This window comes from Camellia sinensis, chromosome 9 (assembly GCF_055761805.1).
Source record: "Camellia sinensis isolate YWXY chromosome 9, ASM5576180v1, whole genome shotgun sequence".
Classification (NCBI taxonomy): Eukaryota; Viridiplantae; Streptophyta; class Magnoliopsida; order Ericales; family Theaceae; genus Camellia; species Camellia sinensis.
The window spans coordinates 9338295-9410383 of NC_138969.1; the positions used below are offsets into that span (position 1 = coordinate 9338295).

The window sequence follows — 72089 nt, forward strand, 5'->3', positions numbered from 1 at the left end:
GATGATGGGCTTGGTTTGGTAATTTTGTGAAAGTTTGGGGCTTTTGTGTAATTTTACAAAAGTTGGGGTTTTATTCATAATAAACCTGGATGCATGTTTGGCATAGAGAAATTGAATGAATGTTAAATCATTGATGAAAATGGGACCTAAGGGTTGAAATGGTAATTATGGAAAATAGCCTAATTACATTGTTTGATTAATTGGGATAATTAATGGTAAGAAATGAGGAAATGAAATGTTGATTGAATATCCATTGTGCATTTATTTTCTGTTTAGAAATAACTGCTTTGGGCTATCGGTGGAGGATAGTCGTGATTGTTGTAGACAATGCATGATGATTAGGTAAACTGAAACTAATCAATGAAATGTGTCATGGAACTTGACAGTTGATAGAATACATTAATTGTATGTATTGGGTGATTGTATATAGAACCAATGTGTTTATATACGTTATGTGTAAAGGAGGAGATAGGGGATGTACTCCGCGGTTTAGGGGAAGATAGGGGATGTACCTCTAAACCGGATAGTGTTGGGAGAAGATAGGGGATGAACTCCGTAGACACAGCTCATATGCTTGTCTAGAGAAGTGTGGATACAGCTTATATGCTTATCTGTGAATGTGGGATATTGTTGTTATACATATCTGTTGAGAATGTGGATATAGCTTTTATGCTTATCTGAATGTGAGATATAGTTTTTATACATATCTGTGGAAATAATGATAGAGCTAGCATGCTTATCTGTTGAAAAAGGGGAAAATGAAAGGTAACTTAGACTCATAAGTCGTAGGACATAAATATGTGATTTATGTGATTGTATCAGTGTTGGCCATCTATCAATTGCTAATATTTTAGTCATTGTTCATGGTTGGTTTAGTGTATTTCTACTGGGCTGTGGCTCACCCTATATGAGAATATCATTTTCAGGTGCAGGAAGCATGCCACCTCCAAGGACATAGCTGGGAGGCTAGCGGCGGACATACTTTTGTCGCCTAACTTTTGATGTATTACATGTAACTTCAAGCCTAGGGCTTAATGTGTAAACGAGTTAGTACTCTTTTGTTGTAACCAAGTGTTAACTTGGAAAGCTGTAAGCCCGTAGGGCATTTTGTTTTTGATGTTACCATGTAATACTTATGTAATGAAACTCTAATGAATAAAAGAATATGGTTAGTTTATATGCAAATGCATGCCTTATTTGATGGATTTAATGTTATTATTTTGAGGTCGGCTAACGATGTGCAGCATCTGGTCGGAATGGCCGCCGCGCTTAACCAATTTATAAGGCGGTCATCAGATCGCTGCCACCCTTTTTTTCAAGCCTTGAAATCAAAGTTGTCATGAGATGAAGAGTGTGACTGGGCTTTGGTTGAGCTCAAGGAGTATTTGTCTTCCGCGCCGTTGTTGGTCACATCGAAACCTGGAGAAGAACTTTATCTTTATCTGGCCGTATTGCAGCATGCAGTCAGTGCAGTGCTTGTCCGGTCGGAAGGAATCAAACATCTACCCATCTTCTACGTCAGCAAAACCTTGCTACCGATAGAGTCGAGGTACTTGCCGCTGGAAAAACTTGCATTAGCGTTGATGATGGCTTCAAGGAAGTTGGCACACTATTTCCATGCCCATACCATCATCGTCTTGACCGAGTTCCCTCTCAAAGCTTTGTTCAAACGGGCAAACTTCTCCGGTCGGATTCTTAAGTGGGCGGTCGAATTGGGACAGTTTGATGTGAAGTTCCAGCCGCGCACAGCCATAAAAGCCCAGACTCTGGTCGATTTCGTTGCTGAATTCTCACCTGGAACTCATCCGGTATGCCCGGTCGATATTGCCGTGGCAGATGAAGAGGTGAATGCAAGCTCGACCGAAATACCACAACTTGGCGGCATTGGCAACGCGGAACTTGCGCGCCCCACCGAAGCCCCTTTAGTTAATACGATACTACAGCCCGGTGATGCGATGACGGAGTTGGCTATCACTGACCAACCCGCTTTGTTCGACACCACATCACCGAGGAGGAAAGAAATGGAACCGCTCAGCACAGAGCCTACGACCGGCAAAATACCGCAACCTGGCGATTCGCCTACAAACTTAGGCATTGTGGATCAACTTGCTGAGTCCAGCGCCGAATCACCAAGGGGGGCTGAAGTGGAACCGCTCAGCACGGGACCGGAAGCCGAATAGCCGAGCAACCGTGATTCCATCAACCTTCAAGCTTCTCAGGACCCCTCAGAGTGTTGGAAGCTCTTTGTTGGCGAAATGTGGAAACTTTTTGTTGATGGCGCCTTGAACCGTCACGGTGCCGGGCTGGGTATAGTTCTGATTTCACCAGACGGACTGACTATAGAACATTCTATCACTCTTGGCTTCTCAGCATCCAACAATGAGGCCGAGTACGAGGCGCTATTGGCCGATCTCAAGAGCGCGCTTCAGATGCAAGCATCCGAACTAATGGTTTACAGTGATTCCCAACTTGTGGTTAACTAAGTTTTTGGGGTTTACGAGGCAAAGGATGACAGAATGATGAAGTACCAAGCTCTGGTCAGAGACCACATCAAGCGATTTCAGGCGATCAGGGTCCAACAGATTGGCCGAGAAGAAAACAGCCGAGCAGATGAGTTGGCCGGCCTTGCTTCTATGGTCGACAGCACATCTCCCCACCCTCTTTTGATTGAATTCCTTCCGAGGCCCAGCATTGAGGAAGCCAGGCAGACAGAAGTACTCTGTGCCGAGTTAGGTCCTTCTTGGATGGACCCCATAATCCTCTTTCTCAGAGAACGGACCCTTCCAGCCGACAAGAAGGAAGAGCATAAAGTGTGGGTGAAGTCCAAACGGTTTTGGCTCTCTCCATCAGGCGCTTTATACAAGAAGTCTTTCACCGGTCCCTACTTGAAGTGTGTGCACCTGAGCAGCGTGGAAGCCCTCCTTTACGAAATTCACGAAGGCAACTGTGGCAGTCATATAGGGGGCAGGTCTTTGGCCTACCGAGCTATTTCGCAAGGCTATTGGTGGCCGTGCATGCAAGCCGACGCCCAGAAATATGTTCGCAAGTATGAGAAATGCCAGAAGTTTGCCCACCAAATCCACCAGCCGGCCAGGGAACTTCTTCCCCTCACCAGCCCTTGGCCCTTCGCAATGTGAGGGCTAGATATAGTAGGGCCGCTATCAACCGCACCAGGCAACCGGAAGTTCTTCATCGCGGCCACAGACTACTTCACCAAATGGGTTGAAGCGGAGCCTTTGGCATCAATCAAGGAGAAAGACGTGAAACGGTTTGTCTGGCAGAATGTAGTCACGTGGTTTGGCGTCCCCAAAATTTTGATCTCTGATAACGGCACCCAATTTGACGGCCGCCTGTTTAGGGAATTCTGTGAAGATTTGAAAATCGAATTCTACAACTCTACTTCGGCTTACCCGCAGTCCAACGGTCAAGCCGAGGCTTCTAACAAGACCATTCTTGATGGACTGAAGAAGAGGCTTGAGAAAGCCAAAGAAAAGTGGGCTGAGGAACTCCCCAGTGTTCTTTGGGCATACCGAACAACCCCGCAGCGATCTACTGGGGAAACTCCTTTTGCTTTGGCATATGGCATGGAGGCGGTCATCCCTTTGGAAGTTGGTATGCCCACCCTCAAAAATGAAAATTTTGAGCCCGAGCTGAACGCCGAAGCCATGGCCTTGGAATTGGACCTAGTGGAAGAATGCCGGGAAAAGGCTCTTATCCATGTGGCCGCCTACCAACAAGAGCTTTCAAGGAAATACAACAAATCCGTGCACCCCAGACCGTTCAAAGTGGGTGATTGGGTCTTGCGGAAGGTCATAGGCAATACCCTGGTGCCAGGCGAAGGCAAACTAGGGGCAAATTGGGAAGGACCCTACAAGATAACCGGTCTGGCGGGCAAAGGGGCATATCACTTGGAAGACTTGGATGGTAGAGGAATACCCCGACCATGGAACGCAGCCAACCTTAAGTTGTATTATTTCTAGCTTTTGCTCTCTTTTTTGTGCAAAGAAATTTTTTGCCTTACACTTCATGTAATATTCATTTTTGTCAATATATAGAAGTGACTCATCTTTGCCTTGACATTTTTTGTTGCTTTGAGTTTTGCGTATTCTCAACCGAGATGTTTACTTCGGTTGAAAGAGTTGATGTTTTATTCAACTTAGGTACTCTCAACCGAGATGTTTATTCCGGTTGAAAGAGTTGATGTTTTGTTCAACTTAGGTACTCTCAACCGAGATGTTTATTCCGGTTGAAAGAGTTGATATTTTGTTCAACTTAGGCACTCTCAACCGAGATGTTTACTCCGGTTGAAAGACTTGATGTTTTGTTTAACTTAGGTACTCTCAACCAAGATGTTTACTCCGGTTGAAAGAGTTGATGTTTTGTTCAACTTAGGTACTCTCGACCGAGATGTTTATTCCAGTTGAAAGAGTTGATGTTAGTTTCAACTTAGGTATTTTCAACCGAGATGTTTACTCCGGTTGACAGAGTCGATGTTTTGTTCAAACTAGTTCGCCTCAACCGAGATGATTATTTCGGTTGAAAAGTTGATGTTTTGCTAAACTTAGGTATTCTCAACCGAGATGTTTATTCCGGTTGAAAGACTTGATGTGTTGCTCTACTCTGGGTGTACTACCGAGATGATTTATTCCGGTTATATGAGTTAATTAATGAAATTTGTCTTGCCGAGATATTTTGTTCGGTTGAAGTTACTCAGCTCTAGGACCGTGCAAACACTTAAGGAAACTGAGTTTTTCATTGATGTGCAAAATGAGTACAAAAGATGGGGTAATTAGCCTGGTTACATTTCGAGCAAAATGAAAGAAAACAGAAAACTATACAAGGGGGAAAAGATTAGTGAATTCGTCATCAGCTGCCTCCAGGTTGACTGTTGTTTGCTCTTGGACACCGGTCTCAGTTTCTCCGAGCTGCTCTTGGCTGCTTCCTTCCTCAGCATTGGCCTCGATTTCTTTGGCAAGCTCTTCCTCGGCCTCAGCTTGCAACACGCTGAAGATGTCGTTGGCATAGAGCACGAGGTACACCGGCAGGAAGGCAGCCGGCGGAGAGGTAAATACGTCGGTCTCGGGACCTTGACCGAGATGAGTACAGGCAGACTTCCAGCCCACTTTGAAATAAATGTCTTGAGTTGCGAAGACCTGCTTCTTGTAGCTGTCCTCGGCTTCCTTGAAGCCGGCGTTGTTGGCATCTTCGCACTCCTTTTCTCTTGACTTCTTGAGTACATCCAGTTCGGCCTGGAGCTCATCCCTCTTCTTCTCGGCTTCGTCAAGCTGGCCGAGCAACCTGTTGTTGTCAGCATTGGCGATTTGAAGTGAGGACTTTGCTCGGCCGAGCTCGATTTGAAGACTCTGGACTTGGCCGGCAGTGTCATTCACCTTCTGCCGCAGTCGATGGATTCGCTCCATGACCAAGTGTTGCTTCTGGATGGCCTGCAAGAAGAAAGTCTGACCAGAGAAGAAACCGTGCAAACACTTCGTAAAAATTTCAGTGAAAGATTGAGACTTACCCTGGCCATGGACTTAACAGACGATTTCACCAACCGGGTGTCAGGAACGTGGTCGCTGCCGACCACGTCGCTCGGTAGGAGAAGGGATTTGGAAAGGTCAAAGGCGAGCAGGTGCTCTTTGTCGCCCTTGATGGAAGCGGTAGCCGGTATGTCCTTTCCCCGGTGCTTTAGCTACGGTCGCCACGGTGGTGTTGGGTCGATAGTGACGGTGGGTTGCTCGGTGGTTAGCTCGGCAACCAGCTCGGCCCGGATAGGTCTGCGCGAGGCCTTTTGCCAGCCCGGCGAGCTTCTTGTCTGGGTTGCCCGGCACCTGGAGATGCCAAGGCGACCACAGGGCCGCTAGATTGTCCGGCAGCTTGAGAGTGAGTGGTGATGCTCAGTATCTCGGCTGAGGTTACTGTGAGGAGGTTCTTGATGCGGCTTCGTTTTGCCATCTCTTGTTCTTCGGTCAGCCGGATTAGCGGCACGTCCGGTAGAGTTGGGTCCGGAGGAGGTGTTGGAGCACGGAGAAAGTCTGTAACTTTGCTCCGGCGTGGAGCTGAGTATCTGTAGGTTGGAGTGTAGCCGAGCAACTCGTTATAATCCCGGTGGCTGTAACGGAGCACGGTCCGGATGGCTTCTACGTTGGGATATTGGTAGTTGGATTTCAAGGCTTGAATTGCTGCAAAAGAAATAGGAAAAATGGTTAAGTACAGAATGTTGAAGGCAGGAAATTAACCGAGCAAATTAGCGCAGCTTACATATGGAACCAAAGTTCTTGTTGATGAACCAGCCCGGTACGTCGGCTATTTCATAATTGCCAGACACCCAGAAGAAGTCGTCATCATGTAAGTCCTTGTCCGAGGTGCCGGTCACTATTTTCTCTTTACCCGGTCTTATTTTTAAATAATAGGCCAGGCCGTCGCCGGTGTGCCCAAGGGTGTATTGTCGTAGTATCTCGGCTAAACCTAAGTTTGTTCTTAGCCGGTTATTTAGCTCGTGCACGCCATTGATTATTCGGTAAGTATTGGTCGAAACTTAGGTGGGTGCTAGCACGGTGCGGCGCAAAAATTTGGTCATCAAAGGGTTGACCGGGAAGCGGAGGCCTCCTTTAATTACTGACAGCACGGTGAAGGGGCATTGGTCAAGCCTGCCCCAAGGGGTTGTTTCCATCTCGGCGAGCTCCAAATGGACATTTGCCGAGATACCGTATTCTTCCCTGAAGGCGGCCAATGCAGCAGGTGTGTCCACAAGGAAGCGGAATTTCACCATGTGTGACCGACTAATTTAGCTCGGCTGAGGTGGTTTGGCACAGGCTGGGAATTAATGGCTGCTCGGTCCTTGAGAGCCTCAGAATTGGTCTTTAGTTCCCTTGGACTCTGCAGGAAAACGGAGCGTAATTGTAAGTGGGAGTGCGGTCGCGCAAAACGAGCTAGACTAGAGCTCGGTCATGGATTGTGCCAAACCACCTCGGTCGTAAAGGTTAGCCAAGGAGCTCGGTCACCCAAGCGAACCAGAGATTAGCCCGGTCGAGCGGACAAGTCCTTTTTGCTACCCCGGTTTCTCCTAAGGTTGGGGACAAACTAAAGATTTGCTCGGTCTGAGTGATTTTTTGGATCGGATGAAGATTTGGATCCCGGTCCGCCCCAGATCTTCATTGTTCATCAGGGAAATTGAAGAACAGCGAAGAAACTAAGGGGCATTGAAGGTTTGGGTGGGGGAGGCCCTAAAACCTACGGATTTGGTGCTATAAAGAAAAAAAATACGAAATGAAAACAGTAATAACAAGGGCTGGGGGACTTACCAGTGAAAGGCAGAGGCTCTTTCTTCGAACGCGAGTTCAGGGATGGCGAGAGAGAAAGGGCAAGAGCTCAGAGACGCTTGAAACGGAGGAATGTCAGTGAGAATGAATCAAAGAGGGAGGGGGCATGTTTATTGAGGAAGAAAAACCGCCCAAATTCGAATTTCAGGGGACGGCTGGGTTGGCTGCTCGAGGACCAATGGGAGATTGACACGTGACCCCATTAATGGCAGTGTCAGTGTTGAAGAGTCAGGAAGGTCAGACGAAGCGTCGACCGAGCAAGACAAGGAACCGAGCGCGGAAATTAGCCCGGTTTGCCTCTTGCAAATTATCGACCGAGGAAGAGTTTATCCCGGTCAGAACAGATAGTCCCGGTCACGCTGGCACGGACGGAATTAAGGGGCAATTGAGAGGGAAAAATATGGTCTAGATTGGGCCATGGTAATACCAGGCAAATTGTGGGCCGAACACATTTGGGCCGTGGTATCCCAAGTCCACCCAAAAGTGATTTTTGCTCGGCAATGGCAAGGGCATGTGGAACCGAGCTACTTCACCTTGTCGGCACGAAGGCCGGTCAAATGAGGGTTCCACGGTTTATGCGTTGCGCGGTTGGAAAGCACGCATCCATAGCTCGGCGTAAAGGCTCATGCCTGAAGCTCGACAGGAAGGACTTTGGTTGACCGGTATGACTAATCTCAAGCTTGGCTTCGCCAGAACGCAGTAGAGCATGGCTGGAAAGGAGCTCGGTTGTGGGGGGCACCTGGGCATGAATCGCAACATGGCCGTTGACAACCGAGATGTTGAAGCCCGGCTGCCGAGCTCCCAGAAGAGTGGGCTGGCAGTCGGGTTAGGTGATGTTCAGCAAGATTTGTGCTGACAGATAGGGTAGCAGAACCACGTGTCGAGAGATCACTGGGAGTAGATTTGGGGCGCAGAAGGTATATAAGCAAGTCTGCGCCCCCCATGCTGGACACACGAACATTTGGTAAGAGAAATACTTACACTCGACTCTCTCCTCACTCTCTCTATCCTCAGGTGTGTGCTAACTTGATCGTCAGAGGGGTTTTCCGGCCATACACTGCCGGGTAGCTCATTGCTGTTGCGCACGCAGGTGATCGGATAGAAACGGAGTTTGGAAGAAAGGAGTGTGGGCTTGCCTGAATATTTGTTCCCCGCACAATTAATTATGTGAGATAAAAAATTAGATTATTTACACGAATATCCACTACAAAAAACAAAAAATTAAGGTTTTAGAGATCAAAATTTATGAACAAAATTATTTTTTAGGGACCAAATAATTTTGTTGCGAAAAGTGTCGTTATTATAATTTTAGCAACAAAAATTGGACATTAGTGATGAATTATTATCTTTTTGTGATCAAATTTTGTCTCAAAAAATAAATTATTTTGAGACCAAATTATTTTGTTCCTAAAAGTCTATTTGTTAGTGACATTTTCAAAATTTTGTCGCAATGTTTTGTTTTTGACTTTTCGGGATGACCTTTTAGCGACTATTTTCATGACAATGGAAATTGGTGCCCTAAATGCCTTTTGTAACAAAATTTTCACTTTTAGAGGTTAAAATAATTAATGTCTAAAACTCTTATATATTGTAGTGACCCTTGAACTATTTGCACTTCTAAACTATAAAAGCATGGAGATAAACATTTTAAATTAATAAAAAATATTATTTTATTCCTTAGATTATAAAACCATATAAATTAGATTTCGGATCAAAATGAGTCAAAGTAAAACACTTATATAATTTAAGAAATATATTTATACGTGTTTAATTTTATGAACAAATTAATATTATCCAATGATTTAGGATGCTATTTATATGATTTAATAATGGAGAGGGTCAAAGCCTAGTTTGGGATTTACTATATAATCTATTTTTTTATCTTTTTTTCATCACATCACTTTTCTACTTTTCTATATATCTTTTTATAAAAAGACAGAAAATACGTTTTTTTTTTTTTTTTTTTTTAGGACACCCCTCGCAATAATTTAAAAGGTCTCTGTAAATAACTTTTTAAAATTAAAAGATATTTGCAATTGCCGATTTAAATGGTGATTGGCGGCTCTGGAGTGTCGTCTATCTCTCTCTCTCTCTGGGGTTCAAGCTCTCCATTGATTCAATCTAAGCCAGAATGTTCACAAAAGTCTCTACTTTTACTCACAAACTGAGCTAACTCATGCCCATCACTATCTCAATCCGAACTCGCCTCATATGGAAGCTCTCTTCAATCCCATGTAAGTTCTCTCCTTCTTGCTCTCACAGTAACACCGTTTCATCGACCCACACTTCCCCAATTGAACCCCCAATTTCCGATGAAATCTTCAAGTCCGGACCCAAACTGGGTTCTTACAAAGTGGGTGATTCCACATTCTATTCTCTCATTGAGAACTACGCCAACTCTGGCGAATTCGCTTCGTTGGAGATGGTTTTCGATCGAATGAAGCGCGAAAGAAGAGTCTTTATAGAGAAGAGTTTCATTCTAGTGTTTAAATCCTATGGAAAATCGCATTTACCCGAAAAAGCTGTTGATTTGTTCTATAGAATGTTGGGTGAGTTTCAATGCAGACCAACTGTTCGATCATTTAACTCGGTTCTTAATGTGATTTTCCAAGTGCGTTTGTACTCTTGCGCATTGGAATTTCATTGGGATGTTGTTGTTGGTACTAAGAAAATTTCGCCGAATGTGTTAACTTTCAATTTGGTTATCAAAGCAATGTGTAGGTTAGGATTAATTGATAGAGCTATTGAGGTGTTCAGAGAAATGCCGGTGTGGAATTGTGCACCCGATGTGTTTACTTACTGTACTTTGATGGATGGGTTGTGCAAAGAGAATAGGATTGATGAGGCTGTGCTTCTTTTGGATGAGATGCAAACAGAGGGGTGTTTTCCGGGTTCTGTGACATTTAATGTTTTGATTAATGGGCTTTGCAAGAAGGTGATTGGAGTCGTGCAGCAAAACTTGTGGACAACATGTTCCTCAAAGGTAGCGTACCAAACGAAGTGAAGTGACTTATAACACCCTTATTCATGGTCTGTGTCTGAAAGGAAAATTGGACAAGGCAATTAGTCTTTTGGATAGCATGGTATTATACAAATGTGTTCCTAATGATGTCACTTATGGAACAATCATCAATGGGCTTGTTAAGCAAGGGAGAGCTGTTGACGGTGTCCGAGCGATGATTTCTATGGAGGAAAGAGGTCATCACGCAAATGAGTATGTCTTCTCAATACTTATTAGTGGGCTGTTCAAGGAGGGAAAATCTGAAGAGGCAATGAGACTGTGGAAGGAAATGTCAGAGAAGGGATGCAAACCCAATACTGTTGTTTATAGTGCACTTATAGATGGTTTTTGTAGAGAAGGAAAACCTGATGATGCTAAGGAAATTCTGTCTGAGATGTTGACTAAGGGTTTCATGCCCAATGCTTTCACCTATAGCTCATTGATGAGGGGTTTCTTTAAAACAGGCAATAGCCACAAAGCAATTCTTGTGTGGAAAGAGATGGCAAATAACAATTGTATGCATAATGAGGTTTGTTACAGCGTACTTATAAATGGGTTTTGTGAGGATGGAAACCTTGAGGAGGCTATCATGGTGTGGAAGCAAATGTTGGCATGAGGATACAAACCTGATGTTGTGAGTTATAGTTCAATGATCCATGGCCTCTGCAATGCTGGGTCGGTGGAAAAGGGATTAAAACTTTTCAATGAGATGCTTTGCCAAGATATAACATACTTTTCAATGCTCTTTGCAAGCAGCATAGCATTTCCCATGCCATTGACCTTCTAAATAATATGTTGGACCAAGGCTGTGATCCTGACTTGGTTACGTGTAACATTTTCTTAAAAGCTTTGAAAGAGAAGCTGAACCCTCCACAAGATGGGAGCCTGTTTCTGGATGAACTTGTGCTACGGTTATACAAGCGACAGAGAATTGTTGCAGCTTCCAAAATTGTAGGAGTAATGCTTCAAAAGCTTTTTCCTTTAAAGGCCTCCACTTGGGAAAGGGTTGTTCGAGAACTTTGCAAACCTAGGAAGATTCAAGCAGCCATTAATAAGTGCTGGAGTGACCTGTTCTGCTGATGTCTTGGGTGAGACTTTCTCTAATGACATACTCTTTAGTGATATTCATTGTTGATTTTATACAGAATTTTGAAGTTTTGTTGTGTTAGGAAGTGTAATAGAAACCATCCATGCATCTCAGATCAAAATTTTTGTACCATTGACACAATTCATAGAGCTCTTACAACCGCATCAGCATGTTGAGCTTTCAGACTCACTATGACTACGGATTGATTATACTCTGGCAAGGAATCAAAATTTCTTGGATAGTTGATCTCTTCATTTCTTATGTCTTTATGCAAACCTGGTTGGCTGTCTGTGGTGGTACCAGATAATCCCTTTCTCTTCAATTTTCATTTTTCTTCATATAACCTCTTTCTGCCCATATACTCCTTAAATGACGATCTTTCATTGTTTTCGAAGACAAAAATCAAGGAAGTAAAAAAGAAGATAGAACATTTTATTTAAATGTCTGTGATGTTTAGCACAGTAGGAGGGTGCTGATCATGTGGGATAGAAGAGGAGATGGGAATTTACTCCATGTCATTGTCCTTCCAAACCAAATGTGTTGATGATGGCCTCCTTGGCTGTTTTGATGTGTTATGGCCCAGTGGAGAGTGGAGAAAGCGGAGATTTATGGGAGGAGTTAGCTGCTATTGGTTTTGGATGGGATATCTTGTTGTGCATTGGAGGAGATTTTAGTATAGTTCATTTTCCTATTGAAAGGTGAAGTTGCTCTTCCATTAGGAATTTTTTGGGTTTCATTGACGATTTAGGGTTGTTTGGATCTTCCTCAAGTTAGGGAACCTTTACATGGTCTTACAATCAAGGGGTGCCTATGTGCCAAGACTGACTTTGGATCTTGCATCTATTCTCCTTGATTGGGGACGTATATGGAGTTGAAGAGTTTGTTTCATTTTGAAAACAATTGACTTAAAGTGGAAATACTTTCAGCAGCCTGTTGATGTGAATCATATTTAACCTGATGGCAGAAAATTCAGACCCAAAAGTAGCTGCACCAAATCTTGTTTCTCAAGGAGGGTAATTTGGACCCACATCACCATATTTGCCAAATTTGAATCTACTTAAGACTCATTTATTACTCTTGCTCTCTCTCTCTCTCTCTCTCTCTCTCTCTCTGTATGGCATTTTCATGGGGCTGTGCAGATCATATTTCAAGATCTATTTGATTGTGATATGTGTATAGGCTACCTACACGTATACCTTCGTTTCAGCACACATAAATAGACACAATGCACATTTCCATATAGAGAGAAACACAGGGAGAGAGAGAGAGAGAGAGAGAGAGAGAGAGAGAGAGAGAGAGTTCCTCTGTCATTGCTGCTACAAGTGGAACCTGTTTTTTCCTCTCGCTACTGTTACATTGAGAATAACTTGCTCTTTCAGATACTAATTTTGAAACATGTAGTATTCTATTATTAAACTGTTTCGCAGCACTCATCAAGAAGGGTCCTTCTCAAAAGGGCATGAGAGATTTCAGTAATTCATGGCCCTGCAGTTCCCACAGTGTCTGCCTCAGCGACCTTCATGGATTCTGGATTGTGTTGTTCATGAGCCATATCGTAAGTCGCATGCAGACCAAAAAACACATAGGCCCTGTTTGGTACAGCTTAATTTCAGCTTATTTCAGCTTTCAGCTTAATTTAAGCTATTTTGATGTGTTTGGTTTAGCTTATAGCTTATAGCTTATAGCTTTGTGGAAGTCAGAAAACAGCTTATTCTTTGAGTGGGGCAGGAGATGCTTTAAGAATAAGCTGGAAATCAGCTTAAGCTGAAAGTTATAAGCTATAAGCTGTTTAGGCATAAGCTATAAGCACTTTCCCACAGCTCTACCAAACGGGGCCATAGTAAACCAGCATTACAGCAGTGCAAACACCAAACCTTATAAACGCCTCAGCTCCCAAAGATCCCATGAGAAACAAATTTGTTGCAATTGACAAAGATGGTAACCACAGGACAAGTGGGACCCCCCAAACCTTTGGTGTCCTCTGCTGTGGCAAGAGCACTGAAATTCCTAGAGTCCCCAAGAACCAAAGAGGAATGGTGACAGCATAACCAACCCAACCGTTGGGGCTGGATCCCCAGTAAGCTGTGGTCCCCATGGATGAAGCAATAAATGATCAGCAACAAGATAACTAACTTCAGCAGGTGTACTTGAGATGTGACCCCTCTTACATAATATCTCCTGACGAGAAGTGCAACTGCCATCATCATAAATATGAACAACGTGCTCACGGATAACAAAGATGCCAAAACGTCCAAGCTCGAAAAGAAAGCAATGCAAGCACTGCAAATGGTTATCAACAGTGTAGCATTTATTGGGGTTCCGGTCTTTGGGTGGACGAGAGCGAACCATGGCGGGATCATGTGGGCCTGTGCAATATGAGTAGTGTAGCATCCCTGCCCGAGCGCCCCTACGAGAAGAACTGTGGTCATCCCCTTGAGAGCTCCAAGAGCTACCAGGTACTTCGCCCATTTCATCCCCACACTCTCAAATGCAACGGAGTAAGCTGCATTGGGGTCTATGTCTGTGTACTTCTGCATCATGCTCAACGAAAGAGCCATCAAGCAATATACAAAGGTGATGATTGACATCGACGCAAGCAATCCGATTGGTATGTCTCTTGATGGGTTTTTTGTTTCCTCTGCCATGGTTGCAATGTGGTCAAATCCGCCATAGGCAAAGTACACGATCGCTGCTGCTTGGAAGACCCCTTTCACACCATAAGGTAGAAAAGGTGTCAGATTAGGGGTTTTTGCATGTGCAAGCCCTGCAATTATCACAATCAAAATTACAACAGTGTTTATTACAGATGCAATCCAATTGAAGTACGAGGTTTTCCTTGTGCTCAATATAGCAATTGTCGCTGCAATGGCTAGAACTGCAACAGCAATTGGGTCCAGAAGGTTGTATCCACTTGCAAGATTTGTCTGTATACGCAGGGAATTGGAGTGACGGTTCAGAAGAGTTGTGAAGTAAGAAGTCCAAGCTCTAGCGACAGCTGCACTTCCAATGATGCTTTCAAGAAGTATGTTCCCTGCTGTTATAAATGCTGCAAAGTCTCCTAGTTCTACTCTCAAGTAAGCGAGCGATCCACCGGCTATGGGAATTTCTATTGTGAATTCGGTGTAGCAGAAAACGGAGAGCATTGCTGAAACACCCGAAGCAACATAGGATAAAACAATGGCTGGTCCGGCATGGTGATGGGCTTCTTGGCCCGTGAGCACAAAGATGCCTGCTCCAATCACAGAGCCAAATCCAAACCAGGTCAGGTCCCACCATGTCAGGCACCGTTTCATATCGTTTTCACTTTGTTTCCGGAGCTCCCCAATCTCGTTGGCATCGTCCGATCGGCTTACGAGACGGTCCTTGAACCATGAACATGTATGCAATAGCGCATAACGGTATGTTCCCCAGTTTTGGAAAGATTCTTCTGGAAAAAAATCTTGTTTGCTCCATCTCCAATAGGTTTTTGGTTGTTTGACCTCATCACTCACTGAACCCATTTCTATCTTTCTTGCTTTTTTTTCCCCCTCTTCACTCTTTGTAATTGATAGTGTAGACAAGTGGGATGGAGATGAATGCAATGCCAGCTCTCTTACATAAATAATATATTTTGTGAGCCACTACCCACTTGTTGCTACAGAAAGTGAATATCTTGTGGAGGAGATTTAAAAAAAAAAAAAAAATGTTTTGTTTCATTATTTTCTAATAGAATCATTCACCAGAATAATATGCCGATGCTTTTTTCTTTTTTTATTTATTTATTTTTATTTTTTTATAATATTAACTCATTTTGATATATTTTGTGTTTGTATGTCGTTACTCAAGATTTTATTTTTCTTTGGTCTGAATTATTGATTGGTGAAGAAATTGATTGCTTGTGTTTGACTTGGTTATGCAGAGCAGGACAAAACATGATGTTTGTATACTACCACCATACTCTCTTGAATGTGGTATCCAATGGAAAAAGCAACTGGCAGCATTTTTATTTCTATCAAGTGGGTATTTGGCAAGAAAATTGAAGTTCTTTCGTTTGTCATTTTATTCAAAATATCTCTCTTTTTTCTTTTTTTTCTTTTTTATAATAATAAATGTATTTGTATTGAGCCCACTTGAGTTATGGCATTTCGAATCATTCTTGGAATGAGGAATTGTTGTAAGTTAGCTTAAATTTTATTATTATTATTTTTTTTTTATAGCTAATTGTTATATACTTATTGCTATGTGGTTTAGAAGAAGCCATGACTCAATTCATGACTGTTTGGCCACATTGAGGACGAATCTAGAGGGAGGTTAGGCCCGCATACGTATGGAGTTCTGACTCCATGTCCTAGAAATGTGCCCATCTCTCTAAAGTTGTTTTTGTCCCGGCTACTTTTTTGAGCTATGTAAAATGAGGTGTGTATATTAAATTTTGTTGTACATTTACAAAGGGAGCTTAGCTCTCTTCTTATAGCCTGTCATTGGATGCGAGGCATGCGAGACGCGAGGCACCGAAAGGCTAAAGCTAGCCGAAAGCATAAAGCTAAAGTTTAAAGCTAACAAACATAATAATAACAACTAACGTATACAATGCTAAAGAATAATAAACAATGCTATAATAATATACAAAGTATAATAATATACTAACAGTCCCCCGCAAACTCAAGGAGGGAAAGCATCAACCAAGTTGTGTTTGGAAACAAGATCAGTGAAGCGGCCAGGAGGATGAGCTTTAGTGAAGATATCAGCGGATTGATCGACGGAAGCAATAGGGAGAAGATGGACAGTACCACAGGTAACATGCTGGCGAATGAAATGACAATCAATTTCAATATGTTTGGTGCGATCATGAAAAACATCATTGTGAGCAATTTGAAGAGCACTGTGATTGTCACAAAAAAGGTCAGTAGCACCAGAGGAGGGAACACCCAGATCAGCAAGAAGCCAATGAAGCCAAAGAAGTTCCTGAGTAGTATCAGCAAGAGCACGGTATTTGGCCTCAGTACTAGAACGAGCAGTAAGAGATTGTTTCTTGCTGCGCCAAGAAATAAGAGAATCACCCAGAAAAAAGCAGAACCCAGTAGTAGACCGGCGGTCAGTAGGATCTCCAGCCCAATCAGCATCGGAAAAAGCACGAAGCTGGAGACAGGAGCGGGCGGAATAATGAAGACCATGAAACATGGTGCCTTTGAGATACCGAAGGATACGAATTAAGGCAGCATAATGAGGGGTACGAGGAGCCGACATAAACTGGCTGACAATATGAACTGCATAGGCAATATCAGGACGAGTAACAGTGAGATAGACAAGACTGCCAACCAGCTGACGATATAGGGTAGCATTAGAGAGAGGAGTGCCATCAAGAGGTGTAAGACGACTCTGAGGCTCGAGGGGAGTGGAGGCAGTCTTGCAATCCGTAAGACCAGCACGGGTGAGAAGATCAGAGGTATACTTAGCTTGAGAGATAAAAGAACCCGTAGAATCATGGGAGATTTCAAGACCCAAGAAATAGCTGAGAGGACCAAGGTCTTTCATCTCGAAATGGTGGCTAAGAAACTATTTAAGGCGAAGAATACCATCGATATCATCACCGGTGATAATCATGTCATCCACATAAAGTAAAAGCAGGGTGGTCCCTTGAGCTGTTTTCCGGATAAAAAGAGCATTATCATAAGAGCTGGAGGTGAAACCACAGTCATGAATAGTAGAGCTGAACTTGGCAAACCAAGCACGTGGAGCTTGTTTGAGACCGTATAAGGCACGCCGAAGTTTGCAGACTTTATGAGGTGGATAAGTAGACCCAGGGGGAGGTTGCATGTAGACTTCCTCGAGAAGAACACCATTAAGAAAAGCATTGGTTACGTCCATTTGATAAAGATCCCAGTGGCGGGAGGTAGCAACAGCAATCAAGCTGCGAACAGAGATGAGACGAGCAACAGGAGCAAAGGTCTCTTCATAGTCAATACCATATTCTTGGTTAAAGCCTTTGGCAACAAGGCGGGCTTTGTAGTGCTCAATAGATCCATCAGAACAAGTCTTGATTTTGTATACCCATTTGCAGCCAATGGCAGACTTGCCAGGAGGAAGATCAACAATGTCCCAAGTATGAGTTTTGGCTAAAGCCTGTAATTCAGTAGTCATAGCTTGCTGCCAAAGAGGATTAGAGCGAGCCTCACGATAGGAGATCGGTTCATAAGTAGAAAAAGCAGTAGAACCAACAATAAAGTCACGAAGACGAGTAGAAGGTTGTGTTACCCGGCGTGGTCGAGCAGACGGAGGAGGAGCCAGAGGAAGAGACTCAGCAGGAGGGGAGGAGTCCGAGGAAGCAAGAGCAGGACCATCAGAGGGAGCAGGGGCATGGGACAGGCCAGCAGGCAAGGCGATCTCGAGAGAAGCGGGCAGGGGCGGTGGAGTAAGCTGATCAGAAAACTCGAGAGAGGTTGGCGTGGGTGGTGGAGGAAGATCATCAGAAAATAGATCGGTGGAAGGATCAGTAAAAAACAGAGAGGGTGAGGGAACGGACAAACGGAAGAGAGAGAGAGAGGAAAACATTGTGTGTTCCCAAAAGACCACATGACGAGAGATACGAAGGCGTTGGGAGAGAGGATCCCAACAACGATACCCTTTATGTTCAATACCATAGCCCAAGAAGCAACAAAGACGGGAACGAGGTTCAAGTTTGGTACGTTCATGAGGTTGGAGAAGAACAAAACAGGCAGAGCCAAAGACTCGAAGGATGGTGTAAGGAGGACGGGTGCCGTGCAGACGCTCATAAGGAGTGTGATTATAAATGACAGGTGTAGGGATACAATTGATAGTGTAAGCAGCAGTGAGAGCTGCCTCTCCCCAAAAATGTTCCGGACAAGAGGAAGATAGAAGAAGAGCACGAGTAGTGTCGAGAATATGCCGATGTTTCCGTTCAGCACGTCCATTTTGTTGAGACGTACCGGGACAGGAACGATGAGGTTGAGTACCATGACTCTGAAGGAAGGAAAGAAAGTCAAAATCTTTATATTCCATGGCATTGTCGGAGCGAAAAATCTTAATAGTTTTAGAAAATTGTGTGTTAACCATTGCAGCAAAATTGTAATAAAGTTGTTTGAGCTCAGAGCGAGTTTTCATAAGGAACAACCATGTAAAACGGGAAAAATCATCAATAAAAACAACAAAGTAGCGGGCTCCGCCCATAGTGGGAGTAGGAGAGGGTCCCCAAATATCAGAATGGATGAGATCAAATGGTGCAAGAGAAACAGAGTCACTTTTATTAAACGACAAAGCAGGTTGTTTAGCAAGTTGACAGGACACACAATCTAAAGCATCAGAACTGATAGGACCTAAATGACCACTAGAAATTAAAGTTTTTAAACGACCAGCAGAAAGATGGCCTAAACGACAGTGCCAAAGCTGAAAAGGAGATAAACGAGGAGCAGTGGTAGCAGTGGTAGGAGCTGTGATCTGAGAGGAATCCGGAACATGAAGATGGATAAGTTCGTAGAGGCGTCCATGCTTATGGCCTATCCCAAGGGTTTGCCCCGTCCGAGGGTCCTGCACCAAACAACCAGTAGGAGAAAAGGTAACAGTTAGACCATGCTCACATAATTGACTAATGGAGATAAGATTTAAAGTGAGAGCAGACATAAGATAGACATGAGATAAAGATAAGTGAGAGGTGGAAACAGAACCAACATGACTTACAGACAGAAGAGACCCATCAGCAGTATGGATAGAAGGAACATGAGGAGTAAAATAGATAGGAGTAAAAATAGTAGAGTCAAAGGTCATGTGATTACAACAAGCGGAGTCAAAGTACCAGGAAGTGTTACCTGTGGTGACAGACAAGGCAGGAGAGGAAGGGGTACCGGATTTTTGCCAAAAATGTTGAAACATGGCTTCGACATCTGTGTGAGAGAAGACTAGAGTGGAAGGATCTATAGGGACAGGGGAAGGTAAATCCTCTGAGGCAGCAGCAACAGTGCGTTGAGCAGGGAGTGATTTAAACGGAGGCCCAGAACGATGTGAGGTGCTGCGGGAAAAATGCCCGGGGGAAGGACCATTGCGAGAAGCACGGGCGGGATTGCGGAAGCAATCTTGCTGGAGATGACCAGGACCAGTCTTGTTGCAAAACCGACAGAGGCGAACAGGACAATTAACCAGAAGATGAGTCGACGGAAGACTGCGATTTTGACAGTAGTTGCAGAAGGTTGACTTCTGTGGTGAAGGTGGGGAAGGAGAACTCTTAGTCTGGGGAGTAGCAAGAACAGAGTCCACAGGGTGCGGATGGAGAGTACCAAACCGAGTTTCCTCTGACAGGAGTTCAGAAATTGCTTGCTCAAGAGTAGGTAAAGGAGTGCGATGGAGGAGAGATGCTCGTACGGGCTCAAAACGGGAAGTAAGAGCCATGAGAAACTGAACCAAGCCATATTGGTCACGGTAAGTAGTAAACAAGGCAGCATCCTTAGTACAATCCCATGGAGGTTCAGAAAGAGCGAGCTGATCCCAAACATAATACATTTGGGAGAGGAAATCATTAATGGTCTGAGTTGTTTCTTGGCGCATACGGTGAAGATGACTCAGAAGCTGATATTGGTGAGCAAGGCCAGTAGTCTGATAGCGTTCTTGTAAAAAATCCCAGATGTCCTTGGCGGGAGAGGAAGCAGAGTCAAGTTGGAACCGACCAAACTGAAGGCTGATAGATGTAATAGAAGTATTGCGAAACCAGGTAATGATCTGATAGTTTTTACTATCCCAATCCTCCAGACGATCGATATATTTGGCAGCGGAGTCCGTGGTGGCAGCGGATTCAGTGGTGGCGTGGATGGGTTTGCACACATCCCCAGTGATGATGCGCCAAAGTTTCTTTCCTTTGAGAAACCCAGACATAGCTTGTGCCCATAAGACATAGTTAGTCCCGTCAAGAACAACGGAAATAGGGTGGTTAGAGGAGTCGAGGCGATCCATGAGGGCAAAATCGTACTTTCAAGGTAGAATTTAAAAAATCCGAGGGTACCAGTGAATTCAGAAGGTCGAAATCAGTGGGAAAAGAGTGAACTGACCAAAAAATAGGACCAGAAAGGCACTAAATGGGCTGGTCAAAGTGGCTGGTCAAAATTCGGTCAAACAGATGATGTCATGGGCGACAGGGCTGACGTCATAGGCGCGGCGCACGTTAGCAGAGAGGTGCGCGGCGCACAATAGCAGAGGACAGCAGGCGGCGCACGAAAGCAGTAGGGCTGACGTCAACTGACGCAGAAACACGCGGCTCACGTTAGCAGAGGAGGCCGCGGCGCACAGTAGCGCGGGACAGTGCAGAGGCGCGTAGAGCGCGTCGGAGAACAAGGATGCGCGTGGCCTTAAGTTCTGGCGGCGCGTGGAGGCGCGTGGAACTTCGGCTGGTGATAAATTTGGTGGCGGTGGATTCGTCGTGAGGAGACGAAGAGACTGGTGTGGTTGAATAGGGAAGACAGAGAAGGTCGAGAGATGCGACAATCTGTCCAAATGTGATGCAGACGAGAGACACAGCAGTCTGCGAAGAAGAAGAAAAAAAAAATGTAGAGACTAGGCAAAACACCTGTGCTCTGATACCATGTAAAATGAGGTGTGTATATTAAATTTTGTTGTACATTTACAAAGGGAGCTTAGCTCTCTTCTTATAGCCTGTCATTGGATGCAAGGCATGCGAGACGCGAGGCACCGAAAGGCTAAAGCTAGCCGAAAGCATAAAGCTAAAGCTTAAAGCTAACAAACATAATAATAACAACTAACGTATACAATGCTAAAGAATAATAAACAATGCTATAATAATATACAAAGTATAATAATATACTAACAAGCTACATGAAAGAATATTCATATAATTTTTTTTTGGGGTCAATTGGGAGAGTTAAACAACGGTTTGATTTAATAGTAAGACTTGTTATTAATGTTATTAATAATGTAAGTTTTAAGTCACAAAAATAATTCTTTTAGAATGAGAGCGGCTTTTTTTTTAGTTAAAAAGAGATATAATTCACCAAAAATGCTAGGTGCGTAGAATTATAATATAAAAAGTGCATTATGTGATTATGATTTATTCAAAGTGTGATTCACCTCACACCCAAATAAAATCTAGACACTGTGCTTTTTGTTACATTGAATTTTTACTATAACATCTTTTTCACTTATAGAGTTGAACTTAAGAATTTGAGGTAATAATACTCCAACCAAATATCATTAAACTACAAGAGTTACAACAAAATAATCGTATTTAGAAGGCTTTGGGATGCTTGGTTGCCCTTTATTGAGGTCTACTCTGGGTTTACCAAGGTGATCCAAACCGTCACTTAAAAAAATATATTATTTCGATTGAATTTCTTTTGTTTTTTAAAATTCATATATATTTGACAACAATGTGTGCAAGCATGCACATGTATCAGCACAACTCCACGTTGATTGTGTACACAAGTCTTTTTTTTTTGGTGTGGTTTCCCTATTTATGTTTCTTCTTGCCTACCAAGAGTTTGTTTATGTGTTTTTTGTGAAACTATAATGATGTTCTTGCTGAAGAATCAGAAGCTTGCAGGCCTAGTTTGAAGCAAAGTTGTTTTGTGGAGCCATTTTGTACATATTGCAGTTGGGTATCTTTATTAAGATTGATTATACATCATTTAAGTGTAGGGGAGTGAAAATAGTTGAAAATATTAAAAAAAAGGGGTGAACTGTTGATATCAGTTGCGTTATACTAGGCAAGTCTTCAGTTGCATCTTATCAATTTTTATCATACAAGAGGAGTCTCTGTAAAAAAAAGATAGACACAAGTTAACAATACGGATTGAGCAAAATAGTTTTAAACTTAAATTTTTTTTCTCTTTATAAAAGTAATTGTCTTTCCATTTTTCATGAGTGATGTCTTGAAGAAAATAGACAATGAGAATTTGATGATCGCATTAGGCTTTAGTACAAAATTTTTCTTGCATTTTGAAATTTGATACACATACAAATTTTCTGGATAAGGTTGAAATGAGAAAGAAAGGAAAAAAACAAAGCTTTGCTCGCGGAAACTAGAGGTGGCATAGTGCTAATGCCTAGTGTGCAATGCTTTAAACAAAAATGTTTTTATGCATTGTGAAAATAATACTTACAGAAGTAAAATTACTTGCTTCTAAATCATATGCTTGTACTTTGTGCAGGGCCTTATCGAAGCTTGAAATGTTGAAGCGTCGTGGAAAGGGACCACTGAAGAAGGCCAAGGAAAGCTTGCTGCCAAACACAACAAATAGATATATATCTCTTTGCAGACTACAGATGGTGTTGGATTAGATCATTAGTGTTCTTCTGTAGAACTTAGCTGCTACCTCTCTTTTTGTTGATCTTAACAACCTTTAGGAAATTAATGTTTATGTAGAACATACTTAGTTAATATTTTCCTTGAATGAAATCAGTAATTTAAAAAGGACAAAAAAAAAAAAACAAAAAGTTGCACTCTGCATTAGTAGTAAGAAAAAAATTTAAAAATTCCCCCCCCCCCCCCCTTTTTCCTTTAACTCTCAAAACTTCTGTCCCTCTTCCCCAAAATGGGGTTGCCCAATATGTTTATCGGTTAATTATGTTACTTTGTTTTTCATTTTATTTACTTATTTATATTTCTATGAGAGTTAAGTAATGTAACCCAAGTTGAGTAGTTAAAAATTTTAAAATTTTGAAGATGGGTTTAAGTTTGTTACTTTTGAAACCATTCACAAATTAATTTTAATCGAGTTGAATTCAAATAATTTAATTTTTAATCTTATCAAGTTTTTTAATAAGTTATTTAAATTAAAAATTATCAAACTTGAAATGTATTCAAACATAACTTAAAAATCAGTCACAAACAAATTCCTTAACGAGTTGAGTATTGTAAATTTAATCTTTATAGTTTTAGTTATATATCAATTTTGTTTCAATTTTTATATTATGTTAATTTAATTCTTTAATAATATTCATTAAGAAAATAAATTAAAAAAAATATTTTGAAATAAATTTTTTTATTTCAAATTAGACTTCAACCATCAATCATAAGAGTAAAGAGATTATTATTCTCCTTAAATTGAATTCAATTTCTAAAAATTTGATACAATCAGAACTAAAAATATCAAATTAACTATAATTTGCCATAAAAGAAAAAAGAAAAAGAAGATAAATTACAAATACACCTCTTGAAATTTACTTTTCTAAGATTATATCTTGTCCTTTCAAGTTTATAATCACATAACAAATGGTTATTTTTATTAACAAATAATGAAATCAATTAACAGTTTTTAATAATATCATAAATATATTTTAACTAATAATTTAAGTAATTTTATTATTATAAAAAAGAGTAGTAAAGTTTTTTTTTTTTTAATTATGTTAAACAAAAATTTAGATTATTTATACAAAAATCTTATAAACTATTGAGAAGTATCGCTTTGACATTATAAATTATAAAAGCATATGAATGAACATTCTAAACTAATGAAAAATATCATTTTGCCCCATAACTATAAAAGTATATAAATGAACCTTTTAAAGTATAAAAGCGTACAAATTAGATCCCGTAACGAAATGAGTCAAAATGAAACACACATATAATTTAGGAAATATATTTATATATTTTTATAATTTATGAGTAAATTAATATTTCTTAATAGTTTAAAGTGTTTATTTATATGATTTTAATAGTTTAAAGGGTGAAATTAATATCTCCCGATAATTTAAAAGGTCTCGGAGTAAATAATTTTTTAAAATTAAAAGTTATTGTAATTTTTAAAAGAATTGATTCAGCCGATTTAAATGGTGGCTGGCGGCTCTGGAGTGTCGTCTCTCTCTGTCTCTCTGGTTCAAGCTCTCCATTGATTCAATCCAAGCCAAGCCAGAATGTTCACAAAAGTCTCTACTTTTACTCACAAACTGAGCTAACTCATGCCCATCACTATCTCAATCCGAACTCGCCTCATATGGAAGCTCTCTTCAATCCCATGTAAGTTCTCTCCTTCTTGCTCTCACAGTAACACCGTTTCATCGACCCAAACTTCCCCAATTGAACCCCCAATTTCCGATGAAATCTTCAAGTCCGGACCCAAACTGGGTTCTTACAAAGTGGGTGATTCCACATTCTATTCTCTCATTGAGAACTACGCCAACTCTGGCGAATTCGCTTCGTTGGAGATGGTTTTCGATCGAATGAAGCGCGAAAGAAGAGTCTTTATAGAGAAGAGTTTCATTCTAGTGTTTAAATCCTATGGAAAATCGCATTTACCCGAAAAAGCTGTTGATTTGTTCTATAGAATGGTGGGTGAGTTTCAATGCAGACCAACTGTTCGATCATTTAACTCGGTTCTTAATGTGATTATCCAAGCGGGTTTGTACTCTCGCGCGTTGGAATTTCATTCGGATGTTGTTGTTGGTACTAAGAAAATTTTGCCGAATGTGTTAACTTTCAATTTGGTTATCAAAGCAATGTGTAGATTAGGATTAATTGATAGAGCTATTGAGGTGTTCAGAGAAATGCCGGTGTGGAATTGTGCACCCGATGTGTTTACTTACTGTACTTTGATGGATGGGTTGTGCAAAGAGAATAGGATTGATGAGGCTGTGCTTCTTTTGGATGAGATGCAAACAGAGGGGTGTTTTCCGAGCTCTGTGACATTTAATGTTTTGATTAATGGCCTTTGCAAGAAAGGTGATTTGAGTCGTGCAGCAAAACTTGTGGACAACATGTTCCTCAAAGGTTGCGTACCAAATGAAGTGACTTATAACACCCTTATTCATGGTCTGTGTCTGAAAGGAAAATTGGACAAGGCAATTAGTCTTTTGGGTAGAATGGTATTATACAAATGTGTTCCTAATGATGTCACTTATGGAACAATCATCAATGGGCTTGTTAAGCAAGGGAGAGCTGTTGACGGTGTTCAAGTGATGATTTCTATGGTGGAAAGAGGTCATCACATGAATGAGTATGTCTTCTCAATACTTATTAGTGGGCTGTTCAAGGAGGGAAAATCTGAAGAGGCAATGAGACTGTGGAAGGAAATGTTAGAGAAGGGATGCAAACTCAATACTGTTGTTTATAGTGCACTTATAGATGGTTTTTGTAGAGAAGGAAAACCTGATGATGCTAAGGAAATTCTGTCTGAGATGGTGACTAAGGGTTTCATGCCCAATGCTTTCACCTATAGCTCGTTGATGAGGGGTTTCTTCAAAACAGGCAATAGTCACAAAGCAATTCTTGTGTGGAAAGAGATGGCAAATAACAATTGTATGCATAATGAGGTTTGTTACAGCGTACTTATAAATGGGTTGTGTGAGGATGGAAAGCTTAAGGAGGCTATGATGGTGTGGAAGCAAATGTTGGCAAGAGGATACAAACCTGATGTTGTGAGTTATAGTTCAATGATCCATGGCCTCTGCAATGCTGGGTCAGTGGAAAAAGGATTAAAACTTTTCAATGAAATGCTTTGCCGAGATTCTGTTTCTCAACCAGATGTCATAACCTATAACATACTTTTCAATGCTCTTTGCAAGCAGCATAGCATTTCCCATGCCATTGACCTTCTAAATAATATGTTGGACCAAGGCTGTGATCCTGACTTGGTTACGTGTAACATTTTCTTAAAAGCTTTGAAAGAGAAGCTGAACCCTCCACAAGATGGGAGCCTGTTTCTGGATGAACTTGTGCTAAGGTTATACAAGCGACAGAGAATTGTTGCGGCTTCCAAAATTGTAGAAGTAATGCTTCAAAAGTTTCTTCCTTTAAAGGCCTCCACTTGGGAAAGGGTTGTTCGAGAACTTTGCAAACCTAGGAAGATTCAAGCAGCCATTAATAAGTGCTGGAGTGAACTGTTCTGCTGATGTCTTTGGTGAGACTTTCTCTAATGACATACTTTTTAGTGATATTCATTGTTGATTTTATACAGAATTTTGAAGTTTTGTTGTGTTAGGAAGTGTAATAGAAGCCATCTATGTACTTGTCAGAAAAGGAGGGGAAAAAAAAAAAAAAGTAATAGAAACCATCTGTGCATCTCAGATCAAAATTTTTGTACCATTTACACAATTCATAGAGCTCTTACGACTGCATCAGCATGTTGAGCTTTCAGACTCACTATGACTAGGGATTGATTATACTCTGGCAAGGAATCAAAATTTCTTGGATAGTTGATCTCTTCATTTCTTATGTCTTTATGCAAACCTGGCTGTGGTGGTACCGGATAGTCCCTTTCTCTTCAATTTTCATTTTTCTTCATATAACCTCTTTCTGGCCGTATACTCCTTAGATGATGATCTTTCATTGTTTTCTAAGACAAAAATCAAGGAAGTTAAAAAGAAGAAAGAACATTTTATTTAACTGTCTCTGACGTTTAGCACAGTAGGAGGTGCTGATCATGTGGGATAGAAGAGGAGAATTTACTCCATGTCGTTGTCTTTCCAAACCAAATGTGTTGATGATGGCCTCCTTGGCTGTTTTGATGTGTTATGGCCCAGTGGAGAGTGGAGAAAGGGGAGATTTATGGGAGGAGTTAGCTGCTATTGGTTTTGGATGGGATATCTTGTGGTGCAATGGAGGAGATTTTAGTATGGTTAATTTTCCTATTGAAAGGTGAACTTGCTCTTCCATTAATAGATTCATGAGGGACTTTTTGGATTTCATTGACGATTTAGAGTTGTTTGGGTCTTCCTTAAGTTAGGGAACCTTTAGATGGTCTTACAATCAAGGGGTGCCTATGTGGCGAGACTGACTTTGGATCATGCATCTATTCTCCTTGATTGGGGACATATAAGGAGTTGAAGAGTTTGTTTCGATTTGAAAACAATTGGCTTCAAGTGGAAATACTTTCAGCAGCCTATTGATGTGAATCATATTTAACCCGATGGCAGAAAATTCAGACCCAAAAATAGCTGCACCAAATCTTGTTTCTCAAGGAGGGTAATTTGGACCCACATCACCATATTTGCCAAATTTGAATCTACTTAAGACTCATTTATTACTCTTGCTCTCTCTCTCTCTCTCTCTCTCTCTCTATGGCATTTTCATGGGGCTGTGCAGATCATATTTCAAGATCTATTTGATTGTGATATGTGTATAGGCTACCTACACGTATACCTTTGTTTCAGCACATAAATACACAACACACATTTCCATATAGAGAGAAACACAAAGAGAGAGAGAGAGAGAGGGAGAGAGATAGTTCCTCTTTCATTGCTGCCACAAGTGGAACCTGTTTTTTCTTCTCGCTACTGTTACATTGAGAATAACTTGCTCTTTTCAGATACTAATTTCGAAACTTGTAGTATTCTATTATTAAACTGTTTCGCAGCACTCATCAAGAAGGATCCTTCTCAACAGGGCATGAGAGATTTCAGTAATTCAAGGCCCTGCAGTTCCTACGGTGTCTGCCTCAGCGACCGTCATTGATTCTGGATTGTGTTGTTCATGAGCCATATCGTAAGTCGCATGGAGACCAAAAAACACATAGTAAACCAGCATTACAGCAGTGCAAACACCGAACCTTATAAACGCCTCAGCTCCCAAAGATCCCATGAGAAACAAATTCGTTGCAATTGACAAAGATGGTAACCACGGGACAAGTGGGACCCCCCAAACCTTTGGTGTCCTCTGCTGTGGCAAGAGCACTGAAATCCCTAGAGTCCCCAAGAACCAAAGAGGAACAGTGACAGCATAACCAACCCAACCGTTGGGGCTGGATCCCCAGTAAGCTGTGGTCCCCATGGATGAAGCAATAATGATCAGCAACAAGATAACTAACTTCAGGAGGTGTACTTGAGATGTGACCCCTCTTACATAATATCTCCTGACGAGAAGTGCAACTGCCATCATCATAAATATGAACAATGTGCTCACGGATAACAAAGATGCCAAAACGTCCAAGCTCGAAAAGAAAGCAATGCAAGCACTGCAAATGGTTATCAACAGTGTAGCATTTATTGGGGTTCCGGTCTTTGGGTGGACGAGAGCGAACCATGGCGGGATCATGTGGGCCCGTGCAATATGAGTAGTGTAGCGTCCCTGCCCGAGCGCCCCTACCAGAAGAACTGTGGTCATCCCCTTGAGAGCTCCAAGTGCTACCAGGTACTTCGCCCATTTCATACCCACACTCTCAAATGCAACGGAGTAAGCTGCATTGGGGTCTATGTCTGTGTACTTCTGCATCATGCTCAACGAAAGAGCCATCAAGCAATATACAACGGTGATGATTGACATCGACCCAAGCAATCCGATTGGTATGTCTCTTGATGGGTTTTTTGTTTCCTCTGCCATGGTTGCAATATTGTCAAATCCGCCATAGGCAAAGTACACGATCGCTGCTGCTTGGAAGACCCCTTTCACACCATAAGGCAGAAAAGGTGTCAGATTAGAGGTTTTTGCATGTGCAAGCCCTGCAATTATCACAAACAAAATTACAACAGTGTTTATTGCAGATGCAATCCAATTGAAGTACGAGGTTTTCCTTGTGCTCAATATAGCAATTGTCGCTGCAATGGCTAGAACTGCAACAGCAATTGGGTCCAGAAGGTTGTATCCACTTGCAAGATTTGTCTGTATACGCAGGGAATTGGAGTGACGGTTCAGAAGAGTTGTGAAGTAAGAAGTCCAAGCTCTAGCGACAGCTGCACTTCCAATGATGCTTTCAAGAAGTATGTTCCCTGCTGTTATAAATGCTGCAAAGTCTCCTAGTTCTACTCTCAAGTAAGCGAACGATCCACCGGCTACAGGAATTTCTATTGCGAATTCGGTGTAGCAGAAAACGGAGAGCATTGCTGAAACACCCGAAGCAACATAGGATAAAACAATGGCTGGTCCGGCATGGTCATGGGCTTCTTGGCCCGTGAGCACAAAGATGCCTGCTCCAATCACAGAGCCAAATCCAAACCAGGTCAGGTCCCACCATGTCAGGCACCGTTTCATATCGTTTTCACTTTGTTTCCGGAGCTCCCCAATCTCGTTGGCATCGTCCGATCGGCTTACGAGACGGTCCTTGAACCGTGAACATGTATGCAATAGCGCATAACGGTATGTTCCCCAGTTTTGGAAAGATTCTTCTGGAAAAAAATCTTGTTTGCTCCATCTCCAATAGGTTTTTGGTTGTTTGACCTCATCACTCATTGAACCCATTTCTATCTTTCTTGCCTTCTTTCCCCGTCTTCACTATTTGTAATTGATAGCGAAGACAAGTGAGCTGGAGATGAATGCAATGCCAGCTCTCTTATATAAGTAATATATTTTGTGAGCCACTACCCACTTGTTGCTACAGAAAGTGAATATCTTGTGGAAGAGATTTTAAAAAAAATGTTTTCTTTCATTGTTTTCTTATAGAATCATTCACCAAAATACTATGCCAATACTTTTTTTTTTTTTTATAGTAACTCATTTTGATATATTTTGTGTTTGTATGTCGTTACTCGAGACTTTATTTTTCTTTGGTCTGATTTATTGATTGGTGAAGAAATTGATTTCTTGTGTTTGACTTGGTTATGAAGAGTAGGACAAACATGATGTTTGTATACTACCACCATACTCTGTTGTCAGATTGAATGTGGTATCCAATGGAGAAAGCAACTGGCGCCATTTTTATTTCTATCAAGTGGGTATTTGACACGAAAATTGAAGTTCTTTCGTTTGTCATTTTATTCAAAATATCTTCTTCTTTTTTTTTTAAATAATAATAAATGTATTTGTATTGAGGCCACATGAGTTATGGCATTTCGAATCGTGCTTGGAATGAGGAATTGTTGTAGGTTAGCTTAAATTTTACTAATTTTTTTTTTTTATAGCTAATTGTTATATACTTATTGCTATGTGTTTAGAAGAAGCCACGACCCAATTCATAACTTTTTGGCCACATTGAGGACGAATCTAGGGCGGTTAGGCCTGCATACGTATGGAGTTTGACTCTATATCCTGGAAATGTGTCCATCTCTCTAAAGTTGTTTTTGACACGTCTACTTTTTTGAGCTACATGAAAGAATATTCATATTATTATTAATTTTTTTTTTTTTGTCAATTGGGAGAGTTAAACAACCATTTCATTTAATAGCAAAAAAACAGTTCTTTCAGAGTGAGGGTGGCTTTTTTTAGTTAAGAAGAGATATAATTCACTAAAAAATGCTAGGTGCGTAGAATTATAATATAAAAGTGCATTATGTGATTATGATTTATTCAAAGTGTGATTCACCTCACACCCAGATAAAATCTAGTCATTGTACTTTTTGTTACATTGGATTTTTACTACATCTTTCTCACTTATTAGAGTGAAACATAAGAACTCGAGGTAATAATACTCCAACCAAATATCATTGAATTACAAGAGTCACAACAAAATAATCGTATTTAGAGGGCTTTGGAATGCTTGGTTGTCCTTTATTGAGGTCTACTCTGGGCCTACTGAGGTGATTCAAACCCTCACTTACGAGCGTTGGACTCAGGTCCCGTTTGTTTTCAGAGACAAAATGGAAGGGATTGATAGTGAGGGAATTAAGTAAAATTGTGTTTATTTTGATGATAGTTGTTAGTGTAGGGATTGTTAAATTATTTTTATATAAAACTAATATAAAATAATAAAACAAATAAAAAAATACAAAAACATTAAACATTAATGTTTTTTAAAAAATGCTCAATATGTAAAAAAAAATTAAAAAATAAAAATGAAATAAAAAATTTCTCCCAAAAAAAAAATAAAACAAATAAAACAATGATTTTTACTTAACAAAAAATACAAAAAAATTAAATATTAATGTTCAAAAAAAATGCCCAACATGTAAAAAATAAAATAAAAAACAAATAAAAAAAAATTTCTAGTCTGCCGAACTATTTTTCTAATATCAAGTTTTTGAGGCCCATTCGAATCCCCTTGGGGAGCCCCATCATAATCCGGAGCTCATTATCAATTCGTTCCTCATCTCTCAAAACAAACACAATATTAGTGAGTCCCACCTCACTATTAATTCCAATCCCCCTTATAACTCTCCAAACAAACGGGGCCTCAAGGTAATAATACTCCAACCAAATATTATTGAACCGCCCAAGTCTTGACAATCCGCATCAGCCTCTTCAAATTTTTAAGCTAATTTAACCCAAAATCTACTTTTTCTATTTTAACTAGTCACATTTTTAGTATTCACTGCATCAGACTCTCTATTCTAAGTCAATCTTATTAAAATATTAATTTCTTATTGCATTTATTATTCTTTCTTTTTTATTGAATTGATGAGGTGTCACTAAACAATTCTTAAAAAATGCAAAAAAAAAAAAAATGCCTATGACCGGTCGACCACCCAGTCGACCGATTAGGCTAATTTTCGACATTTTTCTTCTTCTGCTACAGGCACTCACAGAACATCCGGTTGGATATCCGGGAGGACATTCGGGTGGACGATTGGGTTAAAGATTTTGGCCCAATTTTGCTTCAGAAAATATAATAAAAAATAATGTAGATTGTTGAGGCTGATGGAGGAATGATTTGATGGTGATGCTCTCTATTATTATAGAGAGCCTGATATTGATGCTCTTAGAGGGCTTTGGGCTGCCTGTTTTGCCCTTCATTCATGGCATACCTCACATGGTTGTTAGCATTATATATATAAATATATATGAGTAAAATTATGAATGCACTTTTATTAATTCAGAAATTATTCAAAATTTTTATTTTGTAATTCAAATTTGTTTGACATATAAACTCCATATGGAGTCTTTTGAGAAGAGGGTAAAAAGTTTAGCTTTTTATTCATTTTGTGTCGCATCACCTCTCATATTTTTTATGTATAAAAAGATAAAATAAATTAAAAAAGTCAAAAAATTAACTTTTTACCAACCTTTCAAAACACTCCTATATAAATTTAATCTCCATCATATAACCATCCATCTAAAAAATTTTGAGTGAGCAAATCTTGGTCTCCTATAATTTTCCTATATATATTTGCATGTGATATGAAGAAAATGAAATCATTGAATGGTAGTACAGTTGCGACTCTGCTCCATCAAAGTGACATGTCTTGATGGCAACTTGCTCGAGCTTGAGAATATCACCTATTTTGAAAAATAAGTTAAAAGTTAAATTTTTAATTTTTTTTAAATATGTAAAAAAATAAAGATGATATGATTTAAAATGACCAAAAAATTAAAAAATTAACTTTTTATCCAAATGCCAAAATAAGCCTATGTTTAATGGTGCATTGAAGACCACCACTAGTGAGATCAAAGCAACAGTGAATGTTATTTGTTCATCTTCCAAATATTATTTAGGTTGTATTTGAATAATAAATTTAGATAAAGTTTTAAAAAATAAAAGAGAAAAAGTATATAAATTATAATTATATTTCATTCACAATTTACTCATACTTTTTTCTTCTTTTTTTTTTTTCCCCTCAAATCTCTACTTAAAGATTCATAGACAATCTTAAAATGTACAATTTAATTTTAAATAATAATACTGGTTCACACATGTAGTTTTAACTTGATATTTCAATTCAGACCACACCAAAAATATATATATATATATATAGGGAGAGGAGAAGGGCTTGTAAATTGAAAGCCAGTTGCTTTAATAAAATATGAAGGCCATGTTTAATTTGTATTTGTGAAATAATTTTGTAGAAAGAGTTTATAAAATTTAAAAATTTATTTGGTTGTATATTTTGAAAATAGTTTTGGAGTTTGAATTTTTTTTTTTTATAGTTAAATAAATGAGTGTGAGAAAAAAAAAAAAGAGAGTAATTGATTGATATGTAGGATGTGAGAGAAAGAGAGAGGAGAAGAAAAAAGTAATTTTAAAATTTCTTTTTAAAACTTTTTTAACTAAATAAAATTTTGAGATTTTTAAAAAAAATCTCTAGATACAAATTAAACAAGGCCAAAGATTCCTTTGCTCGGATGCAACTCTGCTGTTTTTTTCTTCCCAACCAATGAAGATTCTATTGATTGATTCCCTTTAACTCTTGAATTAGTTTTTTAAATTCACAGTTGCATATATTTTTTAAGATTGACAATGAATATATATATATATATATATATACTATATATATAACCAAATGTAGTTGTTTTGTCAAAAACTTCCAAATATTTATTCTTAAATTCTCATAATTTTAAAACACTCTCTTTCCTACGTGACAACCTTCTTTGATTGCCTTTCATGTTTTCTATTTTTCTTCATTTTTTATTTGTTTGATTAATTAAAATTAAAATTAATTTCATTACTTATGGATAAAGATTTGAATTTCAAAATTCTTCCATATAGATAAACATATAAAAACTGAAAATTAATTTTATAATCTACAGATAAAGATAAAAAATTAAACAATTAATTTAAAAAAAATTAATTTCATAACTTATAGATAATTTAAAATTTCTTCCCATAAATAAACAAATAAAAGTTGATAAATAACTTATAAAAATTAATTTCATGGCCTACAAATAAAGATAAAGATTAAATAATTGATTTCTTTTTTTTTTTTAAAAAAAAACAAAATTAGTCTCTTTTCTTTTTCCCCTTCATTTCGTACTTTAATTAATTTCATTATAGATAAACATATAAAAATTCATAAATAATTTATGAAAATTTATTTCATGACCTATAGATAAAGATAAAAATTTTAAAAATTATTTAAAAAAAATAATTTCATGACTTATAGATAAATAAACATGTAAAAATTGATAAATAATTTATAAAGATTAATTTCGTGGCCTATAGATAAAGATAAAGATTAAATAATTGATTTTCAAAAAATTAAAAACATATATATCTATCAAAAATTAAAAATTAAAAATATGATTTGTTAATCTATATATCTATCAAAAACATATATATCTAAATATTTATTTTGATTTACTCTTTTTTTTTTCTCCTATCACATATTATCTTTTTTTATTTTAAATTTTTTATCTTATGAAATACCCTTATCTATAACTTCTTATCTCCTATTAAATTCTTAACATTCTCTTGATAATTTTTATTGTTCGTTATTATCTACCAAATGATAAAGATTATAAAAAACAAAAAAAAAAAATATCGCTCTGAATGAGAATAGTATTAATAATGAAATAATAAAGGCTACATGGGAGAAGGTAGCACAAAAATCTCACAAAATTAATTTTCTTCACTATATTTATAAAAGGGTAATAATTTGAGATTCTTTCTATTAGTTATTAAAAATAATTTGCATTAGATCATTGTTATGTTTTTTTTTAATTTTTTTATGAGGCAGTCATTCGTTATAGTATTTCTTCAATCCCATCTCTAAATTATCTCTTTGAAATTTTTGTTTTTTCAATAATTAAGTCTAGAATCAATTTCCTATCAAATTTGTTTTCTTGATCCTTATTTTATTGAAGGATCGAAACGAATAAAACTTTCATATAATATATGAAATTAATGAATATAATACAAAGATGATAGGGAAGTACTACATATTTGTCAATATCTCTATGTTATTATTAGTTGATTTGCTAGATTATACTATCAATTTAAAGCCCATATGATTTAATTCAATGTTCATGACTCTATTTGTATTCGACCATTTTTTCGTTGAGTAACCGATATAATTTTTTTTTTTGGGTATTTAATGATTAAAGCTATCATTTGTTATATTTTTCAAGTACAATTCAAATAATTTTTTATCATTTTTTTTTATAAATAAAATGGATTAAAACTTTTCTCTTATATAATTTTTATAATACTATGACATTCTTATCTTGATTAATTTTTTTAAAATGACGTAGGAACTATGCAAGTATTATTCAAATTATGGAGAATGATTTATACTTTGATATGATATGAGTGTGTCATTGATAGAGGAAATCAAAGATAGAGAATTGCTAATATAATCAATTAATGATTTGTTTGAGAAGGTCTTTTTATAAGCAAGGCAACAAACTTAGATTAATTTTTTTTAAAAACTACTTATAAATTATATTTAAAAGTTGATATTTATTCATAATTTGATCCCATAATAATAATATACACCATTGATTTAAAAGTCCAAGTAAATTTATGATAACTTTTCCGAGCTTATAGAATTTCTCTCTTTTAATATTTTGTTTAGTTTAGTTTGATACAAGTTATTTATGTTATCAAGTGATTGTGATACTATTATTCTCAACAATTTTTATAATTAATAATTTCTTATACATATCAAATTTTATTGTAAAATTTTGTGGGTTAATTATTGTTAACATCTACCTAGATGGCTTAATATTATGGCTTGTCGCTATTAAGATATAATTTAAGATTAAGATGATTTATTTATCACACAAAATATATATAGTCTATTTTTCCGTGCATCGCACGAGTTACCGCTAATATATATATAAGCAAATGTAATAGAGTATGAGAATTTTTCAAACTATTAATGCTAAATTCTTACGGATTCTCTCTCCTACGTGTCACCTCTCAAGTCTCCTCTCCCACTTTTCCTAATTTTTAATCATTTGTCAATTATCTAAATCTCAAAAGCCAAAAGAATTATATATGTTTAAATAAAATGATTAACTATTTAGATTTGAACAACAAATATTTAGATATGAACAATAAAGAGGTAGAGATAAAAATATTAAAAGAATAAATAAAAAGATAACTATTCAAATTTCAACCACAAAATAATATAAAGAGTCAAATAAAAGATTAAAAAATAACTAAATAAAAAATATTACGAGTAATTTAATTTTAAAAATATTACGAGCCATTTAATTTTAAAAATGTTACGAGCCATTTAATTTTAAAAATAAAAAGTTAACTATTTATATATGAACAATTAAAAAATATTTAAATAAAAAATATTATGAATCAAATAATTTTTAAAATAAAAAGATAATTATTTATATATGAACAACAAAAAAATAGAGATAAAGCAAATATAGTGAAGTATGAGAATTTTTCAAACTCTTAATGTTAAACTCTTACGGATTATCTCTTCTACGTGTCACCTCGCAAGTCTCCCCTCCCACTTTTCTTAAATTTTAATCATTTGTCAATTATTTAAAATCTCAAAAGCCAAAAGGATTATATATTTTTAAATAAAATGATAACTATTTAGATCATGAACAACAAAGATAATTATTTAGATCATGATAACTATTTAGATCATGAACAACAAGGAGGTAGAGATAAAAATATAAAAAAATAAATAAAAAGATAAATATTTAAATTTCAACCACAAAATAATATAGAGAGTCCAATAAAAGATTAAAAATAACTAAATAAAAAATATTACAAGTCATTTAATTTTAAAAATAAAAAAGTTAACTAAATATTACAAGTCATTGAATTTTAAGAATAAAAAGTTAACTATTTATATATGAACAATTAAAAATATTTAAATAACAAATATTACGAGTCAAATAATTTTTAAAATAAAAATATAATTATTTATATATGAACAACAAAAAAATAGAGATAAAAATATATGCAAAAAATATATATAACTATTTAGATTTAAACTGAAAAATAAATATTCAAATAAAAGATTTAAAAAAAACATTTAGATTGAGATATAAATCCTAGAAAAATAAAAATTCAAATAAAACATAAAAAAAATTAAATAAAAAATATTTAGATTGAGATATAAATCCCAGAAAGATGATAAATTTTTTAACCATCTGTATTTACCTTCCATGAGTTTGTTTTAAAACTCATATATTTTAGCTTAATCTTTTTTTAAATTTTATTTTCAAGTTGAACTTATTATTTTGCCTTTTAAAATCATCAATTAATTATCCATTTAAAGATTAAATTTAATACAATTCCATATTTTGAATTGATAAAAATTCAAAAAAAAGATTAATATTCAAAAAAAAAAAAAGAGATTACGAGTTAGATAATTTTAAAAATAAAAAGATAACTATTTAGTGCAGATGTGAGATTGAAAATGAAGAACACATTAAAATTTATTGGATATGGGTTTATATTTTAAATGTATTTAATAGTTGCTTTTTTATTATTGATTATCCTGTTAAAATAACTCATAATTAAATTTATTTTCAGAAATTCATTTCCTTTGAGAACTAAACCAAAAATTTCTTCTTTTTTAATTTTTTGTTATTATTCAGATTGAGAGTTTGAATAAATGGAAGAGATCTCATATTAAAAATGGTAATTTTTTTTTGAATAATTTAAATATTTATATTCTTTATGTTTGTCAATTCAACTTTAATATATTTCCAAATCTTTTTTTTTTTAATTTTTTTATAATCATTCCAAAACCTATTTATGTTTAATGAATCAATATAACTTAAAAAGCAAATAACATGGGGAAAAAAAAATTTAACCACTAATTGAATATAATGGGAATTAAAATTAATTTTATTTTAATTCATTACACTATGAAGGATGATTAATGTAATATCTACTACTGATTAAACAAGATTAGTGTTACTTTTATTTAATATTAGTCATTTTGTTTAATTATAATATGCCTTTTTTACTCTACTTTTGGTTGTCTGAAATAATTTTTAGATAAATTAGCTATTATTTATGTATGATAGTTTTTTAAAAAATTTCAATAATGTGAAATATTAAATATTTTTAAAGATGTGAAGTAAGGTTTATGTACACAAACTAAATAAAAATGTTAAAAAACAAAAACTAAATAAAAAATATTTAATTAAAAAAATATTACGAGTCAAATAATTTTTAAAATAAAAAGATAATTATTTATATATGAACAACAAAAAAAATAGAGAAAAAAAATATATACAAAAAAAAATATAACTATTTAGATTTGAACTGAAAAATAAAAATTCAAATAAAAGATAAAAAAAAATTTACATTGAGATATAGATCCTAGAAAAATAAAAATTCAAATAAAAAATAAAAAACATTTAAATAAAAATATTTAGATTGAGATATAAATCCCAAAAAGATGATAAATTTTTTAACGATTTATATTTACCTTTTATGAGTTTGTTGTAAAATTTTCATATATTTCAGCTTAATCTTTTTTAAATTTTATCTTCAAGTTGAACTTATTATTTTACCTTTTAAAATCATCAATTAATTATCCATTTAAAGTTTAAATTTAATACAATTCCATATTTTGAATTGATAAAAATTCAAATAAAAGATTAATATTCAAATAAAAAAGATTACAAGTTAGATAATTTTTTAAATAAAAAGATAACTATTTATATAAGAATAACAAAAAAATAGAGATGAAAAATATGCAAAAATAAAAATATAACTATTTAGATTTGAACTACAAAATGAAAATTTAAATAAAAGATAACAAAATATTTAAAATAAAAAGATTAAGATTGGGATATAAATATCTCAAAAAGATGATAATCTTTTTTAACGATCTATATTTATCTTTTGTTAGTTTGTTATAGAATTCTCATATATTTCAGTTTAATTTTTTTAAAGTTTATCTTCAAGGTGAACTTCATATTTTATCTTTTAAAATCTTCAATTAATTATTCATATAAATTTTAAATATGATAGCATTCTATAAATATGTTTTGTCTAAGCATAATCTTTTCAATATAAAAACAAGTTCCTGCAAAAGTAATAGAAGATTGGGGAAGGAAAAAAAAATCAACATTGAGCCATTTCTGATCCCTTTTCATTGCCAAAAAGTCTTAAATATTTGATTTACATTTAAAATATGTACTTTCATGAGTCTTTACATTTGTGAGAAAGTGAGTTTATGTAAATGGATATTATTATTTTATTTTTCATTTTTTTTTGTTACAATCTGTTTTTTTTTTCTTTATTTCTTTCTTTTTGCTAATCATGTGTCATTTAATTGAGATTTTATTCTTTTTTTTTTAAAGCACTACTATTATCAATTTTTAAATCTCTTATTTATTGACTATTGTGTTTAATTTTTTTTTTAGTGTAGATGTTAGATTGAAAATGAACACATCAAAATTTATTGGATATGGGTTTATATTTTAAATGTATTCATCAGTTAATTTTTTATTGTTGATTATCCTGTTAAAATAACTCATGATTAAATTTATTTTCAGAAATTCATTTCCTTTGAGAACTAAACCAAAAATTTCTTTTTTTTATTTATTTATTATTATTCAGATTCAGAGTTTGAATAAGTGGAAAAGATCTCATATTAAAAATGGTAATTTTTTTTGAATAATTTAAATATTTATATTCTTTATGTTTGTTAATTCAACTTTAATGCATTTCCAAATTTTATTTTATTTTATTTATTTATTTTTATAATGATTCCAAACCTATTTATGTTTAATGAATCAATATAACCAAAAAAAAAAAACAAATAACATGAGAAAAAAATTTAACCACTAACTGAATATAATGGGAATTAAAATTAATTTTATTTTAATTCATTATACTATGTGGGATGATTAATGTAATATCTACTATTGATTAAACAAAATTAGCGTTACCTTTATTTAATATTAATCATTTTGTTAAATTATAATATGCCTTTGTTACTCTACTTTTGGTTATCTGAAGTAATTCTTAGATAAATTAGTTATTATTTATGTGATAATTTACTTAATGTATGATAGTTTTTAAAAAAAATTCAATAATGTGAAATATTAAATATTTTTAATGATGTGAAGTAAGATTTATAGACACACACTAAATAAAAATATTAAAAAATATAATCAAATAGTAAATTTTATATGGTGATTATTGATTTTATAAAATTCCGTGCATAGCACAGGTGATTACTAGTATATATATAAATGATTGAGATCTCTAATAAAAGAGTTCTCATAAACTCTAATAGGAGTGAGCTCACATTTTGATCTTGTATTTTTTTATTTTTTTATTACTTATCGTATTATTAAACCTCAATTAAAACTCTAAAATTATAGAGATGCATCATGTTCCTCTTCAACCTATGATCTGGAGAGAGAACAACTAGTGACAGTAGCGTGTGAAACAGATAAATGCTAAGAAATCATTGCATATCATAACCTCGTCTTTGATGTTTGAACCCCAATTTTCATATCGCCTGTTTTGACCCGTTAGATAAAAGTTAATTTTATGATTTTATGATTTTTTTTAATTATATTATTTTATTTATTTTTTTTATATATATATTTTTAAAAATCAAAAAAAGTCAACAAATTATATTTTAACCAACTATTCAAAACAGTTTTATGAAAGAGTTAAGATATTAGCCATATCTTTGATTGAGGAATTTGAAAAAGATTTTAAAAATAAAAAGGGTAAATTATACAAATAGTTCCTATAGTTTGAGATTTGTGTCACTTTGGTCTCTGACTTTTGAATTGTGACACATTTGACCCTGAATTTTGAATTTTGTTCCAAATAAGGACAATTGAAGTTACCATTGTTTAATTTCAAGGGCAAAATCGTCAATTTAATAAACTATAAACTAATTTGACAAAAATAAATGTCAAAAAAATATTTTTAATTTTTTAAAAATTATTTTTATTCACCAATGATAAAATTATGTAAAATAGATAAAAATTAATAAAAATTACATGATTAATTTTTTTAAATTAATTTTACATGATAATCATCCAAACACATAATAAAAATTAATTTGGTAAAAATAAATAAATAAATGTTTAAAAGATTTATCAATTTTACATAATTTTATTTTTAGTGGATAGAAATAATTTTTAAAAATTCAAATATATTTGTTTGACATTTATTTTTATCAAATTAGTTTATGTTTTATCAAATTGACGATTTTACCCTTGAAAAATCTAATAATATTTTCAATTGTCCTTTTTGGAACAAGATTCAAAATTCATGGTCAAATGTGTCACAATTGAAAAGTCAGGGACCAAAGTGACACAAGCCCCAATCTATAAGGACTATTAGTGTAATTCACCCAAATAAAAAATAAGAAATATGTGAAATGTAAATATATTTATTCACAAGTTGTTGATATGTTAAGTTATTGTTTGGCAATTTCAGTTTAATTCTTCTCATGTTGAGTTCTGTACTTTAATTCCAGTCTTCTTATTTCATGCTACCTTATCTTTGTCTTCCACTCTGCTAGTAGCCACCCACCTTTCGTCCCATGTCCAGCGTAAGTCCTTTGGTTAGGCAGCTGATAGGCACATGGGTTTCCCGGAGAGGGTATGAGCGAAAACATAATATGCGAAAACATGATAAGTTATCATTGAATTTAAGAAAATTGAATTAATTTTGCAGAATCACAATGAGTCGTTTATTCCGAAGTAACTCTTTAGTTAGCTCTAGATCTACAACTCTGACTCCTATACCTAGTACAGATGTACTGATTAATGAAGAAGAACATGAATTTCAAGATGTTAAAATTGATTTAAGTTGGAATATTCCTAAAGTCAAAACTAAAGAAATCTACGAAATTAGATTTTTACAATCCACGTTTAACGTAGATTTACAAGTCAAAACTGTTGAACAAGTTTATATTTTAACTAAGATACGTGAACTTGCCAATTATTATCCAAAGAGTTAATTAGAAAATATTTCAAAGATGGTCATAATTTTATTCATTTAGGATTAATTCAAGTTGGAAACAAACCATTAATCCCGCAAGAACGAAACACTTCTATCCTTTTATATTTACGTGATGTTCGCTTTATTAATTATTATGATAGTTTAATATGTATGATGGAATCAGGCCTTCATAAAAGACCTATTCATTTCAATTGTTTCTCTGATTTTATTTTAAGTCTTAGAGATCCTCATATATTAAAAGTTTTAACGTTAAATATTCGATTATCTGGTGCATTTACTAATATGTTAGAAAATGTTCATAACATTCATTTAATTTATCGAATTTATTACAAATGTATTTGTTACCCAAAAGACAACCTAAGAGGCAGGGTGAATTAGATTTTTACAGTTAAAAATAATAATACCCTAATAAAAATTATGACTAGCACAATAGATAAATATAGTTAATGAAATAGAAATAATTAAAACAAGTGTTTTAACAACTATGTCAGTTAATGATTTTAGCACAGTGAAAATGTAAAATATAGCTATGGGAATTTAAATAAAATAAAGAGATAAGGGAGAGAGAGGCAAACAAATTTATAGTAGTTCAGTTTCAACTCTCGGCCTACGTCTACTCCTCAAGCTTTACTTGAGATTTTCCACTATACTCTAGCTTCACAGGGTGCTAGCAATCTTTTCACAGATGGAGCAATCCTCCACAGATTTTACACAGACTTTTTAAGTCAAGAATACTGAATGTACTACACTCTTACAAGGTTGAAAAGAATGTGTTTTTGCTTTCACAGAAAGCTACAAGAATTATCTCTCAAAGATAGATATAAAAATGAAACTTTGGTTTTTCTGTAAATCTCACACATGAAAGATGAGCTTAAAGCTATACGATTTAATGTATAATTTCTGAGAGAGGATGTAAACAAAAATTGAAAAACACTTCTCAGAAAATTTTTCAGAGAATAGATGAGAGTGATTTTAGATCAAAGAATATTTTCTGGTTTCTATAACTTGTTTGTAATTGCTGTCACTTGTTCATATCAGAGGCTTTGGTATATATAATGAAACTTATAGCCGTTTATAGCCGTTTGTATTCATTTGAATATCTTCCACTCCATCATTACTAATTTGAATATCTTCCACTCCATCATTACAAATTTAAATATCTTTCACTTGAACCTTTTGACCCTTTTGAACTGTTGCTGTGCTGAGCTGTTTGAACCTCTGTTTTGGGTTGTTTGAACCTCTGATTTAATCAAATATTAAATACATTCTAACAACATTTAGGATAAAAGTTTTAAGTAAGAAATAATGGGACAAAATAAATTTTGATTCTATTTTTCTCTTTCAAATAAATTAAAACATAAAATCATCAAAATAAATGTTGATTCTATTTTTCTCTTTCAAATAAATTATCAAAATAAATTTTGATTCTATTTTTCTCTTCCAAATAAATTAAAAACATAATTAAATAAATCATCAAAATAAATTTTGAATTCTATTTTTCTTTTTCAAATAAAATATCAAAATAAATTTTGATTCTATTTTTCTCTTCCAAATAAATTAAAAACATAATTAAATAAATCATCAAAATAAATTTTGGATTCTATTTTTCTTTTTCAAATAAAACATTAAAATAAATTTTGATTATATTTTTCTCTTCCAAATAAATTAAAAACATAATTAAATAAAATCATCAAAATAAATAAGTCTAACAGTATTAAAACTAATTTGAATGTTCGAGCTTTAACCAAAAGTCAAAAGGATAAAACATTACTCATCCAAGGTAATACTACTGAAACTAATATTTTAGTCCCAAAAATGATTTGTTGGAAAGATATTACTCTTCTTGATGATTGGGTTATAGTTAATGAAAATTATTCCCAAAATCAACAATCTTCCACTATTTAGGATATTCAACACATTCAACAATTCACTGATGGTTTTGTGCATATTAAATTTAATCGACCTTATAGTCAATCTTCTCGCCATAGTACTTCTAGTATCCCTACTGATACTGAAGATGATAAAATCTTTATCACCCCTCTATTTATTTGAAAAGACAGGAAACTTCACCTTTGCGAACCTTCCTCACAAAACCTGCACACTACACATGGTAAATTAAAAGGAATAGATAATTCCTCTACCTTTCAAATTAATAAACCAGTATATTCAACCCAAACACATCTTCATGACGAAGATACTACATCACAGGATTCACCTACTCAAACTGATTTTGAAGTTGTTCCTCCTATCAACCCACACCTATTAACTCTTAGTAAATCATTTACTCCGGATCTTAATAAACTTCATATTGAGTTTAAATCTAAAGCAAATAAGTCAAAGAGACATACCTATAGACATAATTATGATGGAACACAACAATAAAAAATTACCAAAAAATGGTATAAATTTATGACTGAAATCAACACTGAAATCAATTTCTTTGATTATTTAGAAAATTATTATCAAAAAGTAAATACTGTTACGAAAACTAAATGGAAAACTTTTCCTAATACTTCTGTTTCATCTAGTCACCCTGCTTTAGAAACCATACTTATTGAACATAAAGGTAACATACTCCATGCTTCTCCTTTTAAGCTTCCTAGTGACGATTTTGAAGTTAAAAAAGTTATTGAACAAAATAATTATACTAATTAATGTTTAAAAACTATTGGAAAATAATTAGATAAAATTGAAACTTTTTTTGAAGAATATTCAACGAGTCATAGTGGGTGTTTGGGAAGTGGATTTTTTTTGTAGGTTTTTTTAGTTGTAGGATTTTATTGGAGAATTTTTTTTTTTGTTTGGGAAGATAATTGGGTTTTTTTTTGTAGTTGAATATGATGTTTGTGAGAGAAAAAGTGAAATGATTATAGGATCTGATGTGATATTTTGTTTGGATTTGTTTTTTTTGGTTTTGTAACCAATTTGTCTTTTAGTAAAAATAAATAAAAAAAAACCAAAAAAACATATTCCCAAGCAGCGCCATACTTCTACAAGTAAACCTTTAGACAAACCTTTTATTAATCTTCCTAGTACTCGAAAAAGGTTAAGCCTAATTATTCAAGATAATACTACTGTTGCAGCCATTGAAAAATTATTTAATAAAATGTCTACCTCTTCTATAGACAAAAGAATTATCGTATTAACATAACAACCACCTGTTCAACCTAGTAGTGATTCAGACACATCAAATGGTGAAATTAGTCACTTAACCCAACAATTCCAAACCACCAATTCTAATAGAATCACACAACCTAAAGTTAATCACACTACTCTTACAAAGAATTGGTATCTTAAACCTACACCCCCAGATCTTCAATTTGAAGAAACCAATATTAATAATCAATTTTTTGTTTCTACTAAAAAATTATATGAATGGAATATCGATGGTCTTAGTGAACATCAAATTCTCCAAAAACTAAATCATTTATCCATGGTTGCAAATAGTTACCTTACTAATTATCCTGATTACACCCAACCTGAAATTGTTACTTTAATTACTTGGTGGGATAAATATCTCACTTTTGACCAACGCGAATCTATTCAACATGCTGTTCAATTAGATGAAAATGATTTCCCCATTTTTGATGAAGATATAGGATCTAGTAAACCTAATGGCATTAATACTTTAATCTATACTATCGTAAAACATTTTATTGGTACATCGACTAATATTCATTCTCGTATCCATGATCAACTTAGTAATTTAACCTGTCCCACTCTTAGTGATTTTAGAAGGTATAAAGATGTTTTTACTTCTAGAGTCATACTTAGAGATGATTGCACTAAGTCATTTTGGAAAGAAAAATTTATTAATGGATTACCTAGTCTTTTTGCCCATAAAATTTGAGATGTCCTTAGTCAATCTACTAGTATAATCGAATATGATAATTTAACTTATGGTGATATAATTAGCACAATTCAAAAAGAAGGATTAAGAATGTGTATCAATCTAAAACTTAGTCAAAAAGCTGCTAAAGACAAACATACAGCTAAATATGAATTAAGAAATTTTTGTGAACAGTATGGTTTACCTCCTGCTGCTCCTTCACGAAGCAAAAATAATAAGAAGAAATCTTCACGTAAATATTACACTAAAAAGAAATATTCACCTACCAAATCACCTGATAAGTTTTATACTAAACCCAACAAGAAATATCATAAAAGATCTAATAAGTCAAAATCTACTCAAGATGTTACTTGTTACAATTGTGGTAAAAAGGGTCATTATTCTAATAAATATAAAGTAAAAGAAAAACTTAAAGCTAAGCTTAATCAACTACAAATTACTGACGAATATCAAAGTCAAATACTCGACATATTTAAATTAACCGCTACTCCAAATCAATCTCCTGTTTAATCTAGTAATTCATCTAGCGATGATATTCCCTCTAGTGATACTTCTACCTATTATTCTCCTATTGATAATACTGACAATGAAATTGAATTAGGATGTAATGATACTTGCTGTAAACAAATCAATGTTCTTAGTAAATCACAACAAGAAGATGATTCATTAATCGAATTAATTAGTAAATTAGAAAATCCTAAATTAAAAAGACAATTTACTAATAAGTTAAAATTCTTACTCATAAATAAAGATAAAATACCCCGTCCTGAAAAACCAATTATTAGTTTAAATAAAACTTTAGAACGATTTAAAATGGAAAAACATAAAGAAGTAACCTTACAAGATTTACAAAATGAGATTAACCAAATTAAATTAACTATTCAAGAATTAAAAACTAAAGACAAATCTTTAGAGGAAGAAATTGTCATATTAAAGATCAATAAAAGTCTTAATGATTTCCACAAATCTAATAAATCTAGTTCTAATGATGAATCTAGTTCTAGTCAGGATCCAAACCGTGTCATCTTCGATAATCACTCTAATAGTGACAATGATAATCAAGATAATAATCACCTCAATATGATCAATCGAATTGATATTCAAAAATGGCATTTGAAAGTCAAATTAGTTATTAATGATTTTGACATAGAAGTCATTGTAGTAATTGATACTGGTGCTGATTTAAACTGTATCCAAGAAGGTTTAATCCCTACCAAATACTATCATAAATCTACTGAACAATTAAGTTCTACTAATGGAAGTCAAATGCATATTAAATATAAATTACCAAAGGTATATATTTGTCAAAATAATGTTTGTTTTAAAACATCATTTGTTTTAGTTTGAAACTTAATAGATAAATTCATTTTAGGCACTCCATTTATCTTTTTATTATATCCATTCCATACTACTAATAATGGAATAACAACGCAAGCTTTTGGTCGCACTGTAACTTTTAAATTTCTGTCTCCTCCCGAGATCAAAGAATTAAATCAATTAAAAGAATGTTGCATTTCTCAATCTATTAACCGATTAACCAAACAACTTAAATTCCTCAAAGAAGAAGTCAAGTATAAACGAATTGAAACTCAATTAACTAATCAAATTCTTATATAAAAAATTAACAAATTTAAAACACAGTTAGAAACTACAGTTTGCTTTACTTTACCAAGTGCTTTCTGACATAGAAAAAAATATGTGGTCACTTTACCTTATATTAAAAATTTTAATGAACGGCAAATCCCTACTAATCTCGCCCAATTCAAATGAATCATGAATTAGTCGAAATGTGTAAAAAATAAATTAATGATTTACTCCCCAATAATATCATTAGTAAAAACAAATCCCCTTGGTCATGCTCTACCTTTTATGTTAATAAAAATGTTGAACTTGAACGTGGTGTTCCACGACTAGCCATTAACTATAAACCACTAAATAAAGTTTTAGAATGGATACGCTATCCAATCTCTAATAAAAAAAGACCTCATTAAAAGACTTAGTCAAGCTGTTATCTTTAGTAAATTTGATCTTAAAAGTGAATTTTGACAAATACAAATTCATCCTGAAGATCGCTATAAAACTGCTTTTACTACACTTTTTGGCCATTATGAATGGAATGTCATGTCCTTTGGATTAAAAAATGCTCCTAGTGAATTCCAAAACATTATGAATGAAATTTTTAATCCCTTTAGTCATTTTTCTATTGTCTACATAGATGATATCCTTATTTTCTCTAAGTCACTCAATGAACATTGGAAACATCTAAATTCCTTTCTCTATATTATCAAATATAATGGTCTAGTCATTTCTGCTCCTAAGATTAAGCTATTCCAAACTAAAGTTAGATTCTTACGTTATGATATCCACGAAAATACTATTCTTCCTACCAGTCGATCTATTGAGTTTGCTTCTAAGTTCCCTGATGAAATCTTAGACAAAACCCAGTTACAACGGTTTTTAGGTTCCTTAAACTACATTGCTGAATTTTACAAAGACCTTAGGAAAACTTGTCAACCCCTTTTTGATAGGTTGAAAGATAATCCTTCTCCTTGATCTTCTACTCATACTGCTATTGTTTAACAAGTCAAAAAATATGTTAAGACCTTGCCTTGTCTTGGCATTCCTACTGAAAATTTGTTCAAAATTATTCAAACTGATGCTTCTAATGTTGGTTATGGTGGCATTCTCCTTCAGAAAATCACTCCCCAGTCATCTGAACAAATTGTTTGTTTTCATTCTGGTGTTTGGAACAAAGCACAGAAAAATTATAGTACTATTAAAAAAGAAATTTTATCTATTGTTTTATGTATTAGTAAATTTCAAAATGACATTTTAAATCAAAAATTCCTATTATGTGTTGATTGCAAAAGTGCTAAATATGTTTTGGAAAAATATGTTCAAAATATTGCTAATAAACATATTTTTGCTCGATGGCAATCCATTTTAAGTATTTTTGATTTTGATATTGAATATATTCTTGGTAGTCAAAATTCTATCCCTGATTTCCTTACCCGAGAATTTTTACAGGGAGGATAGTGTATCATGCCTACTCCTTATTGTTCTACACACAGATTACAAGTCACAAGATACTGCAAAACTGTTCGATATTATAAGATTAAAATATCCTATTTAAAGTCACTACAAAATGACCCTTACTTTCATCACGACCCCTACCTTCAGTTCAATCAGATTAGAAGTTATCGCAATTTCATTGCTCATTACACTAATTTAGTTAACTTTCATATGGATACATTAGATGTCCTCAGTGGATGCTAATCTACTTCTGTCATTTTTCTTACAGATGTCAAGCCGCAAACCTATTACAAAACCTCTTGCCATTGTGCTATCCAGTCAACCCATTGTTGCATCTCCAATTGATCTAGTTAACCGATACCAAATTCTTGATAATATTCCTAAACCTAGTTACACTTCGGCTCTGGCTTCAGACCTTTTTCCCTGCCAGTCAATTCCACCAATGCCTCCTAACAAGTCTACCCCAAGAACAGATTATGTTCTTAAACAGTCATTCAATCTTTTTTACAAAGAATCAGTCCACAAAAATATTCACAATGTCCTTGAATTAGTCAAATCCTATTTCCCTAATAGATGGCATTTCATTCCTTCCCATCCCAATAAGTCAATAACCTTTTATAAGGATATTCTTTTCCACCATAAGTCAATCGTCATTAACCTATCTATGATCGAGTCCAGACCAGTAAAATCATTCATTATTCCTTGTGCATTCATAATATTGTTCCCATGGAAGAATGGGGTATCCTTTTTTTGCTACGAGACCTTTCTAACCATGATATACAATATAGTTACTATGATTACATTGATGCTTGGTTCAAAATCCTCCTACATCAAAATGAGTCATATAGTCATTCTTGGTTTTTCTCATTTGACCACAAATTCAAATCAGAATTCCTTTCTTGGTTCCTGAGATGGTGGTCATAGCATGGTGCCATCCCTGGAATCATCCCTTCTGAGTTAATAGAACAATTCAATTACTTCTCTTCCATTTACAAGTTCAGCCAGCATAAAAGTCAGTTTCCTTGGTTACTTCATTTCATGACCAAATATAAAGTCACTTCATTTCATGACCAAATATAAAGTCCCTTGGATTTTTAAATGGCAATACAGTCCACCCAATAACATAGTTAGTCGTCAACATTTTGTTAAATGGTGGGATGCATTCAAAATCCATCGTATTATTGAACAAGTCCAGCAGGAATTTCCAGTTAACATTCATGCCCCAACTCCTTCAATGGTCAAATCTTAGCAAAATCCAAATGCTTCAGTCACACAAGGAAGTCCACTTCCTCTCACTACAGTCAGGCTTGGAAGTCCATCCACCAGCATTGAATCTTCCAAATCCAAGTCATCCAAGGCCAAGCCCAAAGCAAAGCCCAAGTCAACTTCTAGTGATGAATTGATCCAAATGGCCAAATTATTGATGGCTCAAGCAAAGTCACAAATTGAAGATGAAGCCTCGGATGATTCAGCCTCCTCTGAAGCCTCAACTAGTCATGATCCATATGGTCCAAAATTCCAAGATGCTCAGGACCTATATGCCTAAAAAGTCATTGGATTCCATATATGTACATCAGTTTCAATCACTACTCTTGCTTTGAGAAAAGCTGCTGATATATATATATATATATATTGATTCCCCATTAGTCAACTGTGCAGTCACGTTCCCTCACTGCAAGTATAAAAAAAAAAAAAGTAAAAAAGTTCTCGATCACAGAAAGATGCTCTTAGCACCCATGTACCTCTTATTTTCAGGCTTTTCAGAAGTCACAAGTTTCACAGTATTTTCCAACTTTTGAAGTCACAAGCCTCTAGTCACGGGCCTTACAGTTCCAAGTTCACAAGCTTAACAGTTATCCACTTTGCCTATAAAAGAGGCTCCTCAATCACGGCCAATCCAGAGGGAGAAAGAATTTTCTTTCATAGTTTCTCTCAGTTTCTGTAAAATTTTAAGTTCGTTTTAAAATTCAGTTTTTAAGGATGCAAGTAGAAGTTGTATTTTTCAGTTACTTCCAGCAAACAATTATGTATTTTTCGATTACTTCCGGTAACCGATTGTAAGTTTATTTTATTTCTGCTTATTTAAGTTCTTATTTAAAAATATTCTAAGTATTTTATTTTAGTTTATTTAATTTAACTTGTTATTTTAGTTTATTTAAGTTTCTGTAATTTAGTTTATTTAACTTGGTCTATTTATGTTTTAATTTATGTGCTGCGAAAGAAAATATGTGAAATGTAAATATATTTATTCACATTTCATATATTTTTTTCCTTTTCTTTTTCAAATTCTTTCTCAATCAACCAAATACAGGAACCATTGGTGGTGAAGTAGAATTAGTCCTAATTGGATTTAAAAATATGACAAAAGTTGGGTCATAAGAGCATCCTCGTGAAGCTTTTCAAATTTTATTTTAGCTAAAAACTTCAAAAAATCATCTGCATCAAACTCGCGTGCAGCTCATCAAAATTTACGATCGATATAGCAACTCGTTACAACAAGCGAGGCACTGTTCATCGCTATTTGTGTGTTACCGAAGTCTACCCAGAGGTCCGATCGGTCAATCGGTCAACGACAATTTTTTTTTTTGTTGCTTTTTTTTACAAATTGTTTGGTTGGTAACTTATTAATTTAATAAAAAAGAAAGACTAACAAACACAATAAAAAAATAATATTTAATAAGAATAAGTTAGAATAAAGAGTTTGATGCGATAAGTGCTAAAAAGTGAGTAACTAAAATAATAAAATAGCTTTAATTTAACTAAAAAATTAAAAATTTAGTGTGGATGCTCTAATCCTTCGATAGGCATTTTATTAATCATTACTTTTCAATCTATTACTCAATTATTTGTCTGATTACCATATGTTTGGCTGTTTGCATTCATAAGTTTTATTTTAACTAATTACAACATTGTTGGTCATAATTACTTTCGATTTTCACGTTACCCTATGTCTAAGTGACATAATTTTTTTTAAAAAAAAAAAAAAAAAATTAAGTGAATTAGTTCAATAATCACTTTTGTGCATTTCTATCTGGAAAGTGAAGAGTTTTTATTTTTATTTTTTTATTTTTGGTGGTTATACACAGATTGATTAGTTCTCATCCATTATAAAGAATTGTCAATCTTATTCAAGTTTCGGTTAAATTAAAAATTACCGATAAAAAAATGATAAAATTTTAAATAAAGTGATTCGTGTTTAAGAGAGGGGAAAGACTAAAAAATGTATACTATATATACTTTAAAACTAAAGAAGAAAATGCTATAATTTTATACTTTTTGAGTCACAACTAAACGAAAAAATTATAACTAAACACCAAATAAAATATAAGTAAAAATTATATAGTCATAACTAAAATATTATCATAACTAAATAAAAAAAATTAATTATAACTAGGGGTGAAATCGGTTCGGTTTGGTCAGTTTTTTCACTAGTTTTGCACCGAACCGATAATTTCGGTTTTTCATATTTGTGAACCGAACCACCCAGAAAAATGACATAAACCGGCGCGGTTCGATTTATTACGGTGCGGTGCGATTTTTTCGGTTTTTCTGTTTTTTGGCCTTTTTTTTTCCTGGTTGGGCCTCACATTTTAGGCCTATATTTCTATCCATTTTGTATAAAATTTGGGCTCAGGCTATGTAATTCCTACATAGGTTTGGGGCCTCACATTTTGGGCCTATTAATATTATATAAGTCGGTTCGATTCGTTGCGATTCGGTTCAAAAAACCAAAAATCGTAAACCGAACCGAATGTACAAAAAAACATAAATCGAACCGAACCGAATGATTGAAAATTTAAAACACCGACCGAAAACCGTTCGGTTCGGTTGGTTCGGTCCTTCCGGTTATTCTTTCACCCCTAATTATAACTAAAGAATAAAATAACATAATTAAAGATATATAGTTCATCATTTTCAAGAGGTGTATAGTAAAATTTCCCTTTAAGAGAGACAGAGAGATAGGGTTAGGTGAGGGGAGAGAGAAGTCATGGTAAAAGGGAGGAGAGAGAGAGAGGAGTGGTAAGAGGGGATAAACTCCCCCATACTTATAGCTCTCCATACTTTTTTTTGTGAGCTCAAATTTGAACTTATATCGATGATTTAAATCATCTACTTTGTAAATTCCGTAATAAATATCATCTATATAAAAAAATCAATTTCATCAAACATCTATAAATATAAGAACAAATCACATTTTGTTTTATAAAATGAATAGCAAATAGAATTATAAACTTAAATCATTCATTTTTTAAAACAAAATGTGATTTATTTGTTTTTGCCGATAAATTTAACTTTTATTGTGAAATCTATGAAGTAAATGGTTTCGATTATTAAAGTGAGGGAATTAAAATCTACAAGAAGAATATGGATACATATAAACAGATGAAATATAGAGGAGTAAAAGGGAGAAGGTTAGGCGAGGAAGGAGGTAAAAGCAAATAAAAACATGTAAAACGTTTAAGAAAGTGCGAAATGAGAATTGAAATTTTAATTAATTTGCCATTATCTCCACCTTAGCATAACCCCATTGTGCCCTTGTCATTTAATCATATCACTAAACCCTATGCAAAAACTAGTTAGTTATCAATATGATAAACAAAAGCAAAAAAGCTTACGTCTACCAAAAAATTTGCCTAGTGTGTCAAATTTTGATGCTATTAATCAGATTCCAAGAAGTTCATAAAACAGAGCTTGGAAACATGAACAAGAAAGTTTACTGCTGAAAAAAAAAAAAAAAAGACCGATTGTAGCGCAGAAAATATCCGTCATCTGTTTTAGTGAAATCATAGGCAAAAAAGTTAAAATAGAACAGAAACTTACATCCGAATACCATAACAGTAATTCAAGTGGTCTCAGCAGTGGGTTGGGTCAGCCCAAAGCTCACCAGCAACTTACTCAGCGACTCAGGCGAGCTCACCTGGTACTTCACCTTCCCAGAAGACAAGAACACCTCAGCAAGTTCAAGCTTATCAGATGTAAGACTCGTGCTGTCCATAGTCTTGCTAAGCACCTTCAGCGCAAGCTGTACTGCCTCTTCTCTTGAAATATCATCCTTGTAATCCTGCTTAAGCATTGACTGCGCGGCCTGATTGTTTGCCCCAACTGCCGCGGCCTTCCAACCACCATAGTTTCCACTAGGGTCGCTCATGTAAAGTTGGAACCCGTAGTTTTTATCCCAACCTGCAAACAAAAATGACACACCAAATGGTCGAAGCCCACCAAATTGCGTGTACCCTTGTTTGGTATCGCATAGAGACTGAACTAGCTGTTCAACTGGCATTGGCTCCTGGTAAGCATACGTGTAGCGTTGTGCTTGGACTCGAGCTGTGTTGATAAGAATGTTGGCATCAGACATGATTCCAGCCACGGCACATGCAACATGGTCATCGATCTTGTACATTTTCTCAGTGGATGTTGAGGTTTGTAGGAGTTTGGAAGTGACTTTCTTTTCCCCAACTAGGACAACCCCGTCTTTTGATAGTATCCCAATTGCAGTCCCGGCGTTTCCGATCGCTTCCATCGCGTATTCGACCTGGTAAAGACGACCTTCTGGAGAGAAGATTGTTGTACGGCTGTCATACCTTCGAGACATCTAAAATTGAGGGAAATCTTGATAGATCAGTTAAGAGAAAAATAATGTAAATGATATTGAATTATAGATACACGGAATTTCGTAGCAATTGAGCAGAAACGAAGGGAGGAAAGAACATTCATTTTAAAATGCTTTGAGAGCTGTCAGTACTTCAACATGTGGTGGTTGTAGAAGATACTACTGAATCATAACTGAATGTTTTTTGTATCTAAGGAACTCTACATTATTTTATTTATCGTAAATTACATTGGCACCCCTTGAGAAATTCCGACTAATATAAGGATACCCCCAACTTATAATAACATCCCATGGTAGGATGGTCTACTGATGGTCATCAACAGGCATTCTGATTTTACTATTTTGCCCTCATGGTTAATTAAGTACATCACACCAACACCCCTAAGGTTTCTAGAAAATACAGGGGCCAAAAGTATAGTTTAGTTGCAAGTCAGTTGGATCTTTTTAGTTCAGTCCTAACTAAATATCGGAGGACCAAAGCTTCTGACAGAAAGAGGTTAAGTAACCAATATGGAGTGACTATACCTTTAGTCACTGTCCAAAGGTACTGAGATAAAGCAGTTATGAGTTCCTGGCAATGGTTACCATTTTATATGTGATTGAAATGATGGAAGGATTTAAAAGTAAAGTTTCCTATGTAAATAACAATACAAGTACTGTACTACGAGTGTACGACTATTCAGCTTTCATGGAAATTATACTACCATTGTCTGGACAGCAACATAGCTTATGCGAACGGACATGTCACAAATTAATAAGACAGAAAAGTCACTGTCTAATTTAAATACTCAGACCAGACACCACTATTTACAAACTCACAGAATGATGTGAAATTCAAATCACAAGGTCTGAATAACATGAGTGACAACTCCCAATCACTGTAACTTTCAAGCCTACTCACCAGAATCACCTCCTGCATCATCAAAATTATATACAATGTTTTATTGTTTCCATTGGGCACGAAACAATTTATTAGTCATGAAAGTTACTGTAGGTACACACCTTAGTATCACGTACCGACTCATTAGGGATGCAAGTTTTACAGCAAGCACCTTACAAGCGCATTAGTTTGTGAGTGGCAAGGTAGGTAGGGTAAATCCCTATTGCATCTCATGGGTTGGCCATTGGGCATAATTCACAGTATGCAGTACCACTCGTGGAGCCGACTTTTCGGGAGGATGACAAGTGTCCAATTCGTGACATTAGGCTCCACAAAGTGGAATCACCACGTTATCACCATGTCGTCATCTCCTATGGACATGGCGCCACGTTTTAGTTTAGTGAGGTGCACATGGACCAATCATGCACCCCCACATGTTCCCTTTTGTGATCAAGCTATGCCGGATGAGGATATAGCATGCGTTGCCTTAAACTCAAGCCTAGGCAATTAAGGCTTAAGTGTGACACACCGATCAATTGGGTTAGTGTTTTGAAAAGAATGCCTAAGCACTCGCTTTGGTGAGAAGCTAGGCAAGACAATGCCTCAAAAGGATTGAGGCGAGGCAACATGGAGAGGGGAGGAGGAGGCACTCGCTCCTGGCTTAAGCATGAGACACCCTAGAGACTGTGGTTGTTTTTTTGGGTTAACTACATGAACAACCCCTCAACTACTATTGAATATCATTTTACCCTCTCAACTTCAAAAACATAGATTAGACCCCTCAACTATAAAAATTAAAATAATAATAATAATAATAATAAATAAATAAATAAAAACCATAAAAATGCTCCTTCCAGATGGGGAAAAGTGACAAATTTCCAGTTAAGAGGGTTGAAATGTACAGTTTTGAAGTTGAGGGGAGTAAAGTGATCCTAGTAATAGTTGAAGAGTGTCTGTAATTAACCATTATGATTTGATCTCATCCATTCAATGTTTAGTTATAATTAACATTTGGCACACCAAATCATACATTGTTAATATACTAAACTTGCCCAAGGATCCTCTGTCCCCAAATAACCCTGTCTCAAATCATTCACAACCATTGGATATGTCTTGAGATTTTCACATCTTGGGATTCTCATATGATCCAATGGTTGTGAATGATTTGGGAAAGGGGACAAGGGGCAGGGTTATTTGGGGACAGAGGATGCTTGTTGCCTAAACTTTACAAATCACTTAAATGTGTAAAAAACAAAGAGGGATAAACACAATTCCCATAAAGTAATTGTCATAATATTTATAAAAGAATAAACAAAAGGTTTATTGGGTATTTTGCTCCAGTTTACTGGAATCTACTACTATATATATATATATATACAAGACCGCATTTACCCATCTCCGGTGCAGTTGATTTTCACTATCACATTTTGGGTTTTTAGACTAAAAAAAGCCACTAAAAAAAAGTCATTCCAAACCACAATTAACATTTTTTCACCTCATAAAAAGCCCCCCTCCAAAAAAAAAAAAAAATCCCCAAAAAACCACTAAAAAAGGCCACATCCCAAACGACCCTTTTATACCATCATGTCAAAAATCCATTCAGATTATTATTTGCCACAGACCCCATCAAATTTAATTGTAATTGTATACCTATCAGCTATCTTACAAGAAATTCAGTATTACTGCACACACCAAAACTCAAAATAATCAACAATTCGTTGCTAAAGAAACATAAAACTATCATAATCAGCATAATTGCAGCAAAAAAATCACTATTGTAACACAGAAATTCAGCAACAGATCAAAGCAATTAACACAGCACAAGTGCAAAATAAACCCAGATGTAGAATTTAAAATAAAAATAAAATAAAAAAAGGTCTGGTTACAAGAGAAGAGAGCAGAGAGAGATACAGAAAATGAGGAAAAGGAGAAGACTGACCTGGGAAGGGTAGCTGGAGATCGAACCTGGGCACAGCCACACACCAGAGAGAGAGAGAGAGAGAGAGAGAGAAGGAATGGCCCTACTTGACTTCTTCTTTGGTTTTGTTTTTTTAAGATTTTTTTGATTTGGTAAATTACAAACACACACTGAAATTTTTTTAAATTATAAATTATCTGCCGTAATTTTAAAAATTACATTATATTTTTAAAGTTTTTAATTTCATAATAAATGAATCATTTTATTAATAAATTATCAAATTAATTAATAATTTTTAATAATGTTAAATTTTATTTAAATTAATAATTCAGATAATTTTATTATTATATAAGTGAATAGTTAGAAATTTCACTTTTTAATTAATTCTATTAAATAAAAAATTCTGACGGGAGATATTTGTAATTTTCTAAACTATAAGGACAATTCGTATTTTAAGTAAACCTCAGGGTATATTTATAATTTACCCTTTCTAAGTAAATTCCCCAGATTTATTCATAAATATTTTATTTTTAAAATTTATATCTAAAAAAATTATGAAAAAAGTGAAAAAAAAAATCACTAAAAAAAATTCAATACAGTTATTTATTTATTTTTAGTGATGTAAAAAAAAAATCATGGAGCTAAAAGAATGAACAGCGGATGAAGAAAGTAAAAATTTTACGTAAGTCTTGGGCCTAGCTTAACTTGGCTGAATTTAATGATGGGTCTGGCCCAATCAAGTAGGCCATCAAGAAATTTTCTTAGCCTGTGTTTGATGAAAGGATTTGACGAGAAAAATAAAAAAATAAAAAAAAAAGAAAAAGAAAAGAAAAATAGAAACAAAATGAGAAAGAATTGATAAAATTCAAATTTTAAGTTATATTTAATTGAGTTGAAAAATGAAAAAAACAAAACAAAAGCCTTAAAGACAAAAATAGGATTGTATTTCCCTCACATTTTGTTTTCCATGTATTTTCCATTATAACTAATGAAAAAGTGGAATTACATTTCTTACATCAAATCATCTAACTAAAGGCATGCTTAGAGTCTAAACCTTAGGTGATTGTTAAACGATTGGGCTTCTGGTCCATAACCAATAGTTTTGGATCTAACAAAGGCTTTAAAAATAAAAGACTAGCTAGATGTGAATTATTGGGGGGATTCTATTTACATCCAAAAAATTATTAAGTACTCCTAATTTCTAAGGACACCTTATTTAATTATTTAAAATTTTATTTTACTCTCATTATACCTTATTAGTTTTTCTAAATTACCCTCAAGGTAAACCCAAATAATAAATAATAAACAAACTAAATTATTTCAAATCTTTTCAATACAGAAAATAATTCTCCAATACAGAAAAGAAAAAAAACACAAACTTATAAGCACATAAGCATTATAAATATAGAAAAAAAACTAAACTTTTACATAAGCATTATAAAACTTTTCAATACAGAAAGAAAAAAAAAAAAAACTTTTACATTATATCATATCCACAAGAATGCTTGTGGAAAAGTAAAAACGAAACTTATAAGCACATAAGCATCAAGCACTAATAAGAAATGCTAGTTCTCAAACAATATACTATTTAAATGACAAAATAAGAACAACTCCAATAATATGTTATTATTAATTTAATTACTGAGCCCTTTAATTTTTGTCAAAAAAAGATATATAAAATAATTGATAGTGCTCTACAAAAATTGTGAAACCCCTTTATATAAATACTTATCTCCTTTTTTATGTGCTTCAAAAAACTATTTTGATTATTACTCTCATCCATTATTTCATTTTGTTCAAACTTTCTTCTATGGTTTAGGATTTCAAAATAATAAAAAACAATGATGCTGATGTTGATGATGATGGTGCGTTTTGGTAAGGTGGATTGGAGTTTCGGAGGGAGGAAGAAAAAGAAGAAGAAAAAGAAATAATTTTGATCTATTAGGGAAGAAGATACAGAAATTTGAATAAGAATAACTGATTAGGGTGTAGCATAAGAAAAAATATATATATATATATTGAGATTTAATATGTGTTGTCTTTATTAATAAATTCATATTAGGATATGAATTAAAATTTATGAATTTAAATTAGGCGTATTGAGACATATTTTGGATTCAAATAAAATCTCCCGAATTGTTGGTCTAAATTGTAACGCCCTCAAAATAATAACATTAAGCTCATCAATATAAACATACATTTATATACAAAAGATCCATATTCTTCAATTCATCAGAGTACTTCATTACAAAAGTATTACATGTTAACAACAAAAACAAATGCCCTACGGGCTTACAGCTTTCCAAGTTAACACTTGGTTACAAAAAAAGTACTAACTCGATTACACATTAAGCCTTTGGCTTGAATTTACATGTAATACAACAAAAGGAAATAAGACAACAAAAGTCTGTCCGCCTCAAGCCTCCCAAACTATGTCCTTGGAGGTGGCATGCTACCTGTACCTGAAAATGATGTTCCCATATAGGGTGAGCCACAGCCCAGTAGAGATATACTAAACCAACTATGAACAATGACTAAAAGATTAGCAATTAATAGATGGCCAATACCGATACATCCACATATATCACATCACAGTTTCATAACATACAAGTCTATGTCACTTTTCATTCTCCACATTTATTTAATAGATAAACATATTAGCTATATCAACACATCAACAGATAAGCATATTACACATCAACAAATAAGCATATTAGCTGTATCCATACTTCACTAGACAAGCATATGAGCTGTATCTACACTTCTCAAAGATAAGCCTATGAGCTATATTTTCACTTCTCTAGACAAGCATATGAGCTGTATTTACGGAGTTCATCCCCCATCTCCTCCCAACACTATCCAGTTTAGAGGTTCATCCCCCATCTTCTCCTAAACCGCGAAGTACATCCCCCATCTCCTCCTCTATACACAATGTATATAAACACAAAGGTTCTATACACAATCAATCAATACATAAAATTAATGTATTCTATCCACCGTCATACTCTATGACTCATTCAATCGATTAGTTTTAGTTTGCCTAATCATCATGCATTGTTTACAACAATCAAGACTATCCTCCACCGATAGCCCAAAGCAGTTATTTCTAAACAGAAAGTAAATGCACAAAATGGATATTAAATCAACATTTCAATTTGGTGAGCGACAAATGATCCAACTACACCCTCTAATCCCTTCCCTTCCCAATTTCCACAATCTCAATTCAATCCCTCATTTCCAACAATTAATTATACAAATTAATCAATCAATGTAATTAGGGTATTTTCCATAACTTACATTTCAACCCCCACGGTTTCATTTTCATTAATGTTTTAACATTAATTTCACTTTTTCATGCCAAACATGCAACTAGGTTTTATATAGTTAAAACCCCAACTTTTTGTAAAATTACACAAAGGCCCAAACTCTCTCAAAATTTCCCAACAACCCCCAACATATCAAAATACTAGAATTTAAAGACAAAGCTCATATAGAGGAGTAGGATATCCCTACCTCGAAGTTAGAGCTCGGATGGAGAAGAGACTAAAACCAAAGTACTCCAAAAACTAAGATTTTCGGATCAAAACGACGCCCTCGACGATCCACACAATTTTTACAAAGGCCGAAGAGAGGGAAGACACTCTAACTAGATCAAACCCTAGAGAGAAGGGAGTTTCTAGAGAGAGGGGCTCTCAAAAAAGAGTTTTAGAAAAAGTAGGAGAGAGAAAGAAAAGTGAAAAGTGATTTAAAATCACCCAGTGGATAACTCATATACGCATGACCCGCTCGAGCGTAGAATAGAGCGCTCGAGCGTAAAGCACAAACATCTGATCCCGCTCGAGCGCATAGATGACCACTCGAGCGCCAAGAAACAAAAGCAAAACACATCCGCTCGAGCGTGAAAAGCCAGTTCGCTCGAGCGCAGATTTTCATCTCCTAGAACTTTTCAAGAAAAGAACCACCCGCTTGAGCGCCAATAATCCCGCTCGAGCTCGACCCGCTCGAGCGCGAGAAACCCGCTCGAGCGTGGAAAACACACCTGCAGAAGTTTTGCAGGGTCACGAAATACTGGAAGTGTGTAAACCCCGCTCGAGCGGACCGCCTAAAAATTGGGCAACAAGAAGTTGAAACCAAGGCCTAACCAACCTGTAACAACCTTGCCCAAAACATCCTAAAACTCAATCAAGCGGAATTAAAGGACGACAACAAGATAGATACAACTACTACCTTCACGGAACCGAGTCCGGAATACAACAGAACAGAAAAGGGACAACTGGGATCGCTATAACCTCCCCCCTTAAAGAATTTCGTCCCCAAAATTAAACATAAGTTTTTCAAAAAATAGGTTTTCTCCATTCTCAACAATATTACAACAATATTAAACAACCCGACCCATTACCGGTCAGTCCTATCTCTTTTCAAGAAGTATTTCACATTACACGTAACAACCTGCATTATCAACATGCATTCCTTTGAAATCTACCAATTTCAACCTGTTTCTCACAATTTCTTAACACATGCAACATTAATATTATGCTTGCATTTCCACAGTATACTCAACATACGCAATGTTAAAACAAACTTCCATTAACCAAAACATTCACAATGTTTTTCAACTTAAGACATATACAATGCTCTTAAAGTTCAACAATATTACAGAATTTCATTACAAAATTACACATCAATAAACATGTCCGGATACTTTTCACAGACTTCCAACTCACGCTCCCAAGTGGCTTCCTCCAGTCCGTGATGTTTCCATACAACCTTTACCAAGGAAATGGTCTTGCCTCGCAAGACTTGATCCCGCCTATCCAAGACCCGAATCGGTCTCTCCTCATACGAGGCATCCTCATCTACCTCTAAGTCGGTCCAATCCAACACATGGGACGGATCCGGATCATACTTCCGAAACATACTAACATGAAAGACGTCATGAACTCCGGACAACTGCGGTGGCAAAGCCAAACGATAATCAACTTTCCCAATCCTCTCGAGGATCTCAAAGGGACCAATAAACTGAGGGGATAACTTCCCACTCTTCCCAAACCTCATCAAACCACGCTTAGGTGATATTTTCAAGAAGACATGATCACCTACCTCAAACGCCAAAGGTCTCCTCCTACGGTCGGCATAACTCTTTTGGCGACTCTGAGCAGTAACAAGCCTCCTACGGATAAGCTCAACTTTCTCCGTCGTCTCCCTAACCAACTCCGGCCCCAATAAAGGTGCATCACCCACCTCAGCCCAACACATTGGAGACCTACACGGTCGGCCATACAAGGCCTCAAACGGTGCCATGCCGATACTAGACTGAAAGCTGTTGTTGTAGGCAAACTCTACCAATGACAAGTGCCTCTCCCATGTCCCACTGAAGTCCAGGACGCAACCTCGAAGCATATCCTCGAGAATCTGAATAGTACGCTCGGACTGCCCGTCAGTCTGAGGATGATAGGCCGTACTAAAGGTCAACTTAGTGCCCAAGGCACTCTGCAAACTCTGCCACAACCTAGCAGTAAAACGAGGATCTCTATCGGAGACGATCGTTACTGGGACCCCGTGCAATCTCACTATGTCCCGAATACACAAGTCAGCGAGATGATCTACCGAATCTCTCACGCGCATAGGAATGAAGTGCGCCGACTTAGTCAACCGGTCTACAACCACCCAAATGGCATCACTACCCCGCTGAGTCTTCGGAAGACCTACAACGAAGTCCATAGTGACATGCTCCCACTTCCACTCGGCAATAGGCAAGGGTTGCAACAAACCCGCTGGCCTCTGATGCTCGGTCTTCACTTGCTGGCAATTAAGGCACTTCGATACGAAGACAGCCACATCTCTCTTCATACCTCGCCACCAAAACTGGCGACCCAAATCCCGATATATCTTAGTGCCTCCCGGATGCACCGCAAGGCGTGAATGATGGAACTCTCGGAGTACTCCCTCTTGGCAAGGCTCCGGCACAAACAAACGATCTCGGTATTTCACACTCTGGTTGGGATACACCGTCAAACCCTTCTCAACTATCCCCCTGGAGATCTTCTCTCGGAAGGACTCTACCTCAAGGTCCATTCTCTGTGCCTCTAACACTCGAGTCACAAGTGTAGGCTGCGCAACAACAGAAAACAAGGCCGCAGCCTCAACGGATTCGCCCAGTAGCAAATCAAACTCACCATGTGCACCCAACATTTCCCATTCCCGGATGGCTATACAAGCTACATCACTAATGGATTTCCTACTAAGGGCGTCGGCCACAACATTGGCCTTTCCCGGGTGATAGTGCAACTCAAAATCATAGTCTTCAATGAACTCCATCCATCTCCTCTGCCTCACATTCAAGTCTCTCTGTGTAAACAGATACTTCAAACTCTTGTGGTCTGAGAACACCTCGAACCTCTCACCATAAAGGTAGGGCCTCCAAATTTTCAAGGCAAAGATCACTGCTGCTAACTCTAGGTTGTGTGTAGGGTAGTTCTTCTCGTGTATTTTCAACTGACGTGAGCCATAAGCTACCACGTTCCCTTCTTGCATCAACACACAACCCAAACCCTCTCGTGAGGCGTCACAATAAACCGCATAGCCCAACCCTCTTTCCGAAATAATCAAAACCGGAACGGTGGTCAATCTAACCTTCAACTCGTGGAACGACTTTTCACAAGTCTCACTCCATACAAAGTTGACCCCTTCCGTGTCAATCTAGTCAACGGCGAAGCTAGCCTGGAGAAATCTTTCACAAACCGACGGTAATACCCAGCTAATCCCAGAAAACTGCGGATCTCAAACACACTCTTAGGCTGTGCCCAATCTTGCACTGCCTCTACCTTAGATGTGTCTACATACACCCCTTCCCTGGAAACCACGTGGCCTAAGAACTTGACTTCCCCTAGCCAGAATTCACACTTCCCAAACTTGGCATACAGCCTATGGGCTCTAAGCAACTCTAGCACCACTCTCAAGTGTTCTTCGTGCTCATCCTCAGAAGGCGAATAGATAAGAATGTTGTCCACGAAAACGACCACAAATCGATCCAAGAATTCCCGGAAGATCCGGTTCATCAAGTCCATAAAGACTGCCGGTGCATTGGTAAGCCCGAATGGCATCACCAGAAACTCATAATGGCCATACCACGTACGGAATGCCGTCTTAGGAATATCCTCCTCCCTGACCCTCAACTGGTGGTAACCCGATCTCAAGTCTATCTTAGAGAAACAACGGGAACCCTTCAATTGGTTGAACAAAACCTTTATCAAGCAATTCCTGGAGTTGAATCTTCAACTCACTCAACTCGGCTGGGGCAAAACGATAAGGTGCCATAGAAATCGGCGCTGTGCCGGGCACTAAATCAATAGAGAACTCTATCTCTCGGTGAGGTGGTAAACTAACGAGATCCTCAGGAAAAACATCCGAATACTCACAAACCACCATCGGCAATAGAATCTGGATCTCATCACACTTACCACTCTCAAAGCTAGCAAGTAGACCACTAAGCTCACTCTGCCCTTGCGAATCATACCCCGGTGGCAAAACACTACCAACCCGGTCCCCCAAGAAATGGAACCATTCCCCGCTCAAGGTACATAATGTGACCCTCTGGCGGTAGCAGTCAATAACAGCCCGGTATGACGATAGCCAATCCATATCCAAAATAACATCAAAACCTTTCATAGGCATGACAACAAAAGGAAAAGGAAGCCTATGGTCGGCGACCTCTATATCACAACCCCTAACACCTTGTTTCAAGATCAACTCACCACCAATAGGCGATACTACACATATAGGAGATGCCAATTGTAATAACTCCAACTCCAACACAGATGCAAATGCAGTAGATACAAAAGAATGAGACGCACCCGTATCAATTAACACACTAGCTACCGAGTTGCAAAACAGAAAAGTACCTCTCACTACTGATGGAGCCGGTACTAGATCCTGCGCGGTAACAGCATACACGCGCCCTGTAGGTCCCTGATCCAGCTGCTCACCTCTAGGAGCAAAAGACTGCTGCACAGACTGGGATGACGAAGCTCCCGGGTTGGCCCTCGAGGCCTGCACAGACTGAGCTGGCTGAAAACTCTGCGTCTACCTAGAACCAGAAGCTCCCGAAGTGGCACTCAACTGTGGGCAAAATCTCTTCAGGTGCCCGGGCTGACCACACTGATAGCAAGACAAGAACTGGCCCCTACCCTGACTCTGGCCCTGAGGTCTAGCTGAAGAAGAAGCAGCTCGCTGACCCCCTCCCTTCTGCGGGCAAACCGAAACCTTGTGACCCAGCTGGCCACACTTGTAACAAGCGAAATGCCCCTGATTACCTCTCCCGGAGCCTACAATCGGCATTGGAAAGGTCGACCTAGCCAAACCACCCTGAGACTGCTGAGAGTTAGGACCCCTCTGTCTCCTGCCGTCACCCTGACCATCTTGGCTCCTCTTGGAGCCTCTCTATCCCTCATCCTCCTCCTGCATCATGAGCTTCATATGAGCTGCAACATCCACTAAATGCCTATACTCTCGGATGAAAGACCTGCCAACCCTCAACTTGAGGCCCCGCCTCAACTTCCGCTCAAACTCATAGCAACGACGTTCCTCGGACGCCACCAACTCAGGTGCAAACCTGGACAAACTAGTAAAAGTGGCCTCAAACTCTGCCACAGACATACCCTGCTGATTAAGTCGGCTAAACTGATCCCTCAGCTTCTCCCTAGCCACTGCAGATAAGAATCTCTCCTGGAAAGCATCTACAAATGCCTCCCATGTACCACCAACACGAGACTTCTCGTACTTCCACCATTGACCCGCATCTCCCTTCAGCTGGAAGGATGCCAAGGTCACTTTCAGTGCCCCGTCTTCGATGCCAAGCATCTCGAACGTCTTACTCATTTGTTCCAACCACTCATCAGCCTTCAGTGGCTCCTTTGGATCCCTAACAAACTCATCCGGGTTAGACCGGAAGAACTCCCTCTTCAAGAAAGAAGGCCCTGCCTCAGCTGCCTGATTCCCAGCTCTGAGAATACCCAAAGCTCCTACTATCTCTCGTGCCAAGGCACTCATAGCCTGCTGACTCGTTGGCTCGGCCACATTGGCCTGACCAACTCTCTCCTGCACTGCCGGAACCTCCTCCGGTAAAGGCATCTCCTGCCTACCACGCCTACCGCGTCCTCGTCCTCGTCCTGACATCCTAATAAAGGTAACCAAGACTATTAGCACATTCATAAATGTGCCGAAGCTATAACACTCGCGTCCTAATGCATGGACAACTGTAATTCATTCCACGTAAGCACATAAACATATAAGCACTTACGAATTTCATCTCCGGATAATGATAGTCCCGAGGCGTTACTAGAGTTCCGGTTAGAAACAGCATTAATCAAGTGCCTTTCCAGCAAGACTCACAGGAACCCAAGGATCCAATCAACATCCTAGAAACTAAATCACATACCTACATAGTCACATAAGCATGTTATCAATTAAACACATAGCATACGACACTACATCTAAGTCTCTATCAAGCGAGACAAACCCATTGTGATCCTAATCACTTCCTACGTACCCAAAGTATTCGAACCCGGTACGCTCTGATACCAAGTTGTAACGCCCTCAAAATAATAACATTAAGCCCATCAATATAAACATACATTTATATACAAAAGATCCATATTCTTCAATTCATCAGAGTACTTCATTACAAAAGTATTACATGTTAACAACAAAAACAAATGCCCTACGGGCTTACAGCTTTCCAAGTTAACACTTGGTTACAAAAAAAGTACTAACTCGATTACACATTAAGCCCTTGGCTTGAATTTACATGTAATACAACAAAAGGAAATAAGACAACAAAAGTCTGTCCGCCTCAAGCCTCCCAAACTATGTCCTTGGAGGTGGCATGCTACCTGTACCTGAAAATGATGTTCCCATATAGGGTGAGCCACAGCCCAGTAGAGATATACTAAACCAACTATGAACAATGACTAAAAGATTAGCAATTGATAGATGGCCAATACCGATACATCCACATATATCACATCACAGTTTCATAACATACAAGTCTATGTCACTTTTCATTCTCCACATTTATTTAATAGATAAGCATATTAGCTATATCAACACATCAACAGATAAGCATATTAGTTATATCCACACTTCACTAGACAAGCATATGAGCTGTATCTACACTTCTCAAAGATAAGCCTATGAGCTATATCTTCACTTCTCTAGACAAGCATATGAGCTGTATCTACGGAGTTCATCCCCCATCTCCTCCCAACACTATCCGGTTTAGAGGTTCATCCCCCATCTTCCTCTAAACCGCGGAGTACATCCCCCATCTCCTCCTCTAAACACAATGCATATAAACACAGGTTCTATACACAATCAATCAATACATAAAATTAATGTATTCTATCCACCGTCATACTCTATGACTCATTCAATCGATTAGTTTTAGTTTGCCTAATCATCATGCATTGTTTACAACAATCAAGACTATCTTCCACCGATAGCCCAAAGCAGCTGAGAGGGTAATTTATGATCTGAAGTTGGGCCGAGGTGACGGCCGAGCAGGTTGAGGGCCTAACGGTGTATGGGGCCGAGCTGATCAACTATCCGCCCGGAAATGGGCTGCCAGAACTTGGGCCGGGCAGAGTTTGGACTGAGTGTGTGTGCCACCCCGGACCGTACAGAAACTGCTCGGCCAGGAAGTGACCGGTCAGACCAGGATGCTCGGTCCGAGGATGGTCGAAACCAGACAGACCGAGAGACCGGCGCCCGGAAAGGCGCGGTCAGCCGAGGTAGTTGATTGACCGGCAAGAAGGCCAACCAAAGGAGGTGCCCGAACTAGGCTTTGCCGAGATGCCGCCTAGCCCGGTCCTTCATGTGTTTGTCCGGCTAGGCGCATGGGTTTGAAGCATGACATGGCCGAGGTAGAACAGCTCGGCTGCCGAGCTCCAGTTGTGAAGTCAGGCAGTTGAAGTTAGGTGGTGAATGGCATGGTTTATGCTGACAGATGGGATAGCAGAGCCACGTGTCAGGAGATGACTGGGAGTGGATATGGGGCTCAGAAGGTATAAAAGCATGTCTGCGCCCCCCACACGCCGGAGGAACACATCTGTAAGAAACTCTCACACCCAAACACTCCCTCCCTTCTCTCTATCCATCCTAAGGTGTGTGCTAACTTGATCGTCGGAGGGTTTTTCCGGCCACACACCGCCGGGTAGCTCACCGTTACTTGCTCGCAGGTGATCGGACATCGACGGAGCTCGGAAGAAAGGAGTACGGGCTTGCCGGAATATTTGCTCCCCGTACAATTGGCGCCATCTGTGGGAAGCTTTCAGACAAAACCTTGTCTTCCAGGTTCGTCTGATCGCCGTCCATGGCGAACAACGACGAGTTCCCGTTGTCCGCCATCGACGGAGCCACCCCGGAGTATACCCGAAGGAGAGAGGGACCACCTGCCGTCCATCCAATGGCTGACTTGGGGACGCCCACTGGAGGACAGTCAGGAGACGCGCGGGATAAGTGCGGAAGGAGTCATGGGCGTTCACGGAGTCCAGACGGTCACCGGCGGAGAGACTCACACGCCAGGCGACTGGAAAGCAAGTTAAAGGACCAAGACGCTGTCATCAGGCAGATGGCGGCGGAGATGGAGGATCTTAAGCGGCATGTCAAAGGGAAAGGTGTAGCTGGAGTGGGAGACCACAGTGAGCGCACCCCGTCCCGCCGGTCAGGCAATCAGAGTCAGCGACGTACTCAGTCCATTTCCATCACCAGGAGTTACCAGGTTGGTGATTCCGACGTGCATGCAGAAAAGTCTAGCGCGCAAGACAGTACCTACAAACCCTCACGTCCGGCGACGACGTCGAGGTACTCTTATTCTGCTCAGTCAGAGGACCTACGGGCAGTGTTAAGGGAGCGGGCTCACCGGCGCGAAGCTCAGAGAATACCAGCTTTCCAGCGGCTCTCCTACGGGGCTCACGCCAGCGAGGAGGTCGGAATGCCTCCACCCCGCCAAGCAGTGCCAATATTTGAAGATACAGACCTGGCCAGGCTGAGTGCCACCCCATTTTCCCTGGAAATAGAAACAACACCGCTTCCGGCAGGCTTCCACCAGCCTAAGTTCACGCTCTACGACGGCAAAACCGATCCTTATATGCATGTGAGCCACTTCCGACAGGTCATGGCCGGACATAGGCGAAATGACGGACTTATGTGCCTAATCTTCCCGTCCAGTTTAGGTGAGCTGGGCTTAAAGTGGTTTGAGAGGTTGCCGGAAGGGAGCATACAACGGTGGCATCAGTTGGCCGAAGCGTTTGTTACGCGCTTCAAAACCAACACAAAAACACCAAAGGAAGTCGATCACTTGCTGAGTGTCAAGATGGAACCGTGCGACACACTGAAGGCATACAATTCAAGGTATTGGGAGACCTTCAACGAGATCCTGGATTGCCCGGTCAACCTTGCAATCACGCAATATAAGCGTGGTCTCCCGGTCGGACATAGACTGCGGGACTCGCTTACCATGCACCAGCCGACCTCCATGGGCCAACTCATGCAGCGCATCAATGAGCACATCCGAGTAGAGGATGATGCGTCAGCTTCCACCGTGAAGGCCACTCCGGTCGGAACAGACAAGAAGACAGCAGGCAAAGTGCACGCAGTTGGGCAAGAGTCCAGCCGCTCAAATGACCGAGCAGAGGAATTAGACCGAGGTTCAAATCGTAAAAACCGGGGTAGAGGACGTCGGAATGACCGGGATGATTACCCCCGAGATGACGTTGAGGACGCAAACAGGAGAATGAAGGCGAGGACTGGCATAACCACGGTCTTCAAGATTCCAATCTATCGCATACTTAGTGAAATCCGAGACGAGGAGTATGTCCGGTTTCCTGCTAAGTTGGGCGATGGACAAAAGGGCTACAATCCGCGGTATCGTTGTACGTTTCACCGGGAGAGGGGCCACCGGACTGAGGATTGTTTGCCTTTGCGACAACACTTGGAAGAACTGGTTGCGGCCGGGCATCTGGACCTTTACATCGATGGCGGCGTGAAACCGAATCAGGCTCCGGTCGATCCCAGGGGACAGGATGACCGAGATGCACCACCACAAGGAGTTATTAATGTCATCCACGGCATCGTGGAACCGGAGCGTGTTTGCGAACTCCGGGGCATGATCAAGAAGGCAGAGCATATGAGGGAAGTTTTGTCAGTACAGCCTGCCATCAAAAGGGGGAAGACAGAAGAGAAAGACGTGATTAGTTTCACCTCAAGGGATTTAGAGCGTATCCAGACGCCGCACAACGATGCTCTTGTAGTAACACTACGTGTCAAAGAATTTGATGTTAGACGGATCTTGATCGATCAGGGAAGCTCGGTCGAGATCATGTATTATGATGCGTTCAAACAGCTCAAACTCCGTGAGACAGACTTGGCTCCGGCCACTTCGCCACTGGTTGGATTTAACTCGCAGCCGGAGTGGCCATTGGGAAAGATTATCCTGCCGGTCAAAGCGGGATCCGTGGTCAAGCAAGTGGAGTTTTGGGTGCTACAAGTGCCTTCAACGTACAACCTTATCCTTGGAAGAGGATGGCTTCACGCCATGCAAGCCGTAGCATCGACCTACCACCAGGTGATGAGATTCCCCTCGGCTATGGGGGCAATCGAGGAGATTTGGGGTGATCAGGTCATGTCCAAGCAATGCTTCGTGGCGGTCAACGGGAGCCGGGCTGCCAAAGGATTCGTTCAAATGATCGAGGGACCGGAGGACCGGAGTGTCTTGGATGATGTTGGCACCAAAGCTGAAGACAAGGCTGTTGAAGAATTGGTTGAGGTCCGGATTGATGCCGAGCAGCCGGACAGATTCTTCTTGCTCGGTTCAAGTCTCTCGGCCATGGAGAGAACCGAGATGATTGAGTTTTTGATGGCGAATATCGAAGTCTTTGCATGGTCGCCCTACGACATGCCTGGCCTTGACCCAAGCTTTATCTGCCATCACCTCAATGTCTTCCCTGGAGCAAAGCCAGTCATCCAGCAAACAAGGAGATCGGCGCTGCATCACGCTGAGGTAGTAGCAGAGGAGGTAAAGAACTTGCTTGAGGCACGAGCAATACAGGAAGTGCACTACCCTCGGTGGATTTCCAACACGGTAGTGGTGCCTAAGAAGAATGGAAAGTGGCGAGTTTGTGTCGACTACAAGACAGTCAACCGAGCGTGTCCAAAAGACAGCTTCCCTTTGCCGCGCATTGACCAGCTAGTGGATTTGACGGCTGGACACAATCGGCTCAGTTTCTTGGATGCGTACCGCGGCTATCACCAGATTGCCATGCATGGGCCTGACCAAGAGATCACCTCTTTCACGACTCCAAGGGGACTCTTCTGCTATCGAGTTATGCCCTTTGGTTTGAAAAACGCCGGGGCAACCTTTCAGAGGATGGTGACCAAAATGTTCGCTCCTTTGCTCGGCCGGACAATGGAGGCTTACATCGATGATATGGTGGTAAAGAGCCGACATGAGGCAAACCATTTGTCCGACTTAGCCGAGATGTTCGCCATTCTGAAGAAGCACAAGCTGCGCTTGAACGCCTCGAAGTGTGCCTTTGGCGTGGGATCCGGGAAATTTTTGGGATTCTTAGTCACGAACCGAGGCATCGAAGCAGACCCTACTCAGATCAGAGCCGTGCAAGAATTGAAACAGCCCAGCTCGGCTAAGGACGTGCAGCATCTGGCCGGGATGGCCGCCGCGCTTAATCGATTTATAAGCCGGTTATCAGATCGCTGCTGCCCTTTCTTTCAAGCATTGAAGTCAAAATTCTCATGGGATGACGAGTGTGACCGAGCTTTGGCCGAGCTCAAGGATTATTTGTCTTCTCCGCCGCTGTTGGTTACACCAGAGCCAGGTGAGGAACTCTACCTTTACCTTGCCGTCTCCCAGCACGCAGTAAGTGCGGTGTTAGTCCGGGCTGAAGGAATCAAGCACCTCCCAATTTTTTGTGTAAGTAAGACCTTGCTACCG

At 37.1% G+C, this 72089-nt stretch overlaps 3 protein-coding genes and 2 pseudogenes across 5 annotated transcripts; 2 read left to right on the top strand and 3 right to left on the bottom strand.

Annotated features, from left to right (window-relative positions):
* Positions 1 to 9356: 9356 nt before the first annotated feature.
* Positions 9357 to 15520, top strand: LOC114281944 (uncharacterized; annotated as a pseudogene). The gene is made up of 2 exons (XR_014339361.1): positions 9357 to 11411; positions 15309 to 15520. The product of XR_014339361.1 is annotated as an uncharacterized LOC114281944 (transcript).
* LOC114281946 (cationic amino acid transporter 5-like) lies at positions 12703 to 15099 on the bottom strand (annotated as a pseudogene). The gene is made up of 2 exons (XR_014339362.1): positions 13237 to 15099; positions 12703 to 12999 (listed from the first exon to the last, which is right to left on the bottom strand). The product of XR_014339362.1 is annotated as a cationic amino acid transporter 5-like (transcript).
* An 8634-nt stretch (positions 15521 to 24154) lies between the features above and the next one.
* Positions 24155 to 29776, top strand: LOC114281942 (uncharacterized). The gene is made up of 2 exons (XM_028224522.2): positions 24155 to 26241; positions 27726 to 29776. Exon 1 carries the CDS (start codon positions 24305 to 24307, stop codon positions 26231 to 26233), a length of 1929 nt encoding a protein of 642 aa, XP_028080323.1. The 5' UTR covers positions 24155 to 24304; the 3' UTR covers positions 26234 to 26241; positions 27726 to 29776.
* LOC114281945 (cationic amino acid transporter 5) lies at positions 27148 to 29513 on the bottom strand. Its single transcript, XM_028224523.2, has one exon. The coding sequence runs from the start codon at positions 29511 to 29513 to the stop codon at positions 27747 to 27749; it is 1767 nt and encodes a 588-aa protein (XP_028080324.2). The 3' UTR covers positions 27148 to 27746.
* A 23538-nt stretch (positions 29777 to 53314) lies between the features above and the next one.
* Positions 53315 to 57240, bottom strand: LOC114281940 (proteasome subunit alpha type-4). The gene is made up of 2 exons (XM_028224520.2): positions 57107 to 57240; positions 53315 to 54269 (listed from the first exon to the last, which is right to left on the bottom strand). The coding sequence occupies exon 2, from the start codon at positions 54267 to 54269 to the stop codon at positions 53520 to 53522; it is 750 nt and encodes a 249-aa protein (XP_028080321.1). The 5' UTR covers positions 57107 to 57240; the 3' UTR covers positions 53315 to 53519.
* Positions 57241 to 72089: the final 14849 nt, after the last annotated feature.

Excerpts from the sequence above, each read along its gene's own strand:
- LOC114281942 (XM_028224522.2), top strand. The coding sequence starts at position 24,305 with ATGCCCATCACTATCTCAATCCGAACTCGCCTCATATGGAAGCTCTCT.
- LOC114281945 (XM_028224523.2), bottom strand. The coding sequence starts at position 29,513 with ATGGGTTCAATGAGTGATGAGGTCAAACAACCAAAAACCTATTGGAGA.
- LOC114281940 (XM_028224520.2), bottom strand. The coding sequence starts at position 54,269 with ATGTCTCGAAGGTATGACAGCCGTACAACAATCTTCTCTCCAGAAGGT.